At 37.2% G+C, this 72,089-nt stretch overlaps 2 protein-coding genes across 2 annotated transcripts; both read right to left on the reverse strand.

The window, feature by feature from the left end:
* Nucleotides 1-3,887: 3,887 nt before the first annotated feature.
* Nucleotides 3,888-20,653, reverse strand: LOC141812623 (DNA mismatch repair protein MSH7). The gene is made up of 17 exons (XM_074700634.1): nt 20,313-20,653; nt 18,642-19,173; nt 18,297-18,392; nt 17,718-17,773; nt 13,593-13,659; nt 10,103-10,198; nt 8,950-9,081; nt 8,842-8,875; nt 8,713-8,760; nt 7,714-7,913; nt 7,335-7,461; nt 6,940-7,217; nt 6,039-6,224; nt 5,515-5,928; nt 5,335-5,431; nt 5,116-5,243; nt 3,888-4,508 (listed from the first exon to the last, which is right to left on the reverse strand). Exons 1-17 carry the CDS (start codon nt 20,651-20,653, stop codon nt 4,041-4,043), a joined length of 3,300 nt encoding a protein of 1,099 aa, XP_074556735.1. The 3' UTR covers nt 3,888-4,040.
* Nucleotides 20,654-24,310: 3,657 nt separating this feature from the next.
* On the reverse strand, nt 24,311-40,330 carry LOC141812493 (uncharacterized). Its single transcript, XM_074700479.1, has 6 exons — nt 40,233-40,330; nt 39,282-39,368; nt 35,725-36,055; nt 26,945-27,982; nt 26,389-26,538; nt 24,311-25,139 (listed from the first exon to the last, which is right to left on the reverse strand). Exons 1-6 carry the CDS (start codon nt 40,328-40,330, stop codon nt 24,705-24,707), a joined length of 2,139 nt encoding a protein of 712 aa, XP_074556580.1. The 3' UTR covers nt 24,311-24,704.
* Nucleotides 40,331-72,089: the final 31,759 nt, after the last annotated feature.

Below are 72,089 nucleotides of genomic sequence, written 5' to 3' on the forward strand. Positions count from 1 at the left end.
TGTGAGACCTTTAAAATTATGAGTTAATCTCGATTTTACTTTAAGTGACTATTTAACTGTCTACTTAAAGTTTTAATCAAGATCTACTACTTTAGCATATATCCTATAGATAGAGCTGTCAAACGAGCCAACCCATGGTGAGGTTGGCCAACCTGCCAAAAACCTGTCATATGGCAAGGTGGCTTGGGTCGGCCCACCAACTTGACGAGTTAGAAAATTTTCAACCCAACTCAACTTAAGACGAGTTGTGAGTTAGACGGGCCAATCCACGGGCTTGTCAAAAATAAAAAGGTATAAAAAATATTAAAAATTTTAAATTTGGATTGTAGTTTAAATAAGTCAAATTAAAAATTTTAAGTTTGAATTGCGGTTTAGACGGATCAAGCTCACTAATTAATTAAATTTTCTACTTTGATTTTAAATTTTAAAGAAAAAATTTAAATTTTTTCAACCCACGGGCCAACCCACACGGGTCGTGGCTCGACCACGCGGGTTGCAAACCTAAGCAGGTCAATCCACCTAAACCTATCTTAAAATGTGTTAATAAAATTTCAACATAACTCACTTAAATTATTTGACGGAACGAGTCAACTCGACGGGCTTAACCCAAATTGACGGCTCTATCTATTGACTATAGATGATTCGATCTATATAACATGACTAGAAAAGTGACTGGTTAAAATAAATAGATTTTTGCTAAAAAAAAATTTAAAATAAATTTATATCTTTGATATTTATTCACTAGTTGATTAATTATATTTTTATATTAAGTACATAAAATGTAATTGTGAATAATTGTATTGAATGGAAATATTGTAAACATGCTCTTGATATAATAGTTATTATGAGGGATTAGAGATGTTCATATTGATGTTAATGATTTAATCTAGAATAAAATATTGATGTCTTCAATTTATTTGGAAGAGTGACAATGTAAAGTGTAACAACTTTCTTAGTATTAATAGTTTAAAATGTTTGTTGTCGCACAAACCATTTTTCTTGATGTATGATTTGGATGTTCGATTTGGTTTTTGTGACTAATTAGTCTTTGTGACTATATTTTTATTTTGTGATTTAACTTAGATGAATGGAAAATGATAGAAATCACATCTGCACAATATGTAGACGTGATAACCGCTCACGTCTACCGATGTGTGTTTGCATTTATTTGCCTTTAAAAGGCATCAATTGTGTCCAAGTCAGATTGGATTTTTGAGAGGCTTCTTGACATCAACGAAGAACATCAATTTGAGAGGATTTGATTTGTGAATAATGAGGGTTGTTCATACATGTTCGTAATTGCCCTTTCGATGGCAAACAAAAAACTCAACCTAATGATCTATATACTCCACTATAAGTATTTACAAATTTGTATTGTTCCATTAGAAATTTATTTTATTTCATAATTCTTACCTTCAAACTACGCTGTTTGGAAACGACATTTACACCGACATCCCCGTTTCCGAAACGGGGGGAAACGTTTCCATCCGTGGAAACTTACCAGAAACGGGATCCAGTCCGAGAATCACTCCGACGTGGAAAGCCCGAAGCGAAGAGGGCAAACCTGAAGCGAAGAGGGCGTACGAAGAGATATTTGAGGTTCATTCCCAATTTCCGAAACTCAAAGCTCTTGAACCGATCAAACTTACCCGAATCTGGCCTTCCTTGCTCGGTTTGTCGCGCCGATCGCCGCCGTCCTAACAGCCGATCGCGCCACCTCTCGCAATCAAGCAACCACGAGATCGAAGATCTGGGACCTCCGGTAGCTTCCCCGTCGCCGGCTCCAGCTGCCAGCCCCTCCGCGTCGCACGATTGGAGCGAAGAAGAGGAAACAGGGGTGGCTGCGGGAAAGAATCGCGAATTTCGGGGAGAAGAAAAGCGTAGCCGGCTTTTAGGGTTTAGGCTTTCCTTAACGGGTTCAAATCCTATACCCCTTTAGCCTTTAACCCATTAACCCTTTTTACCCATTAACCTTTAACTCATTTAATCAATTACTCTTTAATTGCATGAAACTAAAGCTAATTGGGTCTTTTAATTGGGTTCTCAATTGGGCTTCATAATAGGCTTATTAGGACTAATCTAATTAACTATGTAAGTAGGTTGGGATTTAACATTTAATTAGGATAAATTTCTTTACGAATTACCCCTCGAATCCGGAGGCATGGAGCGGAGCGACAGTTTGGAAGAGGGATCGGCCGAGGAGGAGGAATAAAAGGGTCAGCGTTTCGATGCGTGTGGTACAGATAGATAAGATTTATAGGAAATATTCATAGTATTTAATGAGGTCATCGACGTTTCCAAAATATGGAAACTTCAACTATTGCCATTTCCCGTTTCCGTTTCCGCGTTTCTCGTTTCCCGTCTCCAAGTTTCCAGACAGCATAGCCTTCAAATCAACAATATTTAATAAAATATATCATGCAGCCAAATTAAAAAAATCAGACTTCAAAACAAATATATTAATTTCCACTTAAGTAATCAGATTCATTTTTAAATTTAACCTCGATTAATATATTATTGAATACTTCACAACTTAAATATAATTACGTATATAAATTTCTACAAACATAATAAAACTCTAAAAATTAAAAAATAACTATTAATTCAATAATTAAACTTATTACTTTTATGATGATATTTATATAGTCAACCAGATAAACAAATATATAATTTAAAGAAAATAATAATAAAGTTATTACAGTTGAAAAAAAAACAAAAAGCAGTAGACTAAAGTGAAATAATCAATGTTGAAAGGATAAATTGAATGGAAACGTGATTTAGTCATCTTTGAGTAATTCAATTCTTTTTTAAATTACGCTTGAGCAAGAAAATAAACTATTTATTATATTCATGTGATCTTCTTAGATAATAGACAGATTTAAATAAAATGACTCTGATAAAATAATTTTTATTTTTTACATGCTGATATAAAACGGAGGGCCAGGCATATATATTTTACTACCAATTGAAATTTAGTTTTTCTTTTCTATTTGAGAAGAAAATAATTTACATTTTAAACTTTTTAAAAATAAATTAACTTATTAAAAATTTATTAATTCATCTTTTTTTTTTATATATCAAGTATACATGATATGTTGTAAATAATATAGTTATAGTGAAGATTAAAACATTAAAATCCAATATGTTAGTTGAAATGTCAAATTAGTTTTATATTTTAAAAACTTTTTGAATTATTCAATTGTTGAACTCTTCGCCACAATACATTATTGGCTTGATTTGTTATATTCGAAATTACATGAATCCCTTTGAAAACTTCTCAAGATCAGAGAAATAATTTCAGAGATTAATCTTCTATATTAATTTCATACATTGTGTTTATAATAACTTTATTTTATTTTAATAATCTGTCTATCCTAACGTAATATGGTGTTTATATTGTAATTGTCATCCCCAGGGCAATGGTGTTTATATTGTAATTGTCATCCCTAGGGCAATAGTGCCGCAATAGGACATCCAAATTATCACCCAAATATTTACAGTTCAATTCCCAACTATCATATTTATAAAAATTTTCCTCCAAATAAAGAACACAACCAAAGAATACTGGACGTCTAGGCTGACTGCTGCATACACTTCCCAATGATAATGATGAAAAACTTCCGTAAGACCGGACCAATCACTCCAAAGATAGTCAATGAGACTAACTGAGATTTATCATTTTTTTTATATTGTAATTGTCCAATAAAAAAGACAGACTAATCATCCAACATATTTAAAATCATTCCAATTCCTCATCATTCGAATCTATCCACCTGATCCAGGTTCAGGCCAAACTATTAGTTGAATGATATCCAAGGCATCACCATACAATTTCTTGCTATAAACAAAAATGGCCCTTTCCGACGACAAAGTTATCGGTAAAAACCAAAAAAAAAAAAAACATTGCTTAACACTTGAGTTTAGCTAAGGGTTAAAAAAGCCGTGAACTGCATCTATGCACAAAAACGCTTTCAGATGCCTTGCCAGAAATCTATTCAAATATGAATACATGTCGAATAAGATTTTATGATCGGAAGCCACTACCTCAGTTTATAAAAGCTCCTCAATTCGTGCCACAGACAAAGCAAAGTATCAGATACGTCTTCATCACCCAAACTTACACTGGGCTTTGAAATACCGCAGAGTGATTTCAGCCATTCCTCGTGCAGGGTGGAGAACTCAGACCTGGCCTCACTTGACTTGAAATTTCGACTGATGAGCTGTTTCATCTTTTGGCCAGCGCTCGCGGCAGCTTCAACGACTTCCTTAGGGAGGCCTGCCATTAAAGCAACTTGCAGGCCATAGCTCTCCGAGCAAGCACCGGCAGCAAGTTTGTAGAGAAAGACCAGATTATTCCTCGGGGAAGAGACTCCATCTCCCACGTCGAAAGCACAGGCCATGTGCTGCAGGCTTACACGAGGGTGTGATCCAAATTCTTTAGTAAGTGGATGGTAGTGGGTAGCAAACAGCAACCTGCAGCAAACTTTTTCCAAGAGATGGCGAAACACCTATTGAGGCACCATGCATATTAAACCGATCAGGTCGAGGAAAAAAATAATAAAAAAACATAGAAATCAACAACACCCAGAATTTGGACAGGGTTTCGAAAAAATCCATTGTCCAACGTTCGAAATGAAAAGGGTACCGATACCAGGATAAAAATGCAAGAATCATCAACTAATAAGCAGAATGAAAAAAGATTACTTCTCTAATCTATTAGACAAGATATCCCACCTTTATAAAACATAATTGCATAAGGCGGACATGGCAGACATGTGAACTCTAAATTACCCCTAGTACGTTGAATATGGGTACATACATTTTACTAATTGCAAAATAATGATAAAAATTGAGATGGATGTTCCGTGCGCAAAAACCAGAAACATATGGACAACCGAAGAAAAAGATCCAAAGCTCAGACTCGCTATTTCTAGCCTTTTGGTAATTTAAAACAAACAATCCTATCAAGGAATTAATATAATTTTTCTACTATTAATTCAAACAAAATCTAAACTATTAAAAAGTGGCATCTACTTTAGACTCTTCTTGTCTAATGAGATTAAATTGGCTTTCCCTACTTATGCATGTAGGCACACAAGAAAGAAAAACACTTACAGCATAGGCAATCGCATAACCATCAAATGTGCTTGTTCCTCGACCAAGCTCATCAAGCAAAACAAGAGAATCTTTGGTAGCATTCTGAAGAACTGATGCTGTTTCTGAGCACTCAACATAGAATGTGCCTAACGGAAAACCAATTTAAAAGATTAGTATAGATAGCATGCTCTATGTAGCATGAGAAAATTTACAAGAATAAAAATATGAGGCACTAACTTTCACCAGACATGATTCGATCAGTTGCACCAAGACGTGTAAAGATGGTATCAACAGGAGATAACACACATTCTTCACAAGGTACAAAGCAACCTAGCTGCAAACAAGAAACCATGGAGATGAAGAGATACATTTTAATGCTTCAAGTAACATATGCACAGGTGAATTTCCTCTAGTAACCTGGGCCAAAATAACAGCTAGGCATGTCGCTCGCAACAATGTTGATTTTCCACCCATATTTGGTCCAGTCAGCAACAATGCACAAGGATGACAACTTTTTGAGTCATTTCCAAGGTGTATCTCATTAGGAACCAGATCATTCCCATTACCTGAAACAGCATATGGATGCCACAAACCTTTCATGTGAAGCATCGGACCATCCTTATCTTTGGCTAAATTTGGTGAATATGCATTCACTAAAAGGATAGGCCTACTCATAGGCAAAAATGATGAAATTGATGCTCTAGCAAATGACTGAAGCACATCAATACAATTAAGTGCATTGATGACCTGAGACCATTCAATAGCCTTCCCAGAAAATAACTCAACTAGGACAGCTAAAGTTTCAGCATCAGAATCTTTGACAATGTGATCCTAACAATTTAGCACCATGTATAAAGTCAAATCACAACATTAAACTTAGTGGCAACAAGTTAATTGCATTCTTAAACTGAGGTATGCCAAATCCAGAGTTGATGACAAACCTGATAATGTGGAAAGTCATCCTCCAAAGCTATTTCAAACTGGTTAAGCAGATCATCAAGGCTGCTGAGGTTTGGAATATTTACAAACAATGATATTGACGGCATTCCGTGATCTTCTTTCCTTAACATATTTAACAATTCTAATCCAATTCGAAGCCCCTTAACAAGAAATCCAAATGTTTTAATCTGAAATAAAGGGTAAGGTATAAGTGTCCAGCACCTCAGTATTGTATATGTTACCAAGTATGAAATGTTCATACAATCTCCGAGAAAAATTTTCATCCTATTCATCGTTAAATAACAGATTATACCATTGTTTATTAAATTAGTCTATGAATTTGCCGTAAGCATCGTCAAAGATTTGCCAGTAAATCATTTTTCAACTGGAACAAGCATGATCACAAAAACAAACCCTAGAAACAAGTATCATTGGATCAAGGTTGACAACAACCTTACTCATATCACCCTGAAGTAAATTCTTTAATGTCATGATAAATGGTAGTGTATGATGCAATCAGAGTGAACCAGCTTTGCATCTTGATAAAGCTAAGGGACAACAGATCAAATTCCATGACAAATTTTTGCCTACTGCTAGAGGAATCTATTCAAAGGACAAACATACAAAATGTTAATCAATAAGACTCTCCTCTTATTAACATGCAAAATGGTAACCCATGATCACTCAAATATGAGTACCTGAGGGTTCTCATTGCTGTCTATTCTACAAAAAAAAAAAAAAAACAGAGTTCTTCTCAAATGATGCTCAAGTCAAAAGCATTTAGCATATCTTCTACTTGCTGCAATGTTCATCTTCTAGTATTAAATGACATCTAAACTATAATTTAATAAAATAATTTTTAATCATGACAAGATGGGAACTGTAAGGACCAAGATGATGTACCCGCTGCTTCAGTATCCTATCTCCAACAAATGGCAAAAGTAGCATGGATGATGAACCTACAGTAGACCTGACTCGTCCAAGTAATCTCTCAAGATCTGGAATTCTAGTCAGATAACTAGCTATCAAGGAGATTATCTCTGAATTCTTTATGAATCCCTCCACTACATCAAGCCGTTGATTGATACCAGTAATATCTCTCAAAGGATGGCAGATCCACCTTCTCAAAAGCCGTTTACCAGATGCAGTTAAGCAATGGTCAAGATGCTTATATAATGTGCCTAGAATTACCACATTCAAACACAATTAGGTAACAGGAAGGCATACATGCATGTAATGATAATATGAGTTTCTCAAGCAAAGAATCAAAAGTTAAGCTAAAAATCATGACCATTCACCTGACAAGCCGCCATCAACATTATTGCTGAAAATCTCAAGATTAAGTAGAGTCTGGCCATCCATCCTCAAATAATTTTTATACACATGGTAAGAAAAGAGTTCTCCATTGCGTAAAGTATCATCTAACTGATTCCAAAAATATTAATAATCAGAACAAAATAATAACCTCAAGAACCAAAGTCAGGGAAATATTAAACAGGAAAACAAACCTACTATGGTTGATAATTATAGAACCACAGTGGGCTTCATAGTTTCCAATTAGTTTGAAAATCATAATAACTAATTATCCTCTAATACAATCAAGTCAAATCAAATTTTTAGATTGTCACAGATAAGGATAGTGTCAAAATAAACAAACTAAGAATTTTCTACTCTCACCATTAGTCTTGATAGGTGAGTAATAAGCCCACCAAGAGCACATAAAACAAGGTCACAGTTCACAAAACCATCAATTGCTGAAAACCATGGCTTAGAAGATCCTTTGAAGTATCCTTTAGAACTAGCCAACTTCATAACTTCACTTGAATCTAGAAAATCTACACCAGGAGTTGCGGCAGTCAATTGTATTTTCATTGAACCTGCACTTCAAAGAGGCAATGGTGATTATATTATTATCATTTTCTGCCAATGTTTTACTAACAAAAGGAAGCATCACTCCAATACATTGACTTAGATAACTTTGTTATAGTCCATGTGCAATATTTTGACACCAAAAGTGCAAACAATTTGGAACATTTTCTCAAAGCATCCATCCAGTTTCAATTGTCTTCCATCTTTCTCCAGCGATATAAATACAAACTTCAACCACAAACCTCAATTCATATTTAATGCAATATTTTATTTGCTCATCACTATAAACTAAAAAATATATATTTTTGCTAACAGTACTAGCCACATGATCCAACCAATGCAGTGCATTCATTCACTAAGAACAATGGAGCCATGAAGTTAATCTAGAGAATAGAAACATGTGGCATAGGTGACCAAAACATTGTTAAATCAAAAGACAAACATTAGAAGTTGATATAGATTCAAAGAAAATGCTAGAATACGAGTTGCTAGACAAATTTTAACATTCATAAGAATTGTAAATGTTTCTAATGTTAAGCCATGTTATCCAACTATAACCAAAAACTAGGATTATATCAGACAGTGGATTTAATTGATTTAACAACTAGCACCAAATGGAAGTGGATAAACGAGCTCATGTAATTAACCCAAAATTCAAAGCACTGTTCTAACAAACAGAATCCTGTATACCAAAATTAATTAATCTAGTGTATATCATCTTCCACAATAGAAGTTCATCCATTTTCTACTTTCAATAAGTTAGTTTTCCTCAAGAAAGTTTCCAAGTAAATGTCTTTACATGCTTACCTGCTGAAGCATATTTTTTAAGTGCAACACGAGTTGCTTCTGAGAGTCCTGAAATAATCACAATAAGAATTTCAAAGTCATTGAAAAAAGATAACAGATATATAAATGAATTCCCATGTATATTCATACCAGATCTTTCATGGATAATTTCTTTTGGTGAAATCTGCAAAGCTTAATTGGTTAAAAATGAACACAAAATGGGAAACCTAAGATAACTAGATGAAGAGACAAGCTTACTTGCACTAGCAAAGCCCCAAGTGCAGCACAAGTTTTATCATCAGAAATGGAACCCACCCAACATTTTAATGAAGCATTATCAAGGAAGGCAAATCCATAAAAAATAGAACCATCCTTAGAACCACAATCTCCCTAAATCACAAATACAAAATTAAATTAAACATGGTATCTTGGTTAAAGGTCATGAAGTGGAAGAAATGAGTTCATACAGTAATATATCCTGCTAGGCAAAGCATTGTGAATATGATCAGTACATATCCCAGATTCTTAGTATAATATGATCACTATTTCACATAAAACTTGGTGGTGAATTGTATGCTTTAGAAGAATGAAATTGGTACAAATTTTTTATTTCTATAACAAATCACCAGAGACCAATCTCCCAAAATCACGAATACAAAATTAAATTAAACATGGTATCTTAGCAACATGTCATGAAGTGGAAGAAATGAGTTCATACAATAATACATCCTGCTAGGCAAAGCATTGTTAATATGCTCAGTAGATATCTCATATTCACATAAAACATCATGGTGAATTGTATGCTTTATAAGAATGTAAGTGGTATGAATCTTTGGATTTCCGCAACAAATCACCAGCAAACAGTAACAATAAATTGGTATTAGTAGTCAGCTACAGATTCTTGAGCCATGTTGCTTAAGCAACTAAGCTAGTCCACTGACCATTACCAGTTTACTACATGTTGCACGCCATAGACAACCTCATAACATCATCCACCATTTCCATATTTGTATGTATTTTATAGTTGCCACAACATGAATACATTTCAAGGTTATCCATTTCATAACTTAGTAAGGATTTCTCCTTGTAAGATTCTGGTGTTCAAACCAACACATTATCCAAGTTGTTGTCAATATTAAGTTTTACAACCTCTTGCCTGCTTCCTTTTGCAGTGAAATCCATAATAAAATAAAACAACAATATTGCTTCTATTGCAGGAACTTGATGGTAACTTTTCATTTCTGACAAAGTTTAAAGGTTATAGTTGAAATAAATCAAGGAACATATGGAAGATCTGTGCCTTAAACATAAGCCACAGATTAATTGGAGGGGAGGTAATGAAGTTTCAGTGAACATTTTCACTTAACAGCCTGTTGAAATAAGATTCAGCAAACTCAAGATGCATGCAAACCTCTTTCAGAGCAAGGAGGTGAACTGCTTCTGGTTCCATAGTGCCATCACTTAGTGTGCAAGGAGTTGATACATTTACCAGTTTTCTTTGGATGACCTGGATAAAAGACATTTAAGAAGCTGAATCAGTTTTGTGTGAAATTTACACAACATATAAGCATACACAACCACAATTATATAAGTTCATATAAAAAAATACACAAATTAAGTTGGTATGATATGATTTATGCTGATCAGTGAAAATTAGTTAGACAATAAAGTTGGCTGTGGATACACCTGCAATTCAACTTGAAGTAAATAAAAAATAAAAAACTTAAAAACCAAAGTTGCAGTACAAGTATCACTGAGTTTCGATACAATGCAATGAAAAATGGGGACCAGCATGGCCTGTGATTCTCTACAAGACAACACATCTAAGAAACAATGGTATAGCACAAGGTGACACAACAGGGTTTTAAAATCACCACAGAGACCTTGGTCTAGATCATCCACTGAACAGGCAATTGTTTTGATATGATCCAAGCTCTTCAAGTATCTACCTATTGGATGCAATGTGCTGCTCTTAGCATGCTAGATCAAGTACGTAGAGAACTTTCTTATATATGTGAATCTCGAATGCATATTGATTAACAGCACAAATGGATTTTATAATGTTGATTTATAGAAGGTATTGCAAATTGTTGTAGCTACCTTGTAGTTATTGCTGTTATTATTCACAAGATACTCTGCATGTATGAGAGTTTAACTCTCGAACTAAAGAGCTTATAGATTAGATGAAAAATATCGCTCCTCCAATGAATGTCCTACTAGACCAATGTCTCCTCTGTGATTTGAGATGGTTGAACCTAACAATGATGGTGAGAAGCCTTGTGCTGATGTACCACACACTTACATGAAGGATCATTAGCCTTTGTATGATGTGGCATGTGGCTATTTAAAAAACTGCATACATTTTGACTTGTCAAAATCAAATGATTGTCAATTCATATTTCACGATATGATAAATTTCACATATAAACCATACTATTCTTACATATGAATCATATGTGGAAAAAAAACCATAATTGATACATTAAGAATCTTATTTTATTCGATTCTTAAAAAAAGAAGAAATTCTATTAAATGTTAAATTAACCGACTAAAGAGAAACAAATTTTTACGCTTATAATAATAGTTGCTGGTTGTTGTTGATTAGAAATGGTTGCTGGTTGCTTCTGTTTAGAAAGTAACAGAACAGAAAAGGAGAAAAGAGAAATAAAAGAGAGAGAAGGAAAAGGAAGAGAAGAAGAAAAAAGAAAGTTAAGCTTTTGAATTTTGAAGAAGGAATTAATGGTTTGGAACAATAGAAGTTATCCTTTGAATTTCTAAGAGAAAGGGTAGGAATTTATCTTGCTTATTATTAAGTAAACCTCCTCCCTAACCTTGGAATCATGAGTATACCAAGGTTGATAATAAGGTTTTTCCTATATCATTATATTTTTAATTAGCTTCTAAATTTATTTTCTAGGGCAAATTGAATACGTTTGAAATCTTCGAGAGGAACCTTAAAAGATCTATCAGCAAACTTCTCGTGTAAGGTAAGAGTTATTCTAGCATGTGATCATGTTTTAAGTGATGTGTGTATATGCATATTTATCTGTGTGTATATATTATTGTTTGTGATTTAGTTTATGAAGTCAATAACATAACTTTTGAACATGTGATTTACTGTTGGTATAACTGTGATATTAACATTAAGTTCGGGAATACATGACTAACTAACCAATATTAAAGTGAAGGTTGTGGGATGGACCCACCACTGGGGATTATGCATTGGACATGTCGACATGGTTTTGTTATATAGAACTAATTCTATTCGAGCTATATGGTCTTTATGGACTGAGTCACAAGGGTTAAGTGTCACAATTTTGGACTTGTGTTACTAAGTAATTGTGGTCGTAATCTAGGCATAAGATAGTATGCAAATTGTTTATGTGTTATTTCAATTATTAATCATTTCTTTTTAAATAAAAGTATCCGTACTTTAAGTGACACTAGGCTAGAAAGGTTTTGAGAAAAATTGTTCCTTAGATTTGTAAAGATTTTGTAAGAAATTATCTAGTAAATGATTTACATAAAAATCATATATGTCATGTGGCCTTGCATATTGCTAATCTATTGAGCAAGTATGTGGCATTCTAGAACATACTATAGTTGGGGTGTGAGAAGTACATAATGTTTGTACTAGATAATTTGTATAGTATAATGTTTTACCTTAGGGATCATTTTGAAAGGCCTAACAATTTAGTGTGCTTCTGAAAATGTAAAAGTTTAAGGAACATTTTTTAAAAATTAGCGAATATTGGGATGTTAGTTAAACTTTCTAAACATATAGTTTTTGTTTTGTTTTTGAAAATTTCCTGATTATAACCCTAATTGGCTCTTGCTCTTCTTCATTCTCCCCCATCACCCAACACAAATCAGCCTCTCCCCCTCCCCTTTCAAAGTGAAAAACCACGAAATCTCCTTCCTCTTCCTTTCCCATCAACACAGAGAATCAAAAATATAAACACTTTAACAAAATTTTACTGATAACAACCCTAATAAAGCTATTCCTTGGTTCATTTATAGTTGTTTATGTGTGTCAAGCAACTAATAGTTAGGCTTTTTGTTTCTTTTACAAAAATAAGAATAATATTGGACATATATGAGGAAGGAAAGCTAGTTATGAGAAAAATTTAACTAAATCGTGATTGTTGTAAATCAAACACCTCCTTGACTAAAAAGAGTACAATATCAAAATTGAACCTTCTTGTCCGATGGAAAGAATGAACAAGAGGAAGATCATAAGTCATCAAAAGTCAAGTTCTTGAGCAGAGGAGAATAGTGAATAATAAAGACAGTTAAAATAAAATTGATGATGAGTCCAAGATATCATTTTATTTCATTTCCAGTGGGTTAAAATGTTTTATGACTTTCTACTTATCAATCCATTTTACAAAAATCCTCATGAGATTCACTTATTGACACTATATTGTTTCAATCATTCAATCCAACTTCTATTTTTTAAGTTCTCTTCTCTGTCGTTAGATAGCCAAGCACAAAACACCATCAGATAGTTAACTGAGGCACACATATTTATTCTCACAATGCATCAATCCTTGTGAGATCGTTGATCGAGGCACATGGATCATGAACATTTTAGGTAACTTAATCTCCATGATAATTGTGTAAGTCATCGTGCACTTCAGAAGTTATTGCTTTTGTGTTTCTCATTCTAGACCCTTGATGACATAGCATGATCCATCTTATTGTCAAAGGTTTTTATTGCAACATATAACACATCATTTTTTATATAATTTCATCATAATATGGCTCTTATACTCCCCATTCATGTATGCTTTCTGTAATGAAATGATTCTAATCAACATAAGATAAGAATGCAAATATCACTATCTAGAATAAAGATGCAAGACGAATAAGAAAGTCAATAAATTGCAAGAATTACTTACAGCAGATGCTCCTCTAGCTTTTGCTTGTTCTGAGGTCTCAAGTTGTTCCATCCGTCCAACTTTGTATCTAGGTTCAGAATGCAAATTAAACAGACTAAAAACACAATGTGAACAGTGCTAGTGTCAATGCTGAAATATTGGATGGAATATGTTATCTATGTTAAATACTAAATTTTTATTAAAAACCCACAAAATAAATTTAAAAAAATGCTGAATTTATTTTTAAAATAAAATAAAATAAATCAAACTAATCCATTAAAAATAGAATTTGGGTGTCAAGTTGAGATCGAATTGGATTTGGATTGAACTCATCAGGTAAACTAGTGATTGGAGTTATGTGAGTTTGAACCGAGGTTGATTTGGATTTATTTCAGCCAATTTGGCTAACTAAATATTAAGTACCATAAAATAGGTTCAATCAATTTAAAACGATAAGGGAATTTTTTGAGAAGTTAGGGATAATATTCTTTCTTCCTCTTTCTCTTCTCTCTTCCTCATTCTCATTCTTTTTCTCTCCCACATGGCTTCCTCTCACATTGCATGCATCAAAAAAAAATGATAATCCCAGTCAGTCTCATGGACTCAATCCCTGAGGGTAACCGGCCCAATCCCACGGAAGTTTCCCACCGGCCACCAGGGTAAATCGGGAAGCGCACACAGCAGTCAACCCAGATGCCCAGCATCCTTTGATTGCGATCCCCATTTGGAGGAAAATTCCTGCAAATACGCCGTTGCTGGGGATCGAACCGCGGGTGTCTGGGTCACAACCTGGATGTCCTACCGCGGCACCATGGCCCCGGGGACACATTGCATGCATCAAAGCCTTTCCACACGTCGGTTTCCTCTGTTCCTTCTTCCATCTTCCTACTTCCTTCAACAATAGCACCTCTCCTACCCTTTTTTCTTCTTCTTTTTCTTCCTTTTCCTCCTCTTGCAGCAACACCAACACATTCTTCTTCTTTCTCTCCTCTCTCTTGTTCTCATCCTCACGCAGCCACCCATCACTGCCACAACAGCCTCTGCCACCACTTGAGAGAGAAGGACAGCAGATGTTGCCCTCCACTCCCTCTTCCTTTCCCCTTTCACTGTTTCCCTCATTTTACAAAATCGATAGAGAAATTGGAGTGGAAAAAAAGCCATCATCGACTTCCTTTCCCCTTTCCTTCTCTTTCTCTTCGCTCCTCTTGCTTCTCGGATATTTGTAGCCACTAGGTGACCACTTTTAGTCAAGCCAAGGGTATTCGTTGATTCTCCTCATTTTCTAAACCTTCAATATCGTCATTTAATGATGGTGTTGTTGTATGCCAGCTTGTTAAAGGTAGGGCTATAAATGAACCGGACGTTCATAAGCAACCTTAGTGTTTGGTTCGCTCACTTATGTTCATTCAATAATAAAAGAATATATAAAATAACCAAACTTTGGCACAAGGGTAAAGTTACTGCTATATGACCTAGTGGTCACAAGTTCGAGTAGTGAAAATAGTCTTTCACAATGCAGGATAAGGCTGCGTACAATAGACCCTTTCTCGGGATCCTATATTGGTAAGAGTTTCGTGCACCAGACTACCCTTTATATAAAATAAACAAACCTAAACACTAGTAAGCTTGGTTCATTAACATGCATGAGCAATTTATTAATAAACTTATTTAAGTATGATTTAATTATAAATGTATTTCTTCATTTTTTTATTCAAATACATAAAATTTATAAATTTTTATAATCTAAAATTATTCATAGTGTGTTAAAAATAAGAAAATAATATAGGATTCAAGAATTAAATAAATGTTTAATTAATTTATAAGGCCAACAATATTGTTAATTGAGCTCCATAAAAAACTAGAGCTTGATAGTATTTTTAATAACCAAGCTTGAACAAGCTTGATAAGTATATTAAACTAAGCTTAGCTCATTTATACCCCTAATTAAAGTAAGGATTGGTAAATCACTATATGTTGATATCAAAAAATAATTATTATTTTGGATTAATCATGATGCATTACTTAGCCTTGATTTAGCTAAGTGTTTCATATCAACGAAACTCCTATAATCTTCCATCAATCGGGAAAAATTATAAAGGTAGACAATTTATTTTATTTGTTATACTTCTATTTTAGGTTGTCGTGTCTAGTTAGGATGAAAATTAAATTATTATTCGATAGTGGTAGGTGTCTCATTTAAAATTTAAAATTTTATCAAGGTAGCAAATCAAGATTTGATCCATTGACTTCAAAATTTAGTAAATTTTTATATTTTTGTCATTATTATTAGAGATTTATTTTGAATTTTTTGAGTTATTTTCATATTTTATTTGTAGATACAAATTTGTGTATAGCACCCTAACTTGCAAACACTTAGAATTTTTGCTCTACATAGAGGCTATAAAATTCATCCTTAGACTCATAAATATTTTTCTTGTGCATGAATAGATAGTTAAAATGAATTACATATATACTTCTACAATTGTTTTTATAATAAGGATTAAAATAATATTTTTAAAAAAAATATTAAATGGGTTTTACAACAATTAAACTATTGGGGGTAAATAATTGATAATCTTCCATGTTCACATGGGGATTAATATAGGTTGGGTTATTTAAAAAATTAATATACTCTAAATTACTCTTCAGTTGATACTTATCATTAGATATGCTTTACCTTTTATGATTTCCTTTTATGATTTCCATTTTACCATCTATCATTTCTATTGATTTAGATGTTGAGACCTATACTTTGATAATATATACTTCATAGCTAGAGAACACTTGATAACATATAGTAAATTAGCATAATTGATAAGAAAAGGTTCATTTAGATTAGTTGTTTAGACTACTTAAATTATAAACCATTATAGTAAAACTATAATGAAACAACAATGATTTTTAGAGAAAAGAAATACTAAAAAGTGAAAACTCGGAGACTAGTCTTATATTAGAGTACCTTACCACCCACAAGAGGATGTGGTAGTGAGCAATTGTAGTCAGTAATTATTTGTGCGAAGATGCTATATTATTGTATCCTACTGGTGAAGACTTTCAGCCCTTATGTGAGATGACGTTACATTTGCTCTAGTAATTCACTTCTTGATTGATTGACATGGTTTTCTCAAGATTCATTGTTGGTGATAGGTATAGAATTAGTGACTAAATGATGATGATTAAAAGTATATTATATGGTAAAAGGACAACTGAAGATAATTTAGAGATACAATAGTAACTCTAAATAATAATTGAACAAAAAAAAATAAATATAGTTGATTAAATATATATAGATATATATATATATATATATATACATTAAAGAACTAAAAAATTAGAATTCAAAGTTGTAATATAAAATTTAGACTTGCTTCATTTTCTTGACCTATTAAATTCATTCACATTTTCCAAATTACCCACTTAGCAAATTTAGACCAAAAAAGACTTGATTAGCAATAATAAAATAAAATAAAATTTATTTAAATATAAATGATAATATAATAGAGGATATAGCTCAATGGCGTAGAAGGATCTGTATAGCCAACCACCTAGTGGAATAAGGCTTGGTTGTTGTTATTGTTGTACCCACTTAACAAATTTGTGTTTACTTTCTATTTTTCTTTAGCCTTAAATTTTGCAAACAAAGGTAGCATTTTGATATTTTAGTTCGTTTCAGTTAGCATTTAAAGTTACTCAAAGATTTCAACGTGCTATTCTGGGGTTGGTTCTTATTTTATAATACTTTTGTTCAAGCTTATAATGTTTTTGCACTGTACAATTTTACTATATTTTTAGAAAATAAAACATAAATCAATAAAGTTTATTGACCTTAATTATTTGGAGTTAGTAATTGGCTATTTGCTCTTGGTTCCATTTTATCACACTGTGACTCCCGGGGTGTGGCAATCTTAGTCACCTATATCTACAAGTTGCAAGTTGAAAATAACAAGATACAGGACTAACAAAGTTTTTGATTGTGTGGATATTGCAACTACTTATGAAATTTGTCTGCCTTAGACGCAAATAATTGTAGCTAATTTGGTCAGCAAGATCATAATCATGAACAAGTGATTTTGTTATGCACCATGCAAAATTGCTCCAGTAATTGTAACAAGGCAAGACAGAAGCATGATAAGCTTATTTTCTTACCCCCTGGAAGTGAGTTTCTGAACAGCATCATCTATTCCAGCCTCTGAAACACCAACCTGTTCAACAGCGTGGAATTTCAAATGTGAAACAGATTTTTCTGCAAATATTGCTGACAAGACATGAATATCATTTAGTCAAGTATGCCAATCTTAATTAAATGTTCAATAGATCCCTCAATGAAGATCAGATGTAATTTACCTTTCTAGTTAAACACTAATGAAATTAGTTAATGATCATGTCTCACATATTTGAAAGGCAAGAATGATGTAGCAAAACCTCAAAGATCCATATGAATGCATAAACAGCAAAAATGTGAATTTAATGTGGAAAATTCAAAAGACAACAACAAGAAAGAAACAACAAGAAAGCTAGAAAGCTAATCCCACAGCACAAACGGAGGATGGAGAAAGAGGCATTGAATTGAAGAATGGAAGAGTCAATGACTGATGATAAAGCTAAAGGAAAACTCAACCTGGATCGACTATTTACACAATACCAAAGTTTCTGTATTTCATTAAGTCAAAAAAAAAAAAACAAAGATGACTGTGACATAAAGAAAGATTCAGATAGTCAACTAACCTGTCTGCATTTACCGACACCACTAATGGTCATTTTCCAGTCAAGTTCTCTTTGTCCAATCTCAGCATCCAACTCATATAACTCATAAAACTTGCCCTGAAATAGGAAGAAATAAAACATGATTTGTTAGAAACTAGTAACAAATCACTAACTTCTAGAAAACTGCCAGATTTAATTAGCAGTACAAACTCAAAACATAGCAACACAATCATGATACTGAATATTTTAAATTTTTAAAACACAAAGAAACATCAAAATAATTCATCTTAGAATATATTCCTGGAGATGTTAGGATCAAGATCTCATGATAGTAGTTAGTAGATAGTAGATACTACAGGAACATACCACTTTAAAGAAAATGACAACATCCATATATTGACATTTCACACTCCAATATTGCCTTTGTGATGCCGACATTCTCTTCAATGCATCAGGTGGAATATACAGGGTTCTCTTGTCATAAAATGGATCACTTGGTCTCCTTCCATTTGCATCTCTAATTTTAGAAGGAACGAGCCACTCAAATTTGCTACTTGTACTTTCACATGAATTCTCTGGGATTTTCTTTTCAGTAACAGTCTTGCCTATTGGCTTAAACCTTTTGTTAGGACCAAACATAGAAGAAACTTGCTTGTCAGAATCAGAAGGATCCAGTTGAATTCTCTTGAAAAGTGGAACATGAGGGCGCACAGCAGGAGTTTCTGGCCCTAGAACATCTAAATCACATTCAGAATACAGAGGTCCCAATCCATCATAACTCTTCTTAAATGCTGAAACATGTTTGGCTGAGCATTTATCATCAGGAGTTCTATCTTTCACACTTTTCTCAGTGGAATCATTGGGGTGACAAATAAACGAACCACAGCAATCTTGGTTCCTGAAGACCAAAGAAAGGGCAAAGTTATGAAAAATCTTAGCACGCTTCTCTAAAACATTAGTGCATTTAAGAAGAAAATAGTTCGGATTTTCAAACGAATTCCTTAAGGTCATCACAAATCCAAGTCCCAATTTATCAAAATAAATATGCTAAGAAAATTTGGGGAAACATTCAAGCTAGCTCAAATGGTTAGGAGAACTACATAATATCAATAAGTGCAGTGCAAAACCTTGTCTGACATGATCCATATCGTAAAAGTAAAACTATAATAATGCCTTTAGTTGGGAAATTATCACTTTTGTGTAGGAATCATATAGAGGAGAAACAACAAAATAGCATCACTGTGCAATAAGTTAGACTTAGTTGTTAGCACCACTAGCATCCAAGTAGAAACACATAATCACAGTGTTGCAAGGCAAGAAAATCTGTTGAAACAAGTTTTAATTAACATATTTTATAGGCAAATCCACAAAAAATAAATAATAAATAAACTAAATAGAATTTGCACAAAAGTACATAGGGGTATTTAGAACATATAGGTAGAAAAGAGTAAAGTTCAAACATAGTTGCCAACGACTATTCAAAACACCAGACAGTAAAAGAACATTACTCTCAGGTTCCCTCATCCTCTGTTTCAATTAACAAACCTGCAGCAGGTTACATATTTCTTCTTGGCCACGATAGGATCAATAGAACAAAATGCTAGCATTTTTAACTAGCAGGAGTCATCCAGAAATGTATCTAAATACCCATGGAAATAAATGTAAAGCTATCTACTAGACTTAGATGCTACGTTGATGTGGATTTTCTGTATGAATGTTCCTCGGCTTTTTTGCCTATTGGCTCTCCGTTAAACTCCTCCTGTACATACATACACAACATTCAAATATGTTCTCTATATCCCCTATCTTCTACATGTAAAAATGATTTAAGATAAGTGAAAGGCCAGTTCGTTGCCATTGGAATAGCTAAACGGTAAATCTAAAACCGATGAAAAAGTCCTAGCAATACAAGGAATGCATTCAGCCACCTAAATCAAATTTGTGTGAGCCTTAAATCCAGTTAAACCAGAGAGAAATTCACCAAAAGACTTCATGATCCAGATGAACCAAAGACATAAATCGGTAAACATTTCGTACGTATACCCATTACTGGAGCATCCGGATTTGTCTTCCTTCACGAATTTGCCCATGATGCTCGAAAAATGATTAGCTCTTCGATCGCCATCATTGACAGCCACCGGAATCCCTGCCGACAAGACTTGACGCCGAATCTTTTGAGACGAAGCATCAGTTCCTCCGATCTCATCGGAGGTTTCCTTGGAGTTGTTCTTTGACTCTAACGGGGTTGGGTGCGGGGCTTTCTTAGGCTGAAGTGAGTGGCGAATCGCGTCCGGAGAAGGATTGGGGACGCCGGATCCTTCATTCCCCGGCGTGACTTTTTGGAGGAAAGAGAAGAGTGAGGTCTGGCGGTGCTGCATCGTACTCTGCGAGTGGGAGTGGAAGGAGAGAGAGAGAGCGACGGAGGGAGATAAACAGGTGAAGGCAAAATTAGGGTGGTGTCACAATATATAGGCAGGGATTGTAGGTTAATTTTGGCGGTCTATGCAAAATCTTTAGTCGAAACGTTACAATTTTTTTTTAATCCAATAATCTAGATCTATGGTCTCGTTAGTTCCGACGAAGATGAGCGGTCTGATTCACTCGTTAGATAAATTCGAAAATACCATAGCTCCTCACTCTACTTCAATTGTTCAAACACTATAATTATCATGTATGAGTGTCTTCTTGAACCCTACCATGAAACCGAGTAATATCCTTTTCTATCATGATTAATTATAATTTTTTTTAATTTATTTATCTCCTCACAAATAATCGTGGGGTTGATCGTGTAAAACCGCTGGAGTGGCGGATTCTATTTTTTTACAGAAAAGAATTGAACCCTAAATATATAGATGTACCACTAGATTATACCAAGAGACTATTTGAAATATTTCATAAACTATTTCAGTAAAAGATGGAATCTACTACTTCAGCAGTCTTATATGGTCGATCCCACAATCATCTATAAATATTTCATGAACTATTGATTGGTGAGTATAAGATCAATCAGGCCAACTCAATTCTGCTCTAGAGGCCACTCAAAATATTTTATGAACTATTGGTTGATGGGTATTCGTACCATTTGTTTTTTTAATAATAAAATAAATTTTTAATTTAAGTCTAGATTATATACTGTAATTATATTGAAACACTTAATAAATAAGTATACCCAATCCTTAATATTTTTTAATAAATTATGAAAAAATAATATAACTTGAATAAAAAGTGAAATTTATCATCTTAACATTTCTATATAATTATTTTCACGATCATATGTGAATAAATAAATTAAAAACTTACAATTGATCATTATAAAAAGGGCATTAAAATTAGCAAAACACACAGACACAATATTATTTGATACATGTGACTTACCTGGGGCGGCCAGAGACCATATGTACATGACCCCTACTTAGGTTGATATCTTATATTATTAACATATTTAAAAGCCTTGGCTTTTGGGCCCCACTCTAGGCTTTTCAGGAAATGAAACTAAAGAGGTTCTAATATTTAGAGATGCATCATTAGCGACTGTTAAGAAATTGACTTTTGATTACGTGGGATCCATAAAAAAATTTAAATGGAGATATCTGAGTGGCATGAATAATATATATATACACTTCAACAAAAAGTGAAATCCGTCATTTCGACGGTCTTATACGATCAGTCTCATGATCATCTGTGAGAAAGTAAATCGAGAAGTTACAGTTGCAATTGGCCACGACAAAGGAGGGTATTGTCTTGACTTCGCCAAGATTTGATCCTTGCCTACTTTAGCAACTCTGTTCCGTCATAACCAACTCAACTGTGTCCTGAAGATAATAATATATGCATACACTCAAAATATCTTAAAAAAGATTTACAATAACTTTCATTTATGATCAACTCTCCGTTACTAGCAAGTTGAGGTTACGAGGGAGACTAAACATTATCAGAATTGATCTTGCATTACCATAGCTATTGATGGGAGACTTCAATTCTCCTTTATCACCCATAGACAAACAAGGAGAGTACCAATCATGACTTATCAAGTCAAGGATTTTTGCAATACTAAATGCCTTCCACAAATATGTTGTACTTACACTTGGTCCCATAGCTTAGATCGTTTAGGAGATTAGAATCTACCTAGCTACAACAACTAAAAATCCACTCATGATTCGTTAGACACATTGATTTTAAAAAACAATTCAAGAGAAAAATAATATAATATTTGATAATCTAGACTTATAATCTAGACTTTTCAATGTAATAATTGGCAATGAAATTAATACAAAGTAACTGATGATCAAATGACACACTTTACTATATAGTTCGAAGTCATGTGAATTGGTTCAAATGAGGGCACGAATCCTTTACTTTCTCGATTTACCTCCTCACAGATGATCGTGGGGCCAACCGTGTGGGGCCGCTAAGGTGGCGGATCCACCTTTTTGCAGAAGAAGTCATCTACCACTTAACCATTCTACATAAGGGAACAAGTTTACAAATGCATAAGAAAGAGAATGAGACATAAGCATGAGCCAGAAAATTAGGGGGAAACAGACCAAAATTTCATTTTGGTAACGTCATCAATAACTTTACTTCTCGGATGAGTTTGGACCCCTCTTCTTCCCTAATCCAACAACTACAAAGAACAAAAAGAATACCAAGAAAAAAAGTTGCATGACAAGGCGAACGAAGATTCGTGTAGGATATCACCAAGAGCGTCTAGCTTTAGATCCAAAAGTTTAAAAAATTATTTTTTAAAAAAAATTTAATATTAAAATATTTAAATAAATTAGAATTGATATCTCCATTTATTGATGAAAATCTAAACAATTGTGTTTGTGTTTGAGGATATTTAATTCTAAACTCAGTTGAGTACTTCATCTTGACGTGTTGCTTCTCATAACAACCACCTATTGAAATTTATAAGAGGTCTTATAATATTTACATTTTGCACGTATTTCTTTGGGAGGGTAATTTCTCAAAATATTTAGTAAAATTAAATGATTTTAAATACGAAATATCCTAAATCTTAAAATTTTTTAATACGTTATTACATCTAGACTATCAAAAGTTGTTTTGGTTCATCGTGGATTAATTAAATATCATCAAAATTCACATTCATAAATTCCCTTCCATTAGAATTAAAGAATTAAAATTTGAAAACAATTGAGATTTTAAAATTTAGAAACAAGAATAGAAAAGTTCATATAAAAATAATGAAATGAATAACTTATTTATAGAGTTTGGAGGATAATGGTCATGTAATCATAACATTTGATAAAAAAATATCAAATAATCTCAACTATTTTACAAAAATAATTATTCCAACAATCGAAACCATCTATAAAAAAAATGCTTGAACCTACAATTTGACTTCACAATTAAAATGAGGCAAGAGCCATAACCGATCCATCTAGAGGTGAACTGATTATGATTCCAACTTGAGTAATTGACCCGTTGAATCGATTATAAATCTAGGTCAAGTCCGATTCAGATCTAGCTTGAGGTCTGGCTACATTATTATACACAAGCATGAGAAAATTCATTTATTTTTACTTGTTAAAATTAATTTTTTAATATAGTTAAAGATATTCTCAAGCCTCACATCCAACTTAAGAGTTTTAATGGTGTAAAAAGATGCGAGTTAGCTGGTAAATTTGTTGATTCATCCAATTTTATTTCATGAATTCAACCAAATTTATACAGAAAGATTTATTTTTAATGAAGAAAATTAAATGACAGGATTAATATTCCAGGCTCATTGACTCATTACATAGAAATTACAATCCAATTATAACCGATCCAATTATATAGAAAGAGAGAATTTTAGTGGATCGCTTCTCAGTTTTCAATCGAACCGATCCAATGTTGAGTATATTCATGCGAAAGAGCACAGCTAGATTATAAACAAAAAGACAAAAAAAAGCACAAACTAGAATCACCAGCAAATATAAGCACTGTTTAACAAGATTGCAAGAGTTGCTAAATAGTATAGGCCATCTAGTAACCAAGTACCTGCACCCGAGGTTTGGTATATAAATGGAACCTTAATTTCTTGAAGAAAGTAAATACATGTGTTTCGTCCGTTATACAAAACTGAACAAGTAAAATTTTCAATTCCCCAGCTGCTAATATAATGGAGATGCTATACTTAACAATACTAACTACATAAAAGTTAGCCAAGATTTGCAGGGTAAAGAAGAAATAAATTTAGAACAATAAATTACAGTGGTCAGTCTCTCAATTTCGAGGCTAAGTATGCAACTCCCAAAAATTTGCAACCCTGTATGTTTTGGCTGGCAAATCTAACTGTTACCAGAAACATGCCATGTTCAGCATAGCATAGTATCTCGGTCTGGTCAATAATTTGAATTCATGAGGAGCAACTTATGTAGCAAAAGGAGACAGCGAAGTTTTAGCTATTCCTTTCAATGCAAATTATCAGCACTCGATATGGACTGCGCCACTTTCAGATGAAATAAACTTGGGCTTTCTAATTACATGTTCTAGGCATTGGATAACATCTCCAATCTGGAAGTCATCACAATCCTGAATGACTAATCCACACTCAGTGCCTTTACCAACAGCATCCACATCCTGCTTTCCCCGTTTTAGTGAAGCACAAGAACCTTCAAAAATAACTTCTCCACTCCTCAGCAGCCTCATTGTTGAAGACTTAGTGAAGCGACCATCAACCACACGACACCCAGCAATTTTGACATCTGGACCCTTTGATTTAGCCCTCCCTTTGAGCTCAAAGATACCCAGTACTTCAGCTTCTCCACCAACCTTTGTCTCACAAGTGCCTGGTGCTTTCTCAACAATTACCTTACCAATTTCTTCTAAGAGATGGTATATAATTCGATGCAAGCAGATCTAAAGACAATAGCACATCAGCAAAGATCAAATTTATTTTATTTACAAAAATTGATTTAAGAGCTTAAGTTTATTAGTGCACCAACTTTAAGTTCATTAACTCAATTTTCTTCTGTTTGTTGTACACAAATAAAACATTGAAAGAACCAAAAATTCAAAGCATGTATATTCAATAATCCATACAGGAGCTTGCACATGCTTCCTCAATGCTTACCTACCTCAATTACTGCCTATGATTGCCCTTTGACATGCTTTTGGCAGTGTTTGAACTGGAGCAAGTGTTTCAACACCATGCCTCGAGTCTCAACAAATGTTCATTTATCCAAGATACAATTACCTAGGAAGATCTGTATGGATCTTATCTTCAAGTTCACTTTACGTAAGGCCATACTGATAATAACGTATATGCCATCTGGATCTCTTTTAATTTGAGTTTTTTTTTCAATTGACTAGAGTTGGAGGAAAGAGGTAGGCCAAAGAAAACTTTGATTAATATAATTAGATATAAGCTTGCGTAGAGTTTAATCATAACCAAATATCAGGTAGTTGATACCAAATAGTTAAGACTAATGCAACTACTCGTCATCTTTGATCATGTCCACAACATATTAATCTACTCTTCCTCATTTCATATTTTGAGCCACCCTATTTGGTCAAATAATTTCTCATATACTACACTAATTGATACAATTTAAGTTGTATACCACAGTCAGTGAGCACGTGACAAGAGAGAAGAGAGTGGAGCTAGAAAGTGTGTTAAAAATTGAATGATGGGAATCCAGTAGAGCCTCTGATATAGGCTTTTATAATAAGGTAATGCCCAACTTTTATAATAACTCAATGCCATTAAGAGTTTGACAAGTACTTAACTGGACTTGAAATAATAAAAATAGAAATAAAATAACAGACCAGATTATTTGAATCAATTATTTTAGATTAATATATTTTATTTGCATTACAAACTTTTTGGTATTTGTTACTTTTATCTACAATTACTTTGAACCACCAAACATTGTTTAGTTGGTTGACCACTGATTTACAATGATTAAAGTTCATAATCTTTGACTGCGGAGTTGATGATTGATGTTAAAATTAAGCATGAAATGATAAATAATATAGCCTTGCTCTCAGTTCAATGGGAAATACAAGATTCATGTTGCAACCGCAACTAGTTGTGACAACAGAGATGACCTATGAAATGAAAGTAGTGACAGATTCAAGGAACAAATATGAAGCAGCAAGTAATTACCTTGATGTTAGCTTTGTTTGCTGCAAGAGTAATGGAGCTTGGTGGATTCCGTATATTAAACCCAACAATGCAAGCTCCACAAGCTACTGCCATATCAATATCTGACTGGGATATGGGGCCAACACCAACATGAACAACATTAACAAAAACCTGAAAAGAGAACAAAAAATTCAGTTAAAACAGAGAAGCAGTATTGGGCCATGTTTTATTGTAAAAACTAGGACTCAGCAGTGGCATTTAGCTAAGACTAATGGCAGAAACAATTTGATCCTATTTAATTGTGTATATGAAGGGTAATAATAGCAGTCATAATCCTTTACAACTTGAACTGAGTACCACTGATCGACAAACTTTTTATTAGTGGAAAATTTTCAACTAAATACATCCATTGCTGAACAAGAAATTCTCATACATCCTCCATTAAATAAAGTTTCACCACATATTAGAAAGAAACTAGGGAAGCTTGCCATCAAAATTTATTTGCCAATTTAGAGAAAGTCTTACCATAAATTGATAAAAAAAAAATCTCTTATGTAAGTTGCTAAAAGATGCTTACCTGTGGACTATTCAAACTCCTTAATGCATCTGTAACAGCTTGAACAGTGCCTTGGACATCAGCTTTGACAATAATAGGCAACTCTACCCTTTTTGATACCTCTTCTTCAGTATCAGGAGTGTCTATGTCAACTTCACTGATCTTGAGAAGTCTATCTTTCTCAACTTTCTTCTTCCTTCCAGCACTAAGCATGCGTGCTCTCTCTTCTGAATGCACCGCAATAATGTCATCTCCAGCCATTGGAAGCCCCCGTAGTCCTTCAATCTCAATTGGCAATGCAGGTTGACCTGATTCTATCACCCGCCCAAACATGTCCCTGATAGCCCTTATTCTCCCCCACTCTGCCCCAACAACAATGTGTTGACTGCAAGACAAGGTTCCACACTTGACTATGGCAGTAGCCAAGGGTCCCTTGCCCCTGTCAAGTCTGGCTTCAACTACATAAGCCTGAGCAGGCCCATCAAATCTAGCCTTCAGCTCCATCATCTCAGCCTGAAGTAGCAAAGCCTCCTCCAACCTATCTAATCCAGCTTTAGTAGTAGCAGAAACTTCAACAACTTGCACATCACCACCCATATCTTCCAAGAGTAATCCCTCAGATCCAAGTTGAATTCTCACTCTCTCAGGATCAGCTGATGGTTTATCACACTTATTTATAGCTACAACAATTGGGACATTGGCTGCTTTTGCATGGGAAATAGCTTCAAGAGTTTGTGGCATAACACCATCATCTGCTGCTACTACAAGCACGACAATGTCAGTAACAGCGGCACCTCTAGCACGCATAGCACTGAAGGCAGCATGCCCTGGGGTGTCAAGGAATGTAATTGAGGCTCCTGAAGGCATCTCTACCACAAAAGCACCCAAGTGCTGGGTAATCCCACCAACTTCCTTCGCTGCAACTGAAGTTTGGCGCAGAGCATCCAAAAGGGATGTTTTTCCATGGTCCACATGACCCATGACTGTCACAACTGGAGACCGTGGTTGAAGAACTCCACCTTTATCAGAATGTAATCTTCTCACATTAACACCAACTTCCTGAAGCAATAGAAAGCATTAAAATAGACTTGCAGAAGAAAAGAAAGCATTAAAATAAATAATCCAGGCATAGTATAGCATTACAGAATAAAAAATAGTGAAGTATATCATATATTAAAACTAAAGAGCACCTCAAGCCCTGCCCCCCATAAATGTTGACTTACCAATTAGTGTCATTATAGATATTCCCATTAGAGTGATATATCTGCACAATTTGCACTAACAATAATTTGAACACCAAAACGCATTGATAAGGAATATGAGTATCTACACACAAGATGCAGAGCACAAAATAAAATATTTAAGTTCACTTGTCAACAATAATATGATCCCCGAAACTCATTCATTTTACAATTTGGAAAGTGTTACAACCATTTGCATATTATTGCACAATGTCTAGTTCTCCAGTTCACATATTAAGCATTGTATCCCTGATGATTCACTGAATAAGCCAAGAGCAAAGGAGTTTCACTCATCCTACATGTAGTATCTAATGACAATATAATGACAATGCGCCACTAGGACAAAAGGCACCAGTAGCATCTAAATCCTGATCAAATACTCAAACTACATAGGATCATTGCACATAAAATTTCTAATAGTGTAAAGGAAGTGAAAAGAAAATGCATCAAGCCACCCTGGTTGAACACAATCCTCAAATGTCAGTTCAATGTTAATATGCAACAAGATTAAGTAAATGAATTCTATCCTTGACTTCTCTTCTTCACCATTATGATGTAATTCAACAAGTCTTGGAAAATGATTCAAAAGAAAAACCACTAAATAAAGCACACACAGACCACAGTTTGTAAAGGGCAGCCCGGTGCACGAAGCTCCCGCCATGCGGGGTCCGGGGAAAGGATCCATTGTACGCAGCCTTACCTTGCCTTTGGCAAGAGGCTGTTTCCAGGATTTGAACCCGTGACCTCTAGGTCACATGGCAGCAACCTTACCGTTGCGCCAAGGCTCCCCTTCTAGAATATTTAGGGATAAATATTCTTATTTTCTTTATAGAATAATTTTTTCCTAGAATAGGTCCCTATACTCATGTATAAAAAGGGACTTATGTCTTGTAATATACCAAGAGATTCCATAATATTTTACATGGTATCAGAGCCAGAGGATTTAGGTTTATCCGCCTAACCCTAATTCTTTCTCCTCTCTCTCTTTGTTCGCCGCCGCCTCCCGCGTCTTGACCCACGTGCGCATCTCTTCCTCCCTATCTCGCGGAGCCTCCCCACTCCAGAGCATCGCCGACCACCTTCGCTTCTTCTTCGCAGTAAGCGACGCGCCGTCTCCTCCGTCAGCAGCGACCGAGTCTTTCTCTTCCGGCCGACTGCAAATCCGAACGCCTCCGCCGCCTCCTCCGTCTGTGCTCTCCATCGCGCATGAAACCGGCCGCCTCCTCCGGCCGCGCTCTCCGTCGGGCGCGAAACCGTCGGCACTCTCGTCGCGTCGAGGAAGACGCACGACGTGGCTTCCTGTGCTCGGGCTCGGGATCATGAGAAGCAGCACGTCTCCTGCTGCAACGACGCATCGCCTTCTGTAGCAACAGGAGGGCGATCTCTCCCTCCGCGCGAAGACGATGCTCGCGTTTTTTTTTTAGAGGTCGGTTCCTCCTTGCTGACCACTGAAGGAGATCACAATAAGCGGCATCTGTTTTATATGTTTATTCTTTTTTCAATAAGCTCCCTATCTAGCCGTGTTGCTGCTGTCCTCTGCTATTTTTGCCCGTGCTAACAGTTTCACATGCGACGCAACACGATTTCTCTCTTCATGGCTACCTCTAGTACTTCAAAGTCGGATATCTATATTTTTACCAATCACATCACTGCACCGCTCTCTTCCGAGCTATTGGATGGTAAGAATTATTCCTCTTGGAGCTCCCACATTGAACTTTGGCTTGTTGGATAGGGCTATGAGACGCATTTCACCCAAATCGAAGAAGATATTCAAGGTGCCAAACGTCCTCTGTGAAAAAAAAGTTGACGCTCAATTGTGTTGTATCATCTGAGCCACCATCCATCCATCTCTTAAGGATGTCTTCCGCACTCACAAGACCTGCAAAGCTGTTTGGATACAGGCTCAACAACTTTTTACAAATACCTCTCGGCGACTCTATCAAGTTTGTGAAGATCTCATGACCATTCTCAGTGCTCATCAGATTAAGGATTCTATGTCAACTTATCTGGGTTCGGTGTCTAGACTTCTTTGTGACTTCAATGAACTGCTTCCACCTGCAACCACTCCTGTAGCAGAGCTTGAAAATCGAAAGAAATTTTTTATGTCTCTGGCTTTATATGGTTTGCCCACAGACTATTCTCATGTTCGTGATCAGATCCTGGGTAACCCTACAGAGGCTACTATGGACAGTACCTGGGCGACTCTCCTTCATGTCCTTGCTAAAGTCTCGACGTTGCCTCCTTCCAATCATGTCGACTCATCAGCCTTGGTCTCTCGAAACAACAACAGACCTCCACCTCGTAAGGGTGGTAAAGTACGCCCTTGGTGTGATCATTGCCACCGACCAGGACACACAATTGATAAATGTTGGAGTCTACATGGTCGACCTCCTCGTGCTGCACAGATTGTTCAGAGTTCTGTCACTCCTTCAGCTTCCACTTCACAGTTACCACCAGATCCGACCCCACCGCCTTCCTATGATGACTTTCTGAAGTGGTATGAGGATCGAAAGACTTCTGATTCCCCTGCTACCGTTGCACTCACTGGTAATTCCTTTGCTGGTGTATCTCACATTTCGAGTCCTTGGGTTCTTAATTCCGGGGCCACCGATCATATCACTGGTAATAAATCTCTTTTTTCTTCTCTCTCTACTTCGGGTTATTTACCCTTTGTCACCATGGCAAATGGTTCTCAAACTCAGTCCCAGGATATTGGTATTGTTCATCCTTCTCCATCTCTTTCTATCCATAATGTTCTTTATGTTCCCGATGCTCCCTTTAATTTATTGTCAATCAGTCAGCTTACTCGGTTTCTTGATTGTGTTATCTCGTTTACTAAATCTTCTGTTTCCTTACAGGACTGGAGTACGGGGAGGATGATTGGCTTCGGATGTGAGTCTTATGACTTATATCGGCTTCAACAATTCTCTCTTGTTGGTTCGGCGGCGGCATCTCCACTTCTTATTCATGCTCAGTTGGGACATCCTAGCCTTGATAAGTTGAAACAATTACATCCTGGTCTTTCTCACTTAAAATCTTTGTCTTGTGAGTCATGTCAATTAGGAAAGCATGTTCGTAGTTCTTTTTCTCCTCGCATTGTGAATCGGGCTACGCCCCCATTTGCTTTGGTCCATTCCGATGTTTGGGGTCCGAGTCGTGTCTCGTCTACATTGGGATCACGATATTTTATTACCTTTATAGACGATTTTTTCCGTTGTACTTGGTTATATCTGATGAAAGATCGTTCGGAGTTGTTTTCTCTTGTTCAATCTTTTTTCTATAAAATTAAAACTCAATTTGGTATTTCTCTTCAAAATTTGCAGAGTGATAATGCACGTGAGTATTTATCTACTCCATTTCAAACCTTTTTGGCGTCTCATAGTGTGTTGCATCGAACATCTTATCCTCATGCCCCTCAACAGAATGGCGTTGCTGAATGCAAGAATCATCATCTTCTTGAAACCACCCGAACTCTTCTTCTCCATTCTCATGTTCCTCTTCAGTTTTGGGGTGACGCTGTCCTTACTGCATGCTATCTTATCAATCGCATGCCTTCCTCCACTCTATAAGGTCAAATACCTCATTGTGTTCTTTATCCTCATCAGTCTCTTCATCCTTTACCACCTAAGGTTTTTGGGTCTATATGTTTTACTCATGCTCTCGATCCTGGCATTGGCAAACTCCGTCCTCGGTCTCATAAATGTGTCTTCCTTGGGTACCCATGGTCTCAGAAAGGGTACAAGTGTTATTCCCTACTCTCCGTCGGTACTTCATCTCTGCTGATGTCTCGTTCTTTGATTCGGTTCCATTTTTTGGGCCCAATAGATCTCTGTCCGAGTTTTCTCCTTCTACGCCTACACCATTGGCTATCTTTTATCCTCCGGCGGAGTCTCTGTCACCTCAGGAAACATGTCCTCCATTACAGGTTTATCAGCGTCGTTCTCGTCTTGCTTTGCCACCACCCACCACTGACACTGCCATGGACACATCTTTGGAGCCAAGTCTTTCGCCTCGTCCTCCGGTCCCATCTCATGAGTCTGATGTTCCCATTGCACTTCGGAAAGGTATGCGTTCCACTCGTAATCCTTCTCCTCATTATGTTTCTTTGAGTTATCATCGTGTTTCTCCTTCCTATTTTGCTTGTCTTTCGTTTTTGTCGTCTGTTTTTCTTCCGAAGATTACAGGTGATGTCTTTGCCCATCCAGAATGGAAACAAGCTATGCTCAATGAAATGTGTGCCTTACAGAGCAGTGGGACTTGGGACCTCGTTCCTCTATCGCTAGGGAAGTCAGTTGTCGTTGGGTATATATGGTGAAGGTTGGTCCGGATGGAAAGGTTGACCGGCTTAAGGCTCGCCTCGTTGCTAAAGGATATACTCAGATCTTCGAATTGGATTATGGGAACACTTTTTCTCCTGTTGCCAAGCTGTCCTCTGTGCGTTTATTCTTGTCCATTGCTGCGATTCGACATTGACCTCTTTATCAGTTGGACATCAAAAATGCTTTCTTACATGGTGACCTGCTCGAGGAAATCTATATGGAGCAACCTCCGTGTTTTGTTGCTCAGGGGGGAGTCTTCTGGTCTTGTATGTCGCCTGCAAAAATCTTTATATGACCTCAAATAGTCTCCCACAGCATGGTTTGGTAGATTTAGTACTGTAATTCAATAATTTAGCATGACTCGGGGTGAGGCTGACCATTCTGTTTTTTATCGACACTCATCTACTGGTTGCATCTACTTAGTAGTTTATGTCGATGATATTGTTATCACAGGTAGTGATCATCTCAGGATTTCACAGGTGAAACATCTTTTTAAACATTTTCAGAGAAAAGATCTCGGCAAACTCAAATATTTTTTAGAGATAGAAGTAGCACAATCCAAAGATGGGATTATCATATCCCAAAAGAAGTATGCAATGGATATTCTAGAAGAAACATGCATGTTAAACTCAAAGACAGTTGACACCCCCATGGATCCTAATATCAAGCTTATGCCAAATCAGGGGGAGCCTCTTCCAAATCCTGAACGATACAGGCGATTAGTAGGGAGACTAAGCTATCTTACTGTTACTCGTCCGGATATCTCATTTGCAGTAAGTGTAGTAAATCAGTTTCTCAACTCTCTATGCAAGGAACATTGGGATGCTGTGACTCACATTATTCGATATATCAAAGGCGTTCCAGGAAAGGGTCTTTTGTATGAAGACAAAGGACATACTCGAGTCGTAGGATATTCTGATGCAGATTGAGCAGGATCTCCCATTGATAGGAAATCTACTTCTGATTTTTGTATATTTGTCGAAGATAATCTTATTTCTTGGAAAAGCAAAAAGCAGAATGTTGTGGCAAGATCCAATGCGGAAGCATAATATCGAGCTATGGTCATAGCCAGTCAAGAGCTTATATGACTCAAACAGTTGCTTCAAGAGCTAAAATTTGAAGAGGTTACACAAATGTCACTTATATGTGACAATCAAGCTGCTATGCATATCGCCTCGAATCCAGTTTTTCATAAGAGGATAAAACATATTGAAGTTGACTGTCACTTTGTCAGAGAAAAAGTCATATCTAGTGAAATACCTATAAGTTTTGTTAACTCACAGGATCAACTAGCAGATATATTCACCAAGTCACTGAGAGGTCCTCGAATTGACTACATATGTAACAAGCTGGGAACATATGATTTATATTCTCCAGCTTGAGGGGGAATGTTAGAATATTTAGGGATAAATATTCTTATTTTCTTTATAGAATAATTTTTTCCTAGAATAGGTCCCTATACTCATGTATAAATAGGGATTATGTCTTGTAATATCCCAAGAGATTCCATAATATTTTACAGTAACAGAGATGGAATCTTCCTAAAGTCACAAAACCAATAATTAATATAACAGCCACGAACACCTAACACAACTTAGTGGTAATTCACAAAAAATGAAACCAGATAAAGATAATGCACTTCTTGAAATCAACTTTGCAAATGGACACATCATTAACTAACACAACAACGAGTCAGATCTTGGTCACTGTCATTGCATAGGATGCACCAATCTCCAGCACAGGGACAAGGGTGCCATGCCCAACTAGGGCAAGTCACACTGTGCTATCAACATAGATTCCAACAATTATCATTGCTCCTACTATCATTCCTTGTAAAACTACTAGTAAAAGGATGATCACCGGGACAATCAATGGCAAATCTCAATGAGTTAGGTAGACACTATGCATTAAAAACATATAAAATAGCAAAAAGAATCTTCAATTACAAAACCATTGGGGTGAATTATATCTAATTAATGCACTTCTTGAAGTCAACTTTGCAAATGGACACATCATTTGTAACCCAACAAGGAGTCAGATCTTGGTCATTGTTGTTGCATAGGAAATACCAATCTCCAGCACAGGGACAAGGCTGTCATGCCCGACTAGGGCAAGTCACACTGTGCTCCAGCTCTGGCATCTTAATCTATTGTATTGCTTTCCATGACAAAAAGATTGGCAATGTTGCATATATCCTTACATCTACACTAATTTGCAATTTTTCTACTTCAAATTTTAATTTTGCTGTTAAATTTAAAATTTGCATACAAATCAAGAAAAGTTTATCCTCGTAGAATAGTATTATAATGGCCGTTAATCATAATAGACAATGATACCCTTTACCTTTTCATTTATCAACCATCTATGAACTCAATTGTTGATATTTTATCAAAATTTCCGTTGTTCTATTATACATATTAGGGTGACATTTGAAAACCAAGAAAGTTTAAGGAAATAAAATCCAAAATAGATGAAGATGAACCCAAGGTTTAAAATATCGAGCCGTGCCGAGGTTTCGGTCTCCGACCGGAATGATACAATTTCGATACCGTATTGTACCGTGCCGGTATAGTTTCGATATTTTTAAAATATAAAATATATTAACTAAAATAAAATATTTAATCTAAATATTTAAAAATAAAAAATAAAATATTTTAAAAAAATAATAAGCTAATTTTATGGATTTTATTAAAGTTTATTTAAATTATCCCGAACTATAACTAGGAGTTGATTATTAAAACTTAATTAAACCCTAAGTTAAAAAATAAAAAAAATAAAAATCGTGACAGATCGCGCGCTGCCCGAGTGCGGAGCCATCGCTGAGCCTGCGCAGCACCTCCGGTGGCATCGCCGGCCTGGGCATTGGTGGGCCCGGGCAACGCCTCCGGAGGCGTTTCCCGATTGGAACTGCGGTGCCGGTGCTGTGCCGATGCTGGTCCATCAGCGGAATGAAAAATTTCAGCCGTATCGCGCGATACAGCTCGAAATTTCAATCCTTGGATGAAACTGAAAAATGCTTATCCTCATAGAATAGTAAAATGATGAACATTAATAATAAATGATAGCAATACCCCTCATAGTTTAGCATTCTACGAATATATATTTTAACCAAGCATCATTAACCTCTGCTAATTCATGCAAATAACATTTGTAAAAGCTTTGTAGAAAAAAATGATGCTAAGAAACAATATAATTGATAATCAGATGAATTACACAGAAGGGTAAATATTAGATTTCATACCATTGCAACCAGCTCAGCAACGTCAACACTGATTGGTTGAAATTCAGAATCAACTTTCTCACCAACATTACTTAGTATCTCTAGCAATGCATCAATACTAGAACCAGTTCTCTTGGCAAGCTCATGGATTGTCATGCCTTCAAAAATTTCTATAATTTTATCCTGAGAAGGCTTCAGATTAAGTTTTCTAGGAGGTACATAAGGTGCTTCAACAGGTGCTTGGTTTCTGTTTTCTCTTCTTATTTGCTTCTCTTTTCTTTGAACTTTTAAACCAGGTACTACATCCTCTTTTCTCCTCCATGACAGCGTGAAAGCAGTTGCATGCAAATTCCTAACATAAACATTTTAAATAATAATTAATAAACTAATATATAAAGAGCAAAATAGCCAGATTTGAAGCCACAAAATATAATCATTTGGCGACTATCTATCAAGAGAAACACTAGTATAATTAAAGATAAATTACAGTATTTTTCCTAACTGCTGCTTAAATATATTTCGTTAGAATTATGAGCCATCAAAATTTGGGTTTATACCCATATTGAGTTTGGTCTTCATTTTGGCCTCATTGATTCTATCTCTCAATATAATATTAACCAGAACATGACAAAATGGATGACCTCATGTTCTTCTGTTGCACCGCTCTTGCCTCCTCTAGAGATAGTGAGGTTGGCAGGCTTTGCTAACATGCTACGGAGATACTAAGGAATGCATTCATATTCCTCCCCAACTTTGTGCTCCTCCTCAACCACTTCGCTCACCATGTTGTATCTCACTTCCAAATTTGCTAGCATCGTTTCGCCTCAGATCCAACTAGTTGATTTTTGAAATCTACTACCAAGATTGTCGGATAACTACTAGGCATGTTCAAGTAAAGTTGGTTGATGCACTTCGACTTCCACGTGTGCCTTCGAATTCGTGGTCTCCCCTTCTATTGTACTTCCAAATTTGGATCAAGCCATGTTACTAGGCATAACTTGCCCAGCTATGGAAGGTTAGTGTATTTGGGGAAACAATTCTTCCACTTATTATACAACATGTCATTCACCTCTTGTTTCTTGCCCTCGAAGCAAAATGCCCTCTATGCTCATCATAGCTTGTGTGAGTTGTTTTGTTTCTTTCATAAGAAAGGAGAGTTCTTGTTGTCTTCTTCCTCCAGCTTACTGTTTCCTAGGACTATTTAACACGAGAAATGATACACTACATGAAAACGCAGCATGAAAATGCAGCATGATACACTATAGATCTGGGTCCCACATCCATGTAGTGTAGTGTATCATGCTGCGTTTTCATATTACGTTTTCATGTAGTGTATCATTTCTCATTTAACACACAAGCATACACAAATTTGCTAGTCTTCTCTTCTCCTACTTGTGTCATGCAAGACCTTATTTTGTCCTGAACTGACCCCAAAACCTTCACCAAGTGTGTTGTTTCTCCCCTTTCATTAATTGCATGTTGTTAGCATTGCCACAAAAAGCCCATGTAAAAGACTTGTTCCTAGTCTACTGACCTTCCCTAGTGACGGTGAGGCCGACAAGCTTTACAGACATGCTACAGTGATGCCAAAGATTGTAATGGTATTCCTCCTTTGATCACCTTGCCTATATGTCTCTGTTGCACTTACTTTCTGCTCAATCACCTTTAAGTAGACTTTGAAATCCATTACCATGAACTGCCAAAGAGCTCCCGGGACATGTTCAAGAAAAGTTAAGCGATGCACTTCAGCTTCCATATGTGCGCCTTTGGATTCATGGTCTCCTCTATTGAACTTCTCTACTTCTTAATTTGGATCAAGCCATGCTACTTAGCATGATTTGTTAAACCATGGGCGGTTAGTATGGTTGCAGAAGCAACTCTACCTCTTTTAAAACAACACATTGTTCTCTTAAAGCTTACCTTGCCAACAACAGTGTCTATGCCACGCAAGCATTCTCTCTGTCATGAGCCTTATCTCTCTCTATCTCCTTTGGTATCTTATTCTTTAGCTTCCATTCTGTGTGTTCTTGTTGTCTCTGTCATTCCCACTAGCCTATCACACATTGCCATTCTTTGAGTTTCAACAGTGTCCTCTATCCTCACCATAGCCTATGTGAGTCATTTCATCTATTTCACACGAATGAAGAGTGATTATTATTTTCTTCCTCCAATTCTGCTGCTTCCTTGAAATTATTTAATGCACAGTTCTGATTTTCTCACTCTTATGTCATGCAAGATATCATTCTGCCCAAAGCCGACAATATCAAGTGTGTTCCTTCTCCTCTTTCATTAGTAAGGCATAAACACAGCCACAAGAAATCTAGGCAAAAGCTTTCTCTTGGAGTCTCACCCCATCCCTTCTATGTTGCTGCATTGATCTCAAGTCAAAGTAATTGAAGTTGCATGCAAGTGTATTTTCATTTTCTTTCAACATGGTCATATCTTAGTTTTGTGTGATCCTTTCTAGTTTATGTAGCAATTTGGGCTTTAGATAATATCCTTGCTCCAACTTAAGGCAGAGTGTCAGAGATGAGTCATTGTTGTGGATTTAGAGAATTTTAGAAATAGAATTTTATGATGGGTCTGATATATACTGTATAGTAGGTATCTCTTTAAAATACCATTAATAAACATATACTAGTATAATTACGGGAGATACATAAAAAGGCAAACAATAAATAATCACCTAATAGCATAGCACAACAAGCAGTAGAACAATTAAAGTACAAAATCAGAATCGATAGTTATGGCAAAAACATGGTCACGGACAGAACGTAACAGAACCATGATGCTTGAGTCATATAAAAATTTGGAGTTTCAGATTTAGCAAGCATTAAATCCCAGTAGTAATTCCCAATACAACTTTGATGCCAACAGTTCATAGCATTGAAAAATAAAGACAAATCCCTCAGTTAAAGAATAAAGAACAGTGACGAATGGCACAATGTAGCAGGATACAGGTACAATAACTTGAAACAGTAAAAAACCCAATATTTGGCCTGACGTTTGCAGAGAATTTCAATAATTACTACGTTTTCATTTGATTTGAGAAAAATAATTTCTACGAGAAATAGAGTATGATGATATTTTTTCATTCAATTAAAATATTTTTATCTATATTAGTTTCAAAAAATTTAACCATTTTATTGTCATTTTTATAAAATATTTTATTATTTTTTCAAATTTTTATATAGTATTTATCATTCTTTGTTTTTATTTATCTAATTATAAATATTTAAGTACTTATTGTCTTACCATCATCCTTAATAAAAGCATATTTTTTAGATAAGTTATTTTAGATGTCATATGATGTCAGCAGGAGTGATGCTAGAGGGAAGTCACTTCCTAAGTGAAGCTATATTTTCAACTTTGAACCAAATAATTTGCAGATGACTGGAACTTTTCCTGCTTACAAAAAAGATCTGATTTTCAAGAGCCCAAAGTGTGTACCCAATTGTTTTAACATATTTTGCAATACAGGAACACATGTAGGACAATTGAAAGGAAAATAAACAGGTAATTTTCAATACAAGTACACGTGTAGAACAATTGTAGGGAAAATGAATAGGTATACAGACCTGATATTCAAGAAATTGCTTGAAATTCTATCATTAATAGCAGCTCCTGGTGACAGACCAATATAAGAATCTGCAGAAGAAAAAAAACTGTAGAATATGGTACATCAAATTGATAAAAAAAATTATTGATAATATAAGAAATATAAACCATAGTTCCATGTAGTTTCTTTTTTTAATGAGTTGTAGACTTTTGTTATCATGGCTTCCTCATGTTGAATTTTTCCAACTAAAGAATGCAATCTTAGATTCATCCTATCCCATACTTATATAGTTTTTATCTTGTCATCAACAATTAATTTGTACAGCATATATTGAACTTCCTATTTGTGATAGGCCTTCCACTGGATGTATGCAGGTTAGCTGGATATGCAAAGGTTGACAACAGTTGATCAAAAGTGGCAGTCAATATATTTGCAAAGTCTATTAACACTATTTTCTGGGAGAGAAGTAACACAAAAAAAAGGATCTTGGCGATGGAAAGTGGGAGGAAGAGAAATGATAAGGTGATTCACTATTGTTTGTTTGGAGGGCAAAGAAACTTGTAAAATTTTCCCTTGTTCCTTGAACTGATGTTCTATTTACCCGGAAGAGTGGAAGGTGGAGGGATGTATTCTACCTAGGGGCATAGAAGGGGAGAGGAAGGGAAGATGATGAGAGATCCATCAGCCATGTTTACCAATGAATGGAGTCCTGTTGGGACATCGGCCATGTATACTTGGAACGGAGGACATGTTTACCATTCAACTTACAAGTACCAAAATATCTCTTTGTGCCATCATCAACCATCTGATCACATCTCCTCCAGTCTCTGTACACTCACCATTTTTTAGTATCTTTTGATGCATGACAATCCCTTGTAGAACATCACTTCCTATTTTAGTTTCTGCATGAAACCTCCAACAACTCTATCAAGCTTCAAGATTCCAGCAACTCCATCAAGCTTCTATCAACTCTTCATGCTTCAAGCTTTCAACAACTCCATCAAGGTTCTGTCCAGCTTCAAGATTCCAACAACTCTTCCAAGCTCCAACAACTCCTTCAAACTTCATTGAGGACAAACTGGTTAACTGACGAAGCCTGATACTTATCAGAGAGAAGCACAACTGTGAACTCTACTGACACCACATTGGATGAGGACTGCAGCTGACAGGTGCCTCTGTCATCTTCTGTCCAAGAGCCCACAACACCCTACTGGAGGACATTGCTCATCAGCTTTGTAGAGTCATGCGGCTGACAAGGTTGGGATTGGAGAGATCAAAGCTCACAACTAAAGGGACGAAAACATAGAGAAATATAAAATGGGAGTAATTTTACAATTAGTGAAGTAGTTTCGCACCATTTTCATACCAACTCCTTCCTTCCCCTGCCTAATTTGCCAATGACAGATTTTCAATTCAAAATCATCCGTTAATTGATCACTTTTGCCATCCCACCTAATATTTTGATGAAATAAACAATGAAAATCATTCTCACAAGGAAAAGTTTCCACAATTTAGCTTTCCATGCCTTAGAGTAAAGAAAGTTATTTTAGTATTTACATTTTCTAATTAAAAAATAAATAATGATAATATGAAAATAACTATTAACAATAATCTAAAATTTTAGTCTTTATAAATCACCCAGCCATAGTCAATTGTAGTGAGTTTCTATCTAATTTGGGTTGAAGCCAAATGGAGGAAAGTGAGAAAATTTTCTCTATCTCTTCTATTTATTTATTTTTCCTTCTCAAAAATTGAAGAAACTGCTTTCCCTACCCTCCTCATGCCATTACCTCTTCTCCACAAGGAAACAAAGCCTAAATCTTAAAATCTCACCAAGACTTCAAGTCCTATTGATCTTCAGCATCCATATTTGTACCAAATTACATGAAATATTTGTGTCAACTTTTTGAAGTTAAGTACACAGGTTTTATCTTATTAACAAAAAAAGATAAGTTAGGCAAGAATAAAGGTAGATTCATGCATGGATTAAAATTATGTCATGCCACCTAGCACGATTGAAATGTATCATTCCATTTGAAGGTTGGCAGAAAAACAACAAGTTGTTCATGCCATAACAGTGTCACCCATGTTGTGTAGGACTATTAACATGGATTCAACCTACGAAGCAAGGAAGGATTTTGCTGGTCACCAAGAAAACAAGATCAAGAGGTTATAAATAAGAAGCAAAGGAGCTTCGAGCGTCGATAAAAGAGGAAGGCTCCTAGTAGATCAACCATAGAATCTCATCACATTGACATCCATATCAACATTGACATCGAACTCAGGTAAGGTCTCGTGATTTGGCTATCACGAGTTAAGCAACGGTGATGGAGGGGTAACCCTGCACAAAATTATCAACTATTATAGTATTATAGTATGATTATAGTATGAATTTACATGTATATTTTTATAGCTAATATTGTATTAATAGAATTAGTTATTAACGTTGTATATTATACATACTGTATTAATACAATATTAATTATATATTGTATATTATACATATTAATTATTTACATATTATCAATTAATTAATACAATAATTATGTATTAATTAATTAATTATTAATTACATAACTCTGTATTTTGATCATTAATGTATTAATTAAATAATTCCATATTTAATATCGTATTTATGTGTTTATTTGATGTAAATGAACATTTTTATTTTTTTAATGATCTAACTTTTTTTTAATAATGCTAAAACAACAATTTGATAATCTTGCTTTGAAACATATTGATTAGAGAAAAGCCAATTCCACTAGCAATGTTTACACTGTGATATGATTGCACGTGACTGTGAGGTCACATGCCTTGAGCAACGTTTTGTTAGTAGAATTTCAAAGTGTTCAAGAGTTCCTTAAGAAATCTGTCATACAATCAAGAAGGAACTTGATGCCAAAAAAAATAGCAAATACAAACAATAATGTGAAGAGTTTGATAGTGTTAGACAAGCTTAAATGACTCAAATTTTAGCTACTCTTCATGCCTCCGAAGTAGAATATGACGATGAGCAACAAAGACAATTTGTGTCACAACTAGTGCTAGTTGAAGATGTTCAAACAGTACAAATGAAAGTGAGTCAACCACTATACCAACGTTCGAGGTAAGTGCAAGTGTTCACTCAACACGCAGTTGCTTTGGTCATTTTTTTCATTGCATGAGATGACGGCATGCGATAAATATAGTTGATATTGATTCTTCCTAGACCAGACTAACAAGTATACTAGGATTGATAATACCTACATAAAAAAGAAGAAATTTATCAATCAAAGCATTACCAATTTTTTCCACCTCAATTAAATTCCAACTACTATAGCAAATAATACATACACCTATAGCATAGTATACAACATCTAAAAGTCTAACCCCGATATTCAACCTCCTATATATGAAACTATTGGTCCACACCTAGATGAGCAAGTGAAGGAGACCAAGACATGATTTTTGTCATGTAAACAACCATGGGACATATATAGGATTACGCTAATGTGTGAAAGTTGGACAGGATAGACGTGGATGATCATCATCAACTTCCAACTATACTGCAATAGTAACGTGTCACAGATGTATTGATATAACTATACAATAGCATAATGCATCCTACATATATCACTTAATGGATAATATAATTCGAGAGATAAGTGTAAAACATATAGTTGTCTACAATGGTGTCAACTTTAAGAAGGTTGGAAAGATATTAAAGCAAGATTATCTATCATTGTTCTAGATACCATACACACTATCCATTTGATGATAGTGGACAGCTATGATGCAATGAAGAAAGTAATGAAAAGAGTCAGTTGATTCCTTTACCATGATTATAAGTTCATGAGTTAATGAGGAAATTTATTGACAAGAAGCTCCTCCAGCTAGAAGCAATTAGATTTGCAACTCAATTCCTCCTATTAAAGTCATTGTGAAAAAAGTTCAGTTAAAGGTCATGTACACTTCTAACGGTTAAGAAGTGTGTCCGCACTTAGCACTACTAACGGAAGCAAAATATAAAAAGTCTGTAGATATCTACTAGATTTTGAAACTATATTAAAAATATTCTTATAGCAATAGAACCCTTGTACATTAGTTGGCACAAGGTCAACATGGACAAGCACTTAATTCACGAAGCAATAGAGAAAATCAAGACAAACCTAAGATTGCCAACCAAATATTAATCATCAAAATATAGTACAATCAAATGATAAATGATATCCAATTTAGCAACTATATAAATTTTAAATAATAAAGAAATTTTATTGTCAATTGATAATGATAAAATTATACGTTTGACTATTTTAGGATGCTATATTCAGGCATATCGAAGGGGAGCCTTGACACAACGATAAAGTTGCTTCCATATGAACTTGTCATCACGGGTTCAAGTCGTAGAAATAACCCCTTACAATGTAGGGTAAGTCTGCATACTAGACCCAATATAATCCAACCCTTCCTCAGGACCCCACATCGGAGGGAGCTTTGTATACTGAGCTACCCTTTTTTATCTTATTCAAGCATATTGATATTGATATACCTTAGCCATATATGATCACCTCCTAGTGACCCACACAAGTGTTATATCAAGACTACAACAAAATTGAGAATTTGGTAAGCATATGTCTGTTTTGGTGATCCTTTTTGTAGTGAAATAGAGATATAAACTAGATATTGTGGTAAAAATAAATAATCTGTTAATATTCATTTTCTACTCTTATAAAAAGATTATTTTAATTTTGTTTACTTATGTATCTTATAGTTGGGTGATGATTACAATATGGAGGATAGACACTAAATGATTAGGGTACAATTTTTTTGGAGGAAACATCTGGGAAAGAAATTAGTGCACTCAGTTACTCATTTATATTAAAGTATGAAATCAGCTCTCTTATCATCATTTAGAGAGAAGTTAGTGGTCTATGTTCATCATAATATAAATCTTCAATTAGAACTCATAACAGAAAAAGAAAAAATAAAAGAGAAGGAAAAACAAGATTTCAGTGGATATAAACTCATTTAATATTGATTTCATCCAAAATAAGTACAACCAAATAATAGAATGATGGAATGTTGTAGAGGTTGAGAAATTTTTTTCTTGATAAAGAAGGGAATCCACAACAACTATCTCAATCTTTTACCCAACTAACAGGAAAAGCGCAAACTAAAGGAGATGTTGATATTGAAGATAATGATAATGTTACTTTTGACTAAGACATGTTATTATCTAAATCTCAACCTAACCATTCTTAAACATCTCAACCCCAAACACAACTAAAGAGAAAGGCAAAGCTCCCGCAGTCTCTAATAGAGAGATAAATCTACCAAATCTATCCTACAAAAACTAATAAGAAAAAGTACAAATTGATAATTGGTCACAATCCACTCTACGCAACCAATGAGTAAGAACTTGATGAGAGTTACGAAGCATCATCAACTTCTCTGATAATATAATCTGAGAGAAGTTCCAAATGATAATCGCAATATTGATTTCAATGATAATAGAATTTGAGTGAACAGTTCAGTGAATGTAAACTCGTTTAATATTGATTTTGACCAAAATAAATACAATCTAATAATGGATCGATGGAATGTTGTAGAGGTCAAGAAAATTATTTCTTGATAAAGAAGGGGATCCACAATGACTATCTCAGTCTTTTACCCAATAAATAGAAAAAACGCAAATTAAAGGAGATGTTGGTAAGGAAGATAATGATAATGCTACTTTTAACTAAGACTTTTTATTATATAAATCTCGACCTAACCATTCTTAAACATCTCAACCCCAACACAACCAAAGAGAAAGGGAAAGCTCCTACAGTCTCTAATAAAGAGAAAGATAAATCTACCAAATCTATCTTATAGAAACTAATAAAAAAAGGATAAATAGATAATTGGTCACAAAAGTTGATGAGTTACGAAACATCGCCAACTTCTCTGATAATAGAATCTAAGAGAAGTTCGAAATGATAATAGAAATATCAATAACAATAGAACTACTAATAAAGGTAATGATAGTAGAGATATACCGGGTGGTGGTGAAGCATATATTCCATCAAATTCAACACTTGCACCCTAAATCATATGAGAAAGGTTACACAAACTATCCAATATGATGATCATAGCGCTAGACCTATTAAGAGTCAATAACAATAAACTTGATATAAAGGTGTGAGAGAGTTTAGATGAGATTAGTTCTGATCAAGGTAATTATACTCTCAGACTTCTTATTATAACTTTAATGCATCATATATATGAATCCTTATTTTGTGCCTAAAACAATTACAATTCCAACTATACTAATCCAACTCCAATTCCCAACAGTGATCAAGACATATTTGATGGATAGGTAGAGAAATTAATATTAGTATCATGTCTTGGAGAATAATTTGCCGACCCAACCAAGTGGGTTAAGGCTTGGTTGTTGTCTTGGAGAATAATTTAATTTGAGTCTTAAAAAACTATAGGGTTGATCTCATATGGATGCTACAAGACCCAACGTTCTCATCCAATGCACAATACAAGGTGCGCAAGATTTTATAATAATTTGTGGTATCCAGACCCGACCACGGTTCAGAACCGACGGTTCGGAACCGCCGGTTTGACGGTTCATGGCAGGTCGACCCTTAATCGCCCAAGACGGTTACGGTTCACGGTTCGCGACGGTTCGAGATTATTATATTAAAAAATTTAAAATTTATTAAAAAAAGGGCTTGCACTTATTAAGTTGCCTACGTATCCCCTTAGGGTATAGGGGAATCAAAGCCCACGTAGTTCTTTTACATTTTCACTCTTTTACATCACTCACTTCCATTTCCTCCCGTTCCTCCTGTTGTATTCGTTCCTTCAGTATCAAATTCTTCGGCTTCGTCTTCTGAAAGTTGCATTCCTTGGATTCTTTTCTCGGCTCTGGTCCAATCGTTGAGTAATGCTTGGGCTTCCAATGAGTCGGGAGACATAGTTGATCGCCGTTCATCTAATATATTGCCGCCGGCACTGAATGTCTGCTCCACAGCAACAGTTGACACTGGACATGCTAAAATTTCTTTGGCAATTACGGAGAGAATGGGAAAGGTTTGAGCCTTCTGTGACCACCACTTTAAAATATCGAAATCTTCACTATCTGCTTCATTAAAATCAAAAGAAGTGGTAAAATAATTCTCAAGTTCCTGTGTGGAACTTGAGGATCCTCGTGGACGTTTCGTCCGTTCTTTTAATAAAAGTTGTGCTTTTGAAAGTTTTAAATTAGTACTAATAGTTTATTGTTGTATTTCAGAAATATTAGTTTGTATTCCATATTTCACATAATATTGATTATAAATATCACATAAATAATTTCTAATATTATATATAACATTAGCTGGATCAAGAGAAGAAGGATCTTTAACAGGAATTAAAGCGTCATAGTATAAAGTTAGCATTTCTTGTAAAACTTCTAATTTAAATCTAGGATCTAAAGCAAATGCAACTAAATAAATTTCAGGAATTAAATAAAAATATTTTTTCCATTTAATTTTCATAGCTAATATACAAGAAGTTAAAGCTTCATTATTGATATGTTCATTTAAAATTAATACTATACTAGAAAAATTCACTAAAACAAAATGAGCAATTGGATAATAAACACCGGAAAGTTGTTCGGTTGCATCATTAAATACTTTTAAAATTTCACAAATATTACTATAAATATTCCATTGTTGTGAAAATAAATATATATTAGTATTACTATTTTCTGCAAAAAATAAACATAATAAATTTTTATTTTGAAATGAATCTTGTAATAGTTGATATGTGGAATTCCAACGTGTTGGTACATCACGTGGAAATTTTTTAGGTCTTATTCCATTAGCTTTACAAAATCTACCCCATTGTTTCATCATAGATGGATGAGACCTTAAATATGAAATTGCGATTCTAATTGGTTTAATATAATTTTCTAAAAGTCTTAATCCATCTTGAACACATAAATTTAAAACATGACATACACAACGAATATGAAAAAATAAACTACCAATAACAGGTTGGCAAACAAATTTTAGTTCATCTATAGAAGCAGTATTAGAACTAGCATTATCTAATGATATTGAAAATATTTTATGAGTTAATCCATATTCTTCTAAAATTAAACATAATAATTGTGCAATGTTATGAGCAATATGTGATTCATCAAAAACTCTATAAGCTATCAACCTTTTTTTGGAGGATCCAAGAGCTATCAATCCAATGGTAAGTCACACCTATATAAGAATGAGTTTGTCAATGATCACTCCAAATATCGGCACATAAAGAAACTTTATTATTTAATTTACTAAATTCATCAATTAAATTCTTTTTTCCTTGTTTTACTAATTTTTTAATTGTACGAGTAAGTGTAGTCCTAGGAACACGTTTAGCACATGGATTAAGAGATTCTTTACAAAAATCTTCAAATATGCATTTAGATCCAAAACTAAAAGAAAGATGTTCTACGGAAACAAATTTAGCTAATGACTCTCTTAATTTATTATCAGAGTATAAAAATAAATCGGAATCAGTACTACTACCGCTAGAAAATCTAGATAATTGTGTTTGAGAACAGTCGAGTCCATATTCTGTCGGGTGCTTCGTTTCTACATGTCGTTTTAACGATCCATAGCCGCCGCCGGCTTGGAATTTGTAGGAAGCATTGCAATGCTTGCATTTTGCATGCATTTCTCCCGATGGAAGAGTGACCTTCTCAAAATGTTTAGTGAAAATAGAAGATTTTAGAGGAGGATGTTCCCGAACCTTAGAAGTAATTGCATCAGTACTTCCTTGTGTTTCGGGCGTCGGAAGGTGTTGGGCCTCGGTCTCATCATCGGTGGATTGAATGTTGGGGTCCTCGTGCGCTATTTCTTTTCCCCTCCGAAATCGATGTGAAGAACTTCCACCGCGGCCTCCTTCCATTGTAGTCGAAAGATGGAGTCGGAACTTGGAAACGCATAGAGATTAGAGAATGCGAACTTGCGAAGTTGAGAATGAGAGTTAGAGAGTAGAGAAAGTGTGTGGAAATGATGAAATGAACTCCCTATTTATAGAATTTGGATCATAACGGACACTAAATCATAGCTATTGATCAAAAAACGGTCAAATGATCTTAGCCGTTGAAAAAAAAAAAAAAAAAACCCCAACGGCTCCGAACCATTGGTTAACCGGCGGTTCGGAGCCATTGGAACCGCCGGTTCCAACGGGAAAACGAAAAAAAAATTAAAATTTTGAACCGGCGGTTCAACCCGCCGGTTTCACACCCTCTTGAACCGGAACAGAACCGGCCCGGCATCCGGTTCGGCCTGTGGTCAGGTCTATCTCCACCATCGTAACTATTAGAACTTATTTATTCTTAAAAACTTTAAAATAGATAATCAACTTTCTTTTGGGGCCCAGGCTTGGTACCAAAGCGCGCTCCCTAATAGAGACTGGGTAGCGAGCCACCAGTCCTACGAGGGTAAAGACCTTGGTCTTACTAGGGCCAAGACCTAGGAATTGATCACCTGGATTTATTTTACGACAACCTCGGAAGTCGAGTACTAGCCTCTTCAAAGTAAAATACTTGTTATTTTTTAGTACTTATATAGTAAAATGCCTTGGCATTTCTTCAAACACTTGATGTGCTTTTGATCTTCAAATTCTTGAATTTGGGATCCTATCAAGACCTTGGTCTTTCTTTGCTTATAAACTTCTCATACACCTCTAAAAGAACTTAATAGAACACTTTATCATTCTACATGCATACAATTCTAGGGTTTACATATAATTTAGAGTTTTTGCATAGGGCGAACACAATTCTTTAAAGCATGCTACGACAGTAAAGGAAAAATCCCGGAACAACTCTTACTGCAGGTGAGTAGTACTTACTTCCTTGTTCTTGCACTTACAAATGAAACTCTAAGGTTGAAGACTCCGAACACTCTAGCGTATTTAGAAAACCCATGTCGGCATGTCCGAACCCTACGGAATAGACTCCCCGATTCCCTTCTCTTGGCCGACCACCACAAGGGGAGAAGGAAGAAGGAGAAACCCTAGTTTCCTACTTTTTCAGCCGCCCAAGGAGAAAAGAACGAGAGAAAACCCCATTCCTCTCTACTTTTCCCCTTTTTATACTAATGGAATTTAAGATATCTATTCGTGTCTATCTAATATATTTGTAATGATTCCCTTTTATTGATAGGAAACTCCTACTGGGGCCATGGCTATTACAACTCTTCCCTTTAACTCTGCTATCTAAAGGTCCAGGGATCGAATTTCAGTTATGATATATTTTATTTTTATTATTCTTTTGGATAAATTTACAAGAAAATTTACGGGCGTTACAGATTAATTGTCTATTCAATGGCTGATCCCATCTTTTGTTGTTAATGGGGGATTTGTGATGTAAGTCTGTCTTTATTGGCTTGTTCCTCTATGGACATACATATGGATTTTTTTTTCTTGGATTTCTAAATTAAGGATACTTAAACTAATCAAATTCTCATATTATTAAATTTTAATATACATTGAGTATTCACCATCAATATTAATAATAGATTTATCTTATTATTTAGAAATTAATTTACATTTTTAATTAAATTTGATTTACAACTTATCAAAATAACACGATTATTTTTTCCATGTTCAATCAGAATCGAAACAACTCCATCAAGAAATCAAATTAAATTGAAATTTTATTTCAATTCATTTAAAGTTTTTTGTTAGTACCAGTGCATTGTCAGATATACTAATTGTTAGTTGATTTACAAGTAGAGGTAAGCCACTTCTTGTCATATGTTTATTATAAAAATCTTCCCTTGCTATCTTTTATGATATAGTTTGGTGTCATAGTTTAAGTTGGTTATCACGTCTAATATACCGAAGGTCTACATTGAATTCCCTTGCTACATTGAATTCGGGGAATTGGGCGCTCTGGGAAACTTGTGATTTAGGTCGACCCATTCCGTTCAAATAATGGAAGAATATAAATCTTCGCTGTTTATCTATATCATCACGACTGTCAAAGCTGATGATCAAACATGTATGATTTTTTCTAAAAATGCGCTAAGCTTTATTTCGGCGCTGCTCCTGCTGCAACGAAGAGGAGGGAATCTCCTGCTGCAACCGCTCCTGCAACGGAATGCTGCTCGGCGACAGGCGACGGCGTCTGTTGTCGTTAGCGGATAGGGGGGGATATATATTATTCTCTTCTCCTCCCCTCTGTTGCTCCTGCTCCTCCTGTACGAAAAGTCCTCCCCTCCGTTGCTCCTGCTCCTCCTGTACGAAGAGGAGGTTCTGTTCTTCTTCTCTTCTCCTCCCCTGCTCAAGAGGAGGCGACGACGTCTATTTGTCGATAGCGTAGGCGTCTCTAATTCTTTTCCGTCGGATACCTCCCTCCTCTCCGTCTCTAATTCTTTTCCGTCGGACACATCTCAATGGAGGAACAAGGGCGAGGAGCTACACCAACAGCAGCTGGCGAGGGGTCAAGGAGAGGTGCGGATGCTGTGGCAGCGGATGAGCAGCCGGCAACAGTGCAGACGACGAATGCGCCTGCTCAGCCGACGAAGGCCCTGGAGGCGGTGGCTCAGGCGAATGCGCAGGCAATGGCTAATCTGCATACGGCGACTCAGCAGGCGGTGGTAACCCTACAAGCGGCTCAGCAGGAGCTGCAGACGATTCAGCAAGAGCTGCAGACAATTCAACAGGATGTGGAGGCCATGCAGGAGGCGATTCAGCAGTCTGTGGAGGCCCTACAGACAGCGACTCAGCAGTCTGTGGAGACCATGCATACAGCGACTCAGCAGGCGCCGACGGCCCTGCAGGCGGTGGGTGAGCAGGCGGGCCAAGTTGCGCTTCTGGTTCAGGGGGAGGGTCCGCCTCCGGCAAGGATCATGTAAGTATTTTTAATATTATTGTTATTATTATTTTTAAAATATATATTTATAAATTATTTTTATATATATTTAGGGCTACAGAGAAAGCATGACTCCTCTTGGCGGTGTTTCTCATATTTCTCGCAGGTATAGCTACGTCTACCTAGACCCGACCACGGGCCGGGTCCAGCCCGGACCCGGCCGGGTCAACGGGTCGGGTGGCCCGTTGACCCGGTTAGCCGGGCCGGCCCGGAACCGGCAACCGGGTGAACGGGAACCCGGACCCTAACCGGGTCCGGGCTGGACCCGGCCCGTGGTCGGGTCTAGGTAGACGTAGCTATACCTGCGAGAAATATGAGAAACACCACCAAGAGGAGTCATGCTTTCTCTGTAGCCCTAAATATATATAAAAATAATTTATAAATATATATTTTAACAATAATAATAACAATAATATTAAAAATACTTACATGATCCTTGCCGGAGGCGGACCCTCCCCCTGAACCTGAAGCGCAACTTGGCCCGCCTGCTGACCCACCGCCTGCAGGGCCGTCGTCGCTTGCTGAGTCGCTGTCTGCATGGCCTCCACAGACTGCTGAGTCACTGTCTGTAAGGCCTCCACAGACTGCTGAATCGCCTCCTGCATGGCCTTCACATCCTGCTGAATTGTCTGCAGCTCCTGCTGAATCGTCTGCAGCTCCTATTGAGCCGCTTGCAGGGCTACCGCCGCCTGCTGAGTCGCCGTATGCAGATTAGCCATTGCCTGCGCATTTGTAACGACCGCCCTTCTTACCATAGGCGATGCGTTACTTATACTTGCTAAAATCTACTATTAATTTTAAATTTTTTGCTATGTGATGATTGAGTAAACACATGCTCTCAAACAAGTAACATAAAGTTTAAACATAAGAACTTTACCTTTGCCAAGACTTCCAACCTGGGCTTTCCTGTGAACTCAATTTATACACGTTAGATCACCAATATTGCCTAACTTAAACTCATTTTAGCCAAACATTAAAATCCAATTCACTTCGGGCAAGATTGCACCAACAGATTAGTCTGCTAAATAGCAGTAATTCAAGAGAGAGTCATTGATTTAACAGATTTGACTATGATTATCAAATGACTTAGATAGTACAATAGTTCAGTACGTTGGATGAAGAATTATTTGACTCAAATAGCCATTGGGAGTCAGATAGATGCAAGTTTAATCAATTCAACTAATGCAATCAATTAATGAATGTAAGTTAACAATCAATTAATTGAGCGGATTACAACAAGTAGCTATTGGACACAAGCAACCAATAATAAGTGATTCAAGAGAAGAATTTGACAATGTCCTTGAGTAATCAAGAGAGATTGAATGCAAGTATCAATAAGTGAAAGCAACCCCAAAAAAGAGCTCCATATCTTGTAATTGTTTCTTATTGTTGTATACATTGTATTATCTTATCTTGTTTTTTTGTTTATTAAAAAAATAAGATTGTAAGAGGTTTCTCCATATCTGAAAGACATCTAAGAAGGAGAAAGTATAGAGGAATTCTAGGAGTGACTCACCAACGAGTTATAGGCCGTGAAGTAGGAAATAGAGGTTCAAATCCATGTAAACGATAAGTGTTTGTTTTGTTGTGTGTTTTGTGTTTGTATTTTTGATATTCTACTACATATTTACACAATTGTAAACATGAGCAAAGTGAAAAAGTCATCAATCACTCACCCCCTCTAGACTTGCTAAATGATCCAAGTAATTTGAAATCACAAATAGATTATTTGTAAATGACCATAGGAAAATTTACATGGGTCAAATTAACTTGATATGATTATAAGTTGTCAAAGAGTTAATTTTAGTGAACCAAGACTAGGATAATAGTCAAAGAAAAAGGAAAATCTAGATTCTTCTATTATCTCTACAGGTCCAACAAACGTACGTTTGGTTCATCTAGAATTAAAAATATATCTAGAAAATGGAAACCCAAGAGATATTTAGTAAACCGATGTGGACCTAACTTGTACTGAATTCCAAAAAATATTATTTCTTACTTTTGACTTTTAATCTATTAAAATCAACACGTTATGATAGAGATTGGCAATATGCTAAGTTTGAGATTTTGACACATTTAATTTGAGAGAGTTAGTCCATTTATGCCAAATTTTATATTTGACATGATATTAGATGATGACGCATAGATTGGAGAACTATATATTTTTATTATCATGTTATTTTTAATTATACTTAATATGTTTTAAGTGTCATGATAATTATCATTACATATTTCATTTTCTCAATTTGATACTTGTCATGCCGTACTTGCATCATTCGAATCATGTTAGATTACTTTTAAAAGATATGAATTTAATATGTGTCATTCTCATTCACATATATGAATTTAAATTCCTTGTAATTAAGGACAAATGATACTATCTTATATTTTAGATATCATGATTAATTTAGAAACACCTAGATTGAGATGCATGATCATAATAAAATAGGAAGAACTACTTCACATCTCACAAGATAACTTGTGTATATATTGAGACACATTAGACATAAGTGAGATGTTAGAATGATGAGTTGAGCTTAGGGTGTTGACATGGTATAGCTAGATGAGCTAAGTATCATAAAATCATATGGATTTTGTATAAATTAATCATGAGGAAAGTTAATGTACCAGTCATATATAAATGACCCATAGCAGATCATGATTGAAAATTATTTTAAAATTATTTTAAAAATTATTTTTAAAAATATTTTAGAAACCTTGGTGAACTTTATTTGTTGATAGAAATCATCATTGATAGTGTTGATACAAAGTTAGAATAAAACATTGAAGTTTTCAATAATTTTTAATTTTATGTCATGCTTTAAAAATAATAGTTAATTTTTTAGAATATTATTTTTTTCCTAATAGTATTTGACATAAATAATGTTTGTATGAAGTTTTATGATTTTTAAAAACCATAGAATTACTTATGTATTTTCAAAATTGGGCTACAGAATTACCAGACAAATATCAACTATATTAGAAATAATAGTTGATTGCTTAGTTATTAATCTATTGTTAAATACTAGGAGTCGATTTCTATCTAATATTTTGACTAAATCAGATTGTTTCAATCATCCATATTTACTCCTATGTATTTTAATTATCCCTAACCCTTTGACATGCTTAGATAAACATTCGAAGGGGGAATTTCTTAGTGAAAATAAAAAGGGGTGTTAAAAGGGAGGAGAACAAGGAATTGAGAGGGAGGTTAAGGTTGAACTTTTAATCCCACAATGTTGAATTTGAGACTTCCTAAAAAGGAATTCCAAAATATTGTTGGTGTAATAATTAAAGGGAAGCATGCCTTGAGGGGGAGGTTTACCTCAAAGACATGTGGAATGACCTACGAAGAGAAGATGTATTTCCTTAAGGGAAGAGAGACTTCCTAGATTAAGGAATGAAGTTAAGAAGACAAGGTTGAAATAAGAGGGAGGTATGTATTTTTAAAAGATAATATTCTCAAGGTTGAGTTTTGGAAAAAAAATAGAAGGTAAAGAACCTCCATTGAGATATTGACATAAGTTAGGAATGAAGGAGGAGATTGAAATTTGTAAGAACTTTTTTTATGTATGCGAAAGGGGGAGAACAAAGAGTTTAAGTTAGGAAATCTTCATTTATGCTTTAACATAAAATGTAAGATGTTGGGCTAATGGACTAGTCTAACTGAAACATATTATCAGACATCAAAAAAGGAGAGATTATTAATATAATCAACCTTTAATTAAGATTGACCAAGCTCGAGTTAGGGAGATTGTTGGGTTTTAATGTTTGATCAATATATTTAATGATTGAGAGAGATGTCAAGTAAAAGAGGATATTATTGGAGGTGGGATTGTTGGTGTAATTGACCTCGAGTCAAGATTTTCCAATATTGGTTTGGGTTTCAATCTTTGATGGTTGAGCAAAAATTTAAGTAGGTCAAGAATGATTAGATATTTAATAGTGGAGAAGTCCGAGTGGATTATAGTTGATTAGACATTTGACAGTTGAAAGTCCAACAAATAGTTGATAAAAGTGACATCTAAGTGGGCCATGATTAATTGGACACTTGATAGTTGAAAGTCCAATAGAGAATTGATATGAGAGAAATCTAAGTGAGTTATGGTTGATCGGATACTTGAGAATGTTGGATGAAAGTCCTAACAGGTAATGGATGATCAAATGTTAGACATGTTGGTGAAGTTCTAATAGGTCATGGAGGAACAGATGTAAGACATGTGGATGAAAGTCCTAATAGGTTATGTATGATTGAATGTTAGATTTATAGGTAAAGGTCTTAATAGGTCATGAAGGATTGGATATCATGTGTATAAGTGAAGTCCTAATAAGTTATGAAAGATTAATGTTAGGCGTTAAAAGGAAAGTCTAAATAAGTCAAGAAGGATCAGATGTTTGACAATGGTGAAGTCCTGACAGATAATGTCACGATCTGAGAGATAGCCATCCAAAAAATTTCGGCAGCACCTCCCTAGTATCGCTGACAATTCCCTTAATACAAACTTGAATATACTCGGCCACATCCGGCCGGACATATGGACTACACGTCCAATCATACCCACACAAGTAACCATAACAGTTAATGAACTCTACCTATAAGGCCCACACGACCACATGCAATCAACCCAACACATATACTAAAAATCGAAATGCGTAAGCGGAAATATGACAAGTACAACTTATGAAATCACGAGGAAGTCGAAAACCATATATATGGAAATCCACATGAGATGAACCACATCAGTGTATATAATCTGTCTACACCATACCGAATGTAATGAATGCTAATACAACCATATCGAACTACCACTAAAATGAATAACCTAAATCTACCAATTCTTCTGATGTGAGATGGCGCAGCTGGCAGATTCCTGGCATCATCTGTAAGCTCCTACCTGGTACCTGGGAAGACAGAAAAATCCCAGGGTCCAAAGGGGTGAGTACAACATACTCAGTGGGTAATATAGAAAGATAGTACATGACAAATAATTAAAGATGATAAAGATACATACCAAATCTCAGCAAGATATCAGAAATAACTCTGCAGGTAGTAAGCAACTAGAATAGTCTCATGTAATGCATTATATGAATGACATGTCAAACAAAATACAACAATCAAGAATCAAACAGATAAGCAATCAAATGCAGGATCAGTATGGTCTAATATATATATAACATGCACATGATGTGCGTATGCATGATGCAACTGCCCCACACGCTACAGCACTCGTGCAAGCATCTGAGATTGGGTATGGCCGACATCGGGGGATCAGTACTCCACGCCCTACAACAAAGTAGTATGGTGATCCAAATCGAGGAATCAGTGCTCCGCGTCCAGTGATCCCATATCCTATGGCCGATATCTGTTCTCTAATACTCTCCGAGTACCACCCCTAACCGGTGTCGGGATCAGCTCATCGACTCGGCTGCATACACTGTCATACAGCCATCGACTGCGTACACTGCCATATAGTCGCCATCAATATGATGGAAGTAGGGGCCATAACCACCTATATCAATATACTACAAAAGGCCAACTATAGACACGATAGACCCACATCATTGGGATTTACAATTGTTATCACGTGTCATGATGAGATATTCATTTCATAGTCATTAGCACCTACCAGGTTAATCAATAAGTGTAGGTATAGGTCATAATGATCCCAAGTATCATAAGACAAGAACTATAATGATAATGATCATAAATGTCATATCCAGAGTAGAAACACAGCCATGAATATTAATCTAAGGTCAACGGAAATAAGGTCAAGTATGATATGAACATGAGTATCGTAAAAGTCAAATTCACATTTAAGAATAGGAAAGTGATCAAGGACTAAGTAACGACAATAGAGAATAAAACATGTGCTGTAAATAGAAAGGAACTGTATTGACCAAATACAGTATATCACCCACCTGATTGCCGACTCGTCACAATAATAACCTCTTCGTATAATAAGATCTACAAATCAAGTCCCTGCAATTTCACAAAATGCAACACCCTCTTAATATAATATTATATCAAATTTTATTCCAAAGTAAATCCCCAATCGAATCTCACATCTCTACCGAAGCTAACCAAGTATAATTAATATGACTCAATCTCCTTAACCTAATTAACTCTGTTGGTGCAATCTTTGCCCCAAGTGCATTAAGTTTCAATATTTGGCTAAACTATGTTTAAAGTTAGGCAATACTTGTGATCTAACATGTGTGATGCAAGTTTGCAGGAAAGTCCAAGCGTGGTCTTGGCAAAGGAAAGTCCAAGTGGGAAGTCTTGGCAAAGGAAAGTCCAAGGTTGGTCTTGGCAAAAGAAAAGTCCAAGTGGGAAGTCTTGGCAAGGAAAAGTCCAAGTGGGAAGTCTTGGCAAGGAAAAGTCCAAGTGGGAAGTCTTGGCAAGGAAAAGTCCAAGTGGGTAGTCTTGGCAAGGAAAAGTCCAAGTGGGTAGTCTTGGCAAGGACTTGACATGACGAAGCTGATGGAAGCATCTCAGGCTAGTGCGAGTTGATGACTTAGGGTTTTTACGATTTAAATCGATTCAATTTTGGGCTTTTATATGAAAATAAATTATGAAATGGATCGATTTGATCTTAATTGTCCTATATTGCATAATCTGAGGTTTGATTCTAATTTTCATGATTTTATGGCAATTTTTTGGCATTAATTTGATTTTTATTGATTTTAGGGTTAAACCGGATCCAAATCGAGCTCAACCGGGGTCAAATCAAGTCAAAGTTGTCAAATCGATCAAGCCAACATGGAGGACATGACTCAGATCAAGCCCGATTAAAATTTCAGAATTTTTTGGAACCCTAGACTGCCCTAGAGCTCACATCAAGCTGACCATCAGATCAGAAATCGGACGGCCCAGATTCAAAGATTAATCAGCCGTATAAAACCCGAATTAAAACCCGATGAACAGTGTCTGCGCACTGTTCATCGTCCCCGACGCCAATTCCCTGCTCGGCGACGTAACTCCATAGGGCCAGTCCCGTCCTTCCCCAATTCTTCCAACGTGTTCCCTGATCCTTGAAGAAGCTGAAGCCGGCCGATTGGGTGAAATCCGGCGACCGGACGGCGCGCGACGGCGGGGGTTCTTCCGGCGGCGCCAACCTTGTTTTTGCTTGTTCCGGCCATCTACGGCACAACACGAAGCCGCGATTCTCTGAGGGGTTCTCTGAGATTCGTGGAGCATTCGGGAATCATCAGCACATCAATTGGAGCAAGTAGAAGCTAATTCCGGTTTTGCCATCTCGAACCTGTCTGCACAGCACTGTTTTGGCCGGAAGGGGTTTTTCCGGGCATTTCACGGGGCTGGCAGCGACTAAACATCTCTTGAGACCATCTTTTAGCTTCAGAGGGGTTCAATTGCTTGATTGACACCAAGCTACGGGAATCTGAGGGAGAAGAAGAAGCTGGATGTGTTTTGCATTTCTGAATTTCCGTTTCTTTTGTTTTGCAGTTCTGATAGCTTCTGAATTTTCTGATTTCATGTTGCTGTAAATTCAAATCCTTAGCAAACTTTGTGAATTCATTTTTTAGGTTAAGGCCTAGCTTTTGTTTGAATCTTGAATCGTTTTAGAGCTTAATTAGATTGGTTTTGCTCCTTCAAATGCAGCTAAAATTCTGAAAATCTGAATTGTGGCACTATTCCGTGCCATCTTCGATTCCTGTATCATTCTGTTAGGGATAAACTGGTTTAGGAACTAATGTTGATGATAGCTAATGGTAGAGGATGATGTAAATAACTTTACTTGCCAAGGTATTAAGTTAGCTTCCCATCATTGAGGTTTCACTTCATGGTGCACTGTTCCGTGCCACATGGAGTGCCAACCTGTCCATTTAGGTTAACCTAGTTTAAGCCTTGTTTATTGCATTTTAGGATTTGCCTTAGAGTATAACTAGAGTAGGTTTAATTCTCTTACGGTGCATCGAATCGCATTTTAGATTTACCTTGACACATTGGTTCCTTAACTCCATTTTTGATTAGTTAATTGCATTTATTAGTTATTGCCAATTTTTCATTTACATATCATTTTAAAACACCAAAAACCCCATCTTATTCGAAAAACCCAAAAAGAACGACAACCTAAGCTCAATTCATTCAATTTTCTACTAGTCCTTGGAAAAACACGACTCGAGGCCCCTATACTTCATTTATGTGTATTTATCGTGGGTTTTCGATAAAATCTATAAATTCTAATTTGAAGCCCTATCGTGACACCTAGTTTAGGATTTCATCCTCCAACGCATACAACCTCCTTAAGCCGTCATGGTATTCCTTCTCGAGTTGCTCCGCCTCTTGGACGGTGCTGGTCAGCTCTTGTTGATACTTCCGAGTTTGCTCGGAAGCCCCAGCGACGTCTATCTCGAGCTTACGCACTCTCCTGACGGCTTCGGTTATATTCAGCTTAGCTAAATATTTCGGAGTTTTGCTTCATCCCGCTCTTTCTCAATTCTCGTAACCGCCGCACCATACATGGCCGCCCTTAGAGCCCACAGCTCCGACTTATGCTTGGCTTCCTCCCCCTTCTCCCTAAGCCGCTGCAGGCGCTCCTCGAAGGTGTCGTCCATTAGACCTAATGGGGCCAAGACCCAAGAGTCGGAATAGAACATAGATGACGGAGAAAACAGATAGTCTTTCTAATATACTCCGGACGAGGAAACCAATATCGTCCGATCACACCACTCTAACTGCCGATCAAGGTCAACAAAGCAAGGGAGGCACGAGAAAGAAGTAGACGACCCTCAGTCCCTAAAAAGCTGACCTACGTAGCCTAGCGTAGACCCGACGTGGGAATGTGGGTAAGAAAACTGGTAATACCGCACCTACTCGTGTCTTGTCATGTAAGTGCCGGTCACGGGCGAAAGGCAAAAAGAGGTGCTGGCCTTGGCCTCGAAGAACGGGCTTACGAGGTATTTACCCGTAATAGATAATTGTAATGATCAACCGCGGCTCTACGTAGCTCGGGAAATGATTTCCCATGGATTATGGAAAAATGGAAGAAGGGCCTTGATCCTCATCTTAATGAGGAAACTTGGAAGCAGAATTCAAATAATGTTGGTCTCACCAATCCAAAAGTATTATGGATTTTACGGATAAGTGAGGATCCCACCTTCATAAAATCAACTAAAATGCACTTCAAACACCAGCATATCCAAGATAAGTTATTGATGTGCGAATGTAAGCGCTCAGCGCGACACACCAGACAAAAGATAAGAACTTAATCAAAGACAAGACAAGAACCACTAAACACCATACAAAACACAGAAAATCCAGAAAGTAAAGCAGAGATAGAAGCCGAGGTTCACTAGACCTCGGTAGCCGACTCCAGACCTTTGGTAACAGGAGGGTCAGTAGACTCTGATAAGTGGGTAGCCGAAAGGAGATCTGCCGATATCATGGACACTTCTACCTGGCTCACTGAAACCGCAAGAGCTTCGGGTTCGGTAACCCCTTCAGAAATAGAAAAATCTTGTCAGACGACCTCAGATAAAGCATTCCATGCTGCCTTTAAATCCAGGAAATTGAGATCGACATCCTGAGCAATAAGACCCGACCTCATGAATTGGAGAATGACACCATCAAAACCATACTCCATCATTTTGGCGGCCCTCAAGGCAACCAAATGGTAAAAGTCGGGCGAAGAAAGGAAGGTCTGGTGGCGCTTCGCAAACCAAGCTTCCTCCCTTGTTTGCATATCTTCCACCTCCACTTGAGTCGCGTTGAGCTCGGAGATAAGTTGTTCCTCTTTAACATGAGCTTCTGACAACTGCTGAACCCACTGTTCTCGCTCCTTGGCGAACTCAGCCTTCAATCGCTGAATTTGATCCTTGGCCTCAGTCAAACCGGTCTCTCACTGTACGGACAGGCGCTCCGATTGTAAGCAAGATTCTTGAAGTTGTCTTTTGGCGTGACATAAGTCCTGGACCTTCATTCTTCATTCTTCGGCCTTTTCTTCCGCTTTTGATTGAGCGCGTTGGGTCGTCATCACCTCAGTCCGAGCTAAATCCACATCCCTCAAAGCCTCGGACAAACCTCGAGGCATGGGAGGTTGGTCGGCCAGTTCTGCCCGCAAGCGAGTTATCTCGCTGTCCATCCGGGCGATACGTTTCTCTGACCGAACCACTTGACGGTGCAAAGCTTTTTGTTCCATATCAGTTTGCAGAACAATATACTCAGATACCCCATAGCACAGTAGACTAAACTAAGTATAGATTGAAGTACCTTTATGTAGGACTCGTATAAGTGATCACTCAGTTCCACCATCCCGAGTCAGGGAAGAAGCCTTTGATAAGCCTCAAGGTGCTCAGTAGCAGTTTCGTAAACTGTTTGCGAGAACAAACTCCCAGGGTCAATTTGCATACCCGTTACAGGAGCGGGGGAGCGAGGCACATAAGGTTCCGGAATGTTCTGCTCATCGGACGCCACCGTGCGAGGTGGAAGAGAAGGAGAAGGCACTTCGTCCCTCAAACCTTTGTCAGGACACCCCCAGTCTTTCTTTCGAAAGGTCGGAGGTCGGGGCAAGGATGGAAACCTTGAACCAGAATCCTCGGCAGTGGCCGAGCACCGTCGCTTGTTTAACAAATCAATTACAGGCGCACCACTAGGAAGCCGGGTCTGTTTTCTTCTCTTCTGAATATCTTCGGACGGTTTCAGGGAGCCCACGGAAAGGGCATATCTCTTAAGCTCAGCAGCACCGAGGATAGAGCTCGCTCTCTCAACTTCAGCATGAGAAGGGAGGTCGGTAGAGCGGCGTGCGGGGGAAGTGGGAGATGGGGGCAGAGCTCTGGGATCCTCAGTAGAATCTCCTGCCGCCAACATGCTTTCCAAACGGGTCAAGTCCCACTTGAGGACCTTGTTCATGGAAGCATTCAGCATGATGCGACCTGCGAAGAAAACAGAAGGTTAATGAGCAAAGGTGAAGCCAATTACCAAAGGAAACTCTTACTTAAGCGATCCCCTAGCTAGATTTGGATAGGGCTGAGCTTTGCTAGGTATAACAAGGCCTCATTTTCCGCCAGATCATTAACATTAAAACTCAAGCCCTCTAATATGGCGGACACCTTGGAGAAGGTTTTTGATTTGCGTATCCGACCCGAAGAAGGAACGGGGGGCAGATCGGCGGTCCATGAAGAAGGCCAAGTATAGGGACAAGGTGGTTTGACAAAGATAAAACAGTCTTTACAGCCCTTATGGGAAGAAGGATACTTAGACAAAAAGTTGAGACCCTGCCTAGCCGAGAAGTAAAAGACTCCTCATTTAAACCGTCGTAAAACGTACAAGGCATTAAACAAAGTAGGAGTCAATGAAATGTGGTACAGCCGACATACAATGACCGTACCACAAACAAGGCGATACGAATTCGGGGTAAGCTGAGAGAGATTAAGGAAATAATAATCGGCCAACTCTGAAATAAAGGTGGGTATAGGAAATCTGAGTCCACTGGTCATTTGGTCATAAAACATGGCTATATGACCAATAGGAGGCCGGCCAGGTCGGTGTTCGGACTGAGGCACACAAATTATATGATCTGAAGGTATCTTGAATTGGCTCCGAAACATGCTGATGGCATCATGATCATAGATACTATGTCGAACGTTGAACCATGGAGTTTTTGGAAGATCCATAAAGATTGGAACTCACGTAAAAGACAGTTCAAGGCGCAAATCCGGCAACACCGACAGGATCACTAGGGAAAGCAGGTGATAGAATATCACAACGGTACAACAATAGAAGTTAGAAGGCTTGCGAACATTTAAGCGCCGCCACCCTCCTCTTATAATGGGGTCTTTGAAATGTTCCAACCCTATGAGAAATAGTCTATCACACTTGGTCCGCTCTAAAAGCAAACTTATCCACCTATCCTTAGTGTATCCGCTTTTATGGAATATCGAAATGACCAGGCCCACATGACCAGCCCAAGGAAGAGGAAAAGGAAAGTCATAAGAGCTCAGTAACTACCTAAAAAAAAAAGGGAACCAAGCTCGGTAAGTGCACCACAGAAGAAAACATAAACCTGGTTATAATAGACGACATTAGGGATAATAGGGCCTAGAAACAAGGCCAATACCTTATAGGAGAAAGCACATATGATGACCCCATGAAGGGAGATCTGAGCCTGTTATGGACCAGAGTTATCAGGACAAATGAAGAACACTTTACAATCAGGTTGGTAGCAAGCTTGATTAACACTGGATATGCAAAAGCATGGGATGGAATGTTACAACACCAAAACATGAAGAAATTACATAAAGATAGTTCCCATATTAAGCTAAGTTTAAAAGTCTCAAACAACAAAGATAATTAGTCCTGTGTCTCCGATGCCGGCAAGTTATCCCAAACTTTCTGAGGATCCAAGAAACTTAGGTCTGACCCTTTCGGTATCAGCCCTGATTGTAGGAATTGCTTACCAGCGCCGTCAAATCCATATAGCAACATTTTGCTAGTCCTCGCCCCTAGCAACTCATAAAATTCGGGAGAACGTAGGAACGCAGGTTTCTTTTCTTCCCATCGGTTTTCCTCACCTTCCTTCAGATCGGCCATTTCTTTCTTAAGCGACTCCAAGTCGGAAGAGAGCTTTCCGTGGTCCAAGGCTAACTGATCTCGCAGTTTCTTCTCCTCAGCCAATTGTAACTCTAGGGATTGCCTTTGAATGACAGCTTCTTGTCTTTCTCGGTCAAGCCTTTGCTGATGGGCAGCCAAATCAGCTTCTAGCTTCATTTTTTTCTTCCCGTAAGTGGCTCACCTCCTCTTGGACCAGGGCTTTTTCCCCTTGGGAGGTCTTCAAAACAGCTTGAGAACTCTGTAGCTCTTGTTCTAACTGGAGAAGGCGGGAAGTCCTAAGCTCGGCATCCTTTTTCATCTTCATTGAATCTGCTGAGAGCCTGATAACTTCGGCACGAGCCTCCCCAGCTTCCAGACGAGCCTTCTCCACAGCAGCTCTAGCCTCAGCTATCTCTGCTTCAAGAACAGAATTTTTTAGTTGACTCTGGAGCTCGGCCACCTGAACCTTTAATTGACGATTGACAGACTCTAGTAGTGGGACCCTACACTCCAGTTCCTGATACTCTTTCAAAACCTGAAGACAAACACAATAACGCCGCCACAGTGTTAGGAATAATTCGTAAAAAGGAGAAAGAGATATAGATATACCTTAGCAAGAGAACCATTTAAGCGCTGACACAATAAGTCATTGGATAGCTTGGGCAGAACTTCTGTTTCATACCGGTGGTAGTCCTCCATCGAAGTGCAAGCTCTTTCAGCTCGGCCTGCAGGAGCGGTCCGTGGAGATGACTCCGAACTAGTAGGAGGAACACGAGGTGGAGGAACAGCTCGGGACTTCTTCTCACGCCTTGTAGATGGGCAAGGAGCCGGAACAGTCTCAGAAGAAGTAGCGGGGGATTTTCCTTTATCATGCCGGTGTTTGGCCCGAGCTTCAGGAGGGAGAGATCGCAGAGGGGAGACGGCCAGGGGAACTACTGCAGAGGAGGTGCCCAGAACCTTCGGAGTTTCGGCATCAGGAATCTCTATAACAACAGTTTTCGGCCTCGCCGGGTCTTCAGAAGCCTTCTCCTCCTCTTCCCTACTCCTCTTTTTAGAGCGAGTTTCCCAGACCGTCTCAGAAACAAGGATTTCTAGCACAGCTTCATCCGAAACTAGCTCGGCCACTGAATAGTTGTCTACTTCCACAATTATATCAGAAGTCTCTTCTGCACAGGGTCCAATGGAGGCGTATATAAAAACATGATCCTCTGAAGGTGTAGGCTATAGCACCCCCCCCTATCAGCAGCAGCCTCAGAATTCAGTGGCTCATCAGCAGCTCCGGAATTCCCTATCGCGGCAGCAGCGGCAGAGTTCCCCTCTTCGGGAGTAGCTGCTGAGGACCCGGCAGCATCTTCAGAGACCCACCAACTATCAGTGGTGGTAAGGTCCTATATCATATTCTTCTTAACCGAAGCACTCAACATGACTTCTCCTACCAAAACAACAAGGAGAAAAATTAGTTAGTAGTAAAAAGGAACCTCATATGATATAAAAGAAACTTACTCAAAGAAGCATCCATAGGTATACATTGGACTCAATCCAGCTTTATACAGGAGGGCCTCGTTAGCTATCAGGATATTTACATCGAATTTAAGATCTGATAGGATCTCGGAGGCTGTCAAAAACGTATGACTTAACCTATACTGATCTAGACTTGGTTGAGGAGGGGGTTCTGGATGCCAGAAGGTAGGCCAAGTATAAGGCTGAGGAGGCTTGAGGAAAAAAATACTTGTCCTTCCAACCCTTGTGAGAGGTCGGGTATTTGTCTAAAAAGTTATGGCCAGGTCGGGCGGCCAGATAAACCACACCCATCCCTCCTTTCTTAAGGAAAAAGAAGTAATGAAAGGTGGTTGGATCTACGGGAATTTGGTAAACATGAAATATGATGGAAGCACTACAAGCTAACCAAAAGGAGTTCGGGGCAAGTTGGGAGAGTGAGAATTGAAAATAGGAAGCTAAGTTTTGGAGAAAAGGGGGCAAGGGGAAGCATAGGCCTCCCTCTATCTGTCCCTGAAAGAAGGTCACATACCCCAGGGGAGGCTGGTGAGGTCGGTGAACACAGTAGGAATCTGGATTTCGTGGTCGAGGGGAATGCCGTATTGGGCCCTAAGCAGAATCTCATCATCCTCACTGAATATGGAGGGCTTACAAGTCTCGTACCACGGGGCTGGCGCAGACATCAGGCCGGACGCAAAAGGAGGTTGCGGTGAGAAAGACGACTGTAAAACCCTAGTCGAACTGAGAAAGACGACTGTAAAACTGTAGTAAAGCTGAGAAAAGGACGGAGAAGACAACCAAAGGAGGATAAAACTGAAGGATCAGCAGGCAGAAGGGAGAACAGGCGCTCCAAGAGGAAAAACTAGGGTTTGGGCAATGAAGACGGAAGCAAAGGCAACTACTACTTGACGGAGACACTTAAGGGAACTTAGAAGAGAGGGTGACTTATGGAGAATGCGAGGGTTGTTGACGGAGTGTGAACGAGGGCGATAGAAAGAAGAAGAACGAGACGAAGAAGCTAGGGTTCGTCGAACGAGTGGCGGGGATGAAGGAAGAAACGGGTGTTAAGTTTAAACAATCGTTTAATCCCCGCCGTCGAAACTCAAAAAATAGCAGATAAGATGAACCCATAAATGAAAGGGAGAAACTTACGAAAGGATATCAATTGAAATAAAACAAGCTAAGTATTAATAATGGCGGAGGAGGTTTTAACAATTTAAGTTAAACTCGAGTTCAGTCAGTCGAACTTCGTCTCCTTCAACTAAACTAGGTCGAGAGGCTTGTGATCCGGCGAGAATAGCTTGTGATGACATGGATAAGGAATAAGATATGGGGAAAATATTTGGCAATAACGTGGATACTGGGTAAAGAGATCCCGATCTCTTGGGGTCATAATAAGGTATAAAGGGGCCGACCTCTTTAGGAGAGTAGCACAACACAATAACCAAAGTCTTCCTAACATCTCGACCTCTGATTGTGATCCTCACAAAATACCAGTGAATAGACACAGGTGCTTAGTAATGGCTTGAACTGCGGATAGAATACTCGCACGAAAAGCCCCAATCTCTTCTCCTCTTGGTTTCAATACTCTCATCCCAGAGCGAACCGCCGACCTCATTAAGAGGTTGGCAGATACCTTGATACTTAAGATGAGCTCTTCGTAGCTTCGATCTATAGACTATGACTCTACATAGGGTACAAACTGTATCGGCCGACCTCATCAGAAGGTCGGATCTCTTCCTCATCTCTCTCTACAAAGCCCGATCTTTTACAGTAATACATCGCCGACCTCACTAAGAGGTCGGCATAGGATTTAAGATATAGACCGAGCTCTTCTAACCCCGGTGTATATAACCTGATTCCCTACGATCACTGTAGCATCAAGCTGACTTCATATACCAACCTCATTATAAGGTTGTCACAGGCCACGATACTTAGAACGATGGTATTTAGACTCTGTCCTCTTACAACAAGCCCAGCAAAGTACAGACATCCTAAACCGACCTCATGACCTGGTCCCGGTATCATATACCGACTTCATGATCTGGTCCTTGTATCACATACCAACCTCATGACCTGGTCCCGGTATCACATACCGACCTCATGATCTAGTCCTGGTATCACATATTGACCTCATGACCTGGTCCCGGTATCACATACCTTCATGAATTGGTCCTTACCTCCAGAATAGACCTCGGGACCTGATCCTAGTATCGCACCATAAGCTTACCTCATGAACCATCCGTTTCAGACAGCTCAGTAATTCATATGAGAGCTCGACCAGGCCTTGGTTTTATGAACAGATACGCCAAGAGTTCGGCAAGTCACTTCCTTCTGCTATGGCGCACATAGAGAGTTCGGGTGCATACCCAGCTCAACTCATCAACCCATATAAGCTCGCGACATACCTGCACATCCCGGCCACTCATACAAATCAGCCATTACTGACCTCAGGTAGCTGGATAGATATCAACGGATCATCACACTGACCTTTTCGTCGAGCTTAGCAACTTATCTACAAGGATTAGGATAGGGACCAAGCACCCCTACTTGGTCCCGGACAATCCTAGTCGAAGGAAGATAACTGACGTTGTTAAGCCATTAGATGCTTGGAATTTGTCAGATATCGGTCCGCTGATCTCGCCTCCACAACCAATTACAAACAAGGAGATCCGAGGATACCGCTCTCGCTACCTCTATATAAACCTCGCAGGTATGATAATGAACCATCTTGAATTCTCTACGCACAGTACTACTTCACTTTTTTCTCTTCCTGACTTGAGCGTCGGAGTGGCCACGCCGGGATTCTCCGGCGCCTTGCTAATCCGTGCGTTCAGTTCTTACTTCTTTCGGACCCTCTTGTCGGCGGGCATACGAAGGTTGACGCGGTATTTTATTGCCTGATGATGTGACTGTCGTCGACATCGAGCCTGAACAGTTATGTTAAAGAAAATTAATTTTTATAATTGAACTTTTTCATCTTAACCAATAATTGATACTGGAGCATATGTTTTAATACTGTTTCATATTTTAAATTGATAATCCTAAATTCTAAACATCACCACCAATAATCTTAAATTCCAAAAAAAAAATGATAAATTCCAGTCAGTCTCCTCATGGACTCAATCCCTGAGGTGGCCGGTCCGGTCCCACGGAAGTTTCTCACCGATCACCAGGGTAAATCGGGAAGCGCATACGGTGGCCAATCCAGATGCCCAACATCCTTTGATTGCGTTCTCCATTTGGAAGAAAATTCTTGCAAATACGTCGTAGCTAGAGATCGAACCATGGGTCCCTGGGTCACAACCCGGATGTCCCATTTGGAAGAAAATTCTAAATATCAACGCCAGGTAGTGATTGGTAATTCATGATCTTGATCTCCTATTTTATTTACATACAAAATAAATATATACAAGTAATTCCCCAGAAAAATAAAATTAAGGAGAAATTATGGAATCATAGTCCATTCCCTACTCTTAATTACTAATTAGAGACCAAGTATTTATGTCAGTCTCTAATTAGAGACCAATTAAATCATCAGTTTTTTTACAGCGGCCCTCTACTCTTTTCAACTCCCTCACGCAGCAAAACCTATTTTTTCCCCAGCACCCGCGCCCCCACCATCGCCGCCGCTGCAATCTTCGTTCACCGCCGTCGCTGCAATCGTCGTTCACCACCGTCGCTGCAATCGTCGTTCACCACCGTCGCTGCAATCATCGTCGACCTCTACTGCCGCTGCGCCGAAGCAGAAATGTGGTTTGCAATTCCAATTTCTCCCCCTACCTCACGCGACAAAACCTTAATTTTCAGCACAACACCCGCGCCACCTCCGAAGCAGGCTCACTCGCCGCCGCCACTGCAACCGCCGTTCACTTTTGTATGTAAACACCTTTTTTATTCCAATTTCGAAATAGATCTGTGATATAATTATGCTTTTATCTTGTTTAAGAGTGCTTTAAATTGGTGAAATTTGCGAGATCATACTTAGAAGACAAGTGTCTACGGTCATCGTTAGAGGTTTTAGAGTCACGCTAATTTCTGTAATGCAAGAGTTGATACTCATCAGGGTAAGATGGTTGCATATATTTGTAATTTATCCTAGGCACTTGTGTATTTACTTGTATGTCGCATGCATATGTTTATTTTTATTTCCAAAACAAATAGACTGAACAACTAAAAATAGGAAACAAATCTCATTTTTTATGCATGTGAGGATTTAGTTTGATCATAGTTATTTTTCACTTCATTCAATATTTGTATTAGGCTAGTTTGATTAATGAAGTTATTATCCAAAATTTGGTCGGTTTGATTAATTTTTAAATTTGAGTTTTGATCTTCCATTCAATTGGTGACTAATTTATGTTCTATGCAGAATGCATTATCAAAGTTATGAACTAAAACATTATCTTTCGTGCCACATGTGTTTAGATTGTGATTAAAACAATCATTATTATGAATTTAACAGAGAAAAATGAATAACAAGAATTTTAAAATTTTACACTTTAACTGTGGATGTATTTTGAGTACAACATGTAAGTATTTGTATCATGCATTCCGTCTTTGCTATTTCATTATTTTCACTTTGCATGTGTTTGTTTCTACTTGTTTCTATTTTGAAAATGTATTGTGTTCTAACATTTACAATCTGTAAGTTAGATCAAATTAGAGCTTTGAAATACACATTTTAGTCTAATAAGTTAATATAGCAATAAATATTTATCTAAGATTGAGTTGTGTTGCATGCTTGAGTTGCATCAATATGTATTGTGTAGTTGGGTAAAAGAAATCATATTTCTTGATTGATATGCCTCAGATATGACTCAATATGTGGGTATAAATAAGTTGAAAATGTTTGAAATGAAGAATCATGACTGTCATATTTTTATAAAAAATTTGTTCTAGTAGTTTTCTATTATCTACTTCCTATTAATGTTTAGTAGACACAAATTGTGATGACAATTAAGTGGTACGATGATATTTTTATTTTTGAATTTAATCCATATTAGATGACTTATGTATTTTTTATCTTGATGTTCTTTTTATGTGCTTGTTTATGTTAAAATGTAATTTTGTAGACATCATCATGGCAGATCCGTCATAAGAACAAGTTGGAGATAGATCGGACTAGGCCAAGAACAATCAGAGAAGGCACAAGTGGAGGAACAAAGAAATAAGCTCTTTATTATAATGAACCAGAGGGAAGTAAGGCACGAATATTGCTCATCTGCCTTGCAAGCCATTACAAGCAGATTTAAATAGAGATGGAAAAGGGTATTCATCACATGCCGGGTGCTCGTTGGACCCTATCGTCACATGCGGAGATGCTTTTCTTCTCAAGTAAATCACTCAGACGAGTGGTGGGATAGCGCCACTTTTACAAAATTATGTGATCAAAACCGTGAGCGCCATTGATTTTACAAAATCAAGAATCCAAGTGGATCCTGTTGAACATTATGGCACATGGGCGACCACCTTTGGGTGCTTTTCAGGCACACTGTTCGACACTACAGAAAAAGGGCTCTCGTGGCTGACTCAGCCACGTTACATACCGACACTGACACGAGGATGCGCTGGGAATCCGGGCCCTCCACGCTCCATTTTTGACTTTGATAAGGTACAATCTTCGGTCAGTTGATAGTACGGAGCCGTCGCTGGTTTTTTCCTGACGAACCAACAACTCCGTTACCAATCTTCACGGTGTTTGGCGCGGTCGCTTTTCGTTTCTTCTTTTGCATGGGATGCCAACGGAAACGCCGTCTCCTCGGCCTAGCACCACTGTTGCCTTCTAGGCATCTTCTACGAGCACCACCGCAAAGATGGCCGAGTCCGTACTACTGGCGATGGAAGAAAGAAGATGAACAACTCCGGCGTAGGGCGACGCCAGGGTTTTTTAGAGGGAAGGTGACTGAGCAGAAGCAAGCCCGTGGGCCTTGTGCTGTTCCGAAAGCCATCTCGGCACCTACAAATCCATTTGCGGCCCAGAAAGCAAGTTTGGCCCGAAGCAAACCCAAACAGGGAAGGCTATGAGAACACGTTTCCGTTGGCATCCCGTGCAAAAGAAGAAACAGAAAGCGACCACGACAGACGCCGTGAAGATTGGTGGCGGAGTTGCTAGTCCGTCAGGCAAGAATCAGCGACGGCTCCGTACAACTAGCTAACCAAAGTCTGTACCTTATCAGAGTCAATAATGGAGTGTGGAGGACTTGGATTCCCAGTGCATTCTCGTGTCAGTGTCGGTATGTAACGTGGCTGAGTCAGCCACGAGAGCCCTTTTTCTGTAGTGTCGAATAGTGTGCCTGAAAAGCACCCAAAAATGGTCGCCCATGTACCATACTGTTCAACAGGGTCCACTTGGATTCCTGGTTTTGTAAAACCAGTGGCGCTCACAGTTTTGAGTACATGGTTTTGTAAAAGTAGCGCTGTCCCGCCACTCGTCTGAGTGACTTATTTGAGAAGAAAAACATCTCCGCATATGACGATGGGCCCAATGAGCATCCGGCATATGATGAACAGTATTTTCATCATTTTTTAAGTAGTGCCATTACCAATCCATTTTCTTATTGGCTTTTTGCCCTTTTTTAATATTGAAGAATATTTTTTAATGCATTTTTATTCCATACCGACGTACGTGTCTACATATATATTACTTCTATGTTTAAAGTGAAATGGAGCATATTTAGGCATACATGGAGGCATGTAGATATTCTATAGGTGTTTTTATAAGAAATTTAATATATTTAATTCTATAATAATAATAACAATTTTGATAATATTGATTTAAATATTGCAACCGATATATATGTGACAGCTTGACCATGAGATAGACTTTAAGGCAATATGGTACTATCAAATACAGTACAAATAATGGCTACACAAGTGGAGAAAAAGAAGTG

This window comes from Curcuma longa, chromosome 19 (assembly GCF_044706935.1).
Source record: "Curcuma longa cultivar G26 ecotype Majalengka, Jawa Barat chromosome 19, ITB_CL_G26_1.1, whole genome shotgun sequence".
Classification (NCBI taxonomy): domain Eukaryota; kingdom Viridiplantae; phylum Streptophyta; class Magnoliopsida; order Zingiberales; family Zingiberaceae; genus Curcuma; species Curcuma longa.

Excerpts from the sequence above, each read along its gene's own strand:
- LOC141812623 (XM_074700634.1), bottom strand. The coding sequence starts at position 20,653 with ATGCAGCACCGCCAGACCTCACTCTTCTCTTTCCTCCAAAAAGTCACG. Across the intron at positions 19,174-20,312 it reads TGCTCCAGTAATGGGTATAC|GAACCAAGATTGCTGTGGTT; the intron begins GTACGAAATGTT and ends TTTGGTCTTCAG. Across the intron at positions 5,244-5,334 it reads TCGAATCATGTCTGGTGAAA|GCACATTCTATGTTGAGTGC; the intron begins GTTAGTGCCTCA and ends GTTTTCCGTTAG.
- LOC141812493 (XM_074700479.1), bottom strand. The coding sequence starts at position 40,330 with ATGAAGTTTGAAGGAGTTGTTGGAGCTTGGAAGAGTTGTTGGAATCTT. Across the intron at positions 39,369-40,232 it reads GAAAGCTTGAAGCATGAAGA|TTTTTTTTCTTCTGCAGATT; the intron begins GTTGATAGAAGC and ends CATATTCTACAG. Across the intron at positions 36,056-39,281 it reads AGCAATTTCTTGAATATCAG|GAATTTGCATGCAACTGCTT; the intron begins GTCTGTATACCT and ends TGTTTATGTTAG.